This window comes from Quercus lobata, chromosome 11 (genome assembly GCF_001633185.2).
Source record: "Quercus lobata isolate SW786 chromosome 11, ValleyOak3.0 Primary Assembly, whole genome shotgun sequence".
In the NCBI taxonomy this organism is placed as follows: Eukaryota; Viridiplantae; Streptophyta; class Magnoliopsida; order Fagales; family Fagaceae; genus Quercus; species Quercus lobata.
Window position 1 is genome coordinate 40,863,136 of NC_044914.1, and position 60,948 is coordinate 40,924,083.

A 60,948-nucleotide genomic window follows, 5' to 3' on the forward strand; every position below is an offset into this window, starting at 1 on the left:
CAAAAAAAAAAACGCCACTATAGTGTTTACTTTCCAGCCCAAAGTCGAGTTTGGCGAACTCGAGTTCCAAAATCAGTCCAACTAACTAAATAGTTTGACGCGCGTGCTATTCACAAAAAAAATTTCTAAAAACAGTCTAAATACCAAATTTTGCCACACAAACATACTCGACTGAGTCTACTCTTCTATCAAAAGGAAGTTGAACGGCTGAACTTGGGCAAAATTTGCCAAATAGTAGTTTTTTAGAAAAAAATTTTGCTACGTAGCATGCGATGAAACATTTTAATTAGTTGGACTGTTTTTAAAAATCGAGTTTAAGAAACTCGAGTTTCATTTGTACATAACTCGAGTTTCCTAAACTCGAGTTCTGTGTGAAAAAACTGTTCCATTTTTTTTTTTAAAACAGTCTAATTAACTAAAATGTTTAACGTACATACTATTCACCAAATTTTTTTCTAAAATCAGTCTGAATAGCAAATTTTGCCGCTGAACTTGTTTTAAATATATGTAGTTGCAGAACATATGTATTAGACAGAGACTTTGAGAGAGAGTTAAAAACTCATACCTCAAGTCCACAGCGGAGATAGATCAAGGCAGTGGAGGCGGAGTCAGGGTCCCACTTGCACGGTAGCAGCCGGCGGCGTAAGAGAAATTTTTTTTGTTGATATATTCAGATTTTATTTTTGGGAATAAACGATTGTGACTTGTGAAGTTTGTATCTTTGGGGTTGGGAAGTTTGGGTCGTGTCTTGAGAAGTTTGATATTGCAATTGTGTGTGTATTTATTTGGCTTTTGGAGTCTTAATTTAATTAGGACAAGGAATCTGCTGACCATATCAAGGGATTTAAGTTTTTTTTTTTTTTTTTTTATAGCAAAATTCTTCCTATTTTTTATATTATATTTATTTAGTACTATTATTAGAAGAAATTTTCAAAATTCAGGGAGCCTTGGCCCCGCCAGACTCTAGCGTCAACAATACTTTGATTGCAAAATTGGGAAGGAATGTTCTGACAGAAACTTTTTCTCAATCCCAAAAGTAAATTCTTGCTTCTGCCTGTGGAAAAGACATCTGTAACAGTAAAAGTATCATGGACATTTCTCATACACGACGAATAAGAATACTATGGTCCATGGCCCATGGCCCATCAGTTAGACACGCCAAGAATGTAAACCATGGAATTGTTCAGATAGAGGATGAACTTGAGTTTATGAAAGAAAGAATGAGTATTGACCGAGCACTTTGAATTTGAAGTTTACAGTAATGAAAATTCTTTTTTTTTTTCCCTGGTAAAATAAAACTGTCGGAGGTTGGGAGCAGGGCAGCTCCAGGATTTTTTATTTATTTATTTTTTTTTAAGAGATTGTTTTATTTTATTTTATTTTATTTTAATGAATGAGCAAAAATTTGAACATTTTTTTCCTATAAAATTAAATATTTTACAAGCAGTGCTACTAACATAACACTCTCACCAAAATTTTATAACGAAATTTAGATGGTAAATTGTTAATAGTAAATAAAAAAGTGATATGAGTTGTAGAATCATCTAAAAACTAGTTATAATTTGTCACTTAACTTTTATTGTAAAATTAGTCAAATCATTTTAAAAATATTGTGAAAGTAATACTAGGAATCTGTTAACTATGTCAAGGGATTTGAGTTTTTTTTTTTAGCAAAATTGTTTATTAGGGGGGCCACTTGATTAAATTCTTCTTATTTTTTATATTTTATTTATTTTAGTACTATTATCTATATATATATATATATATATATATATATATATATAAAACCGAAACTTTTGAAACTCCCACAATTTTCCACGTCAGCATTTAATTTAATTTTTTTCTATTTTTTAAATTTAATTTAAAAAGAAATCTAATTTTTGCCCACCAAATACACGTTAGAAAACCCAATGCCTCTTTAAAACCAAAAAACTAAAAATTCTCTCCTCTTTCTCACACGCTAACATCTCCTTCCCCTAAACCTAAAACTCACCCTTTCCTTCCTCCAAAATCAAAACCCAAAACTCAGATTCTCCCACCGTTGCCGCCGCCACCACAGATTGCTACCACCACGAATTGCCGCCCTCTAAGTCTCTCGCAACTTTCAATGTCAGATGAGTAAAAATTTGAAGTTAGAGTTCCAAATTTCATCAAAGTAAAGATTCTAATTTGTTTATAAATTTTCCAAGATCAAGTTTGCTATCAAATTCGATGTTGGCTTCGTTGAACCTAGGGAATCCGTTTGTTTGCTGAGAAATAAGAAAAGGTGAAAGTGAATAGCAAGTAAGGAACTTAATTTTTTTTTTAATTTACCTTTTCACAGTTCTTGAAAGCTACTACGAAGATAAAAGAAATCTCTTCTGAGTTGCACTTTTCACATTTGCTTATTCTCTGTTTTTCTTTCCCCTATTTGCTTATATTTGATTATCATCTATTTGGTCACTGAGAAAATGGAAAAAAAATATTTTAGTCTCTGTGATTTAGTCACTCAACTGCGTTAATTTTCTTTTAATTTATATTCAGGAAGACATGATAGAGACTAAAACCTTTGAAAATTGATGGCGATGATCATAGTGAGAATTATACCATCAAAAAACGTAGAAGTATTATAGGATTTTCTATATATGTATGTACGCGTGTGAAAGCAGGGATGAAATTTATGGAGTTGTGAAAGTGAGATTATAAAGTTTATTCTTCATGATAGTTACTTTGAATTCTGGATGTGAATTGTAGAAGATTATAAAATATTTAGTTTGGAATCGTTTGAACTATATATCACTTTTTCTTGCTATCTTTTTGGGTTATTATATTGCTTGATTGAATACAGAGGGAATTGGTGGAAATATAATAGAAAAAAGAATATAAATTAAAAACTGAAAATTGAAAACTATATTAGTTTATTCATTATTTTTACATTGATTATCAGCCTGGAGCGCACTCTATATAACTTTGGATATTGAGTTGCAAATTTTTAGATATATAAAAATACCTGTGCCTTGTGTTATATACTAATTCTTGCATGGCTAACAAATTAGATAAATAGGTTTCATTGTTAATTCTACATGGGCTTCGTCTCTTGGCATTTTAAAGAATGGTGAGTGATGTTTTTATTTTAATTTTAGGTTTTCCCCCTTACCTATTCTCTTTATTTGGAGTAAATTTGTGGTTTTTTTTAAAAAAAAAACCAAAAGAGCCTTACATTATTATTGTTCATTGAGAGCATTAATAAGGGGCAGAGAGAGTTAGAGAGGGAGAGAAAAATCTAAGGGACTTTATAATCAGACCAAAACTTCTCCGAAAACATTACCAGTAAGTTTTTAATTTTGTTCTATTGCTTTTGGCTATTAAGTATGATTTAGGGTTACGTTTGGGAGTGTTTCTTTTGAATGATTAGCATAGATTGATGGGTTTGGAACCGGTAGTAGAGTTTGCTAATTTCAATTATTGGTTGCATTGCTCTCTCTTTAATAATCAAATTATTGCTCTCTCTTTCATATCAATTGAGGGGGTTGCTAATTGCAGTAGCATGGCTTTGTCCTCAATTTCTTGGTTATGATTTTCCATCTTTTTTTGTTAATAGGCAAGATGTGGTGTCATTGCCGAATGGTGTATTTGCCCATGTCTTATTTATATGGGAAAGATTTGTTGGTCCTATCGTGTCCATAATCCAATCTTTAAGAAAGGAGCTTTATATGGTTCCCTATCATGAGTTTTTTCTCCTCGAAGCTTTCTACATTTAACTTTTACCCTTCCATACTATAATATTTTTTATTCTTTTTTCAAACTCTTGCTGTTGCATGGAAAAATAATTCAAATAATAGGTTTAAAAGATTCTTCAAAATAGGAAGACAGATACTTAAAAATAGTTGCTGTATTGGATTAATTGATATTGTATAAGTAATAATGATTGCTTGAAGATTTAGAATTGTAATAAGATTTTAATCAATACTATAGAGTTTGGTCAGGCTCCCAAGGATCAACTTCAAACCCAATGGATGTTTTTTATAAAGGTGTTGAAATAGAGACTTTGACAGGTACAATCTCTTCCACTCCAATATGAATTGCCCATAATATACTGTTTTATTCTTATTACATAATCTAAATCTAAATTCCCAAATTTTTGAATTTTTAGAAAAATTTATGTTCTTTTTCACTCATTTTTATTGTGTCCATGCTTTAATTTAAAAGATATTGCAAAGGTGGAGATGGAGTATAAGTATGAGGACTTAGCTAAAGCCCCTCAAAGCTTTGGAAACAGTTATTATATCTTTCTTCTCTTTTTGTTTGTTTGTCTAATTCTTTGACTGAATTGAAAATAAACAGTTAAGCTCTTTTGCAATCTAACATTTTAATCTATTTAGATTTTTATCATTTTGGGTGTGTTACTGATAATTGATATATAAGCTGATTTGTTTGGTCTGTTATCTGCTCATCTAGTAACACCCTTGATTATTTGGGTTATTGGTTTTGATTAAGGTTGATAGGAGGGCAAAATCGAAGACATCTACAATCCCACTTACAAAAGAAGGCAAATACACCCTCAGGAACAATCTTCTACTGAACTTATACCTCTCATCATGTACCGCAGATTTACTAAGTAAGTTGACAAAAATCCCTAGAAAATAGATATCAAGGAAAATCGAATATTTACCTTATATTTTTTGTGCATATAGGTTGGATAAGAGTCTGGCTTTTGTCATTGTGTCAGTTTGTGGGACAAACAATGTGACACCTAATAGAAAAGGTTACTAAAACAAACATTTCCCTACATTTATTAACCATAACCCGTATTCTTCAATAATTATATGTATTATTGAATTTTGGTTTGTGTATGTGATTCAAATTTGAGAAAAATTTTAGTTAAATTAAAGTAACCATTTTAGTATTACATTATTATTGAGAACATAAAAAATGGTCAGAGAGGAAGAACATTTATAAATATACTACAAGTTGAAAATTTATATGCTTGCAAATAACATTTACAAATAGGCAAACACAGTAATGTTTTGCAATGTTGAGGCTGAATTGCATGAAATAGAGATTGAGTCTATTGATGGAACTAGAGAAGTAGAGGGAAGCAGAAGAATGCACATTATAATGGTCAGCACTTTCTAATGTTCACAGCCACTGTTATATAAGCATATAAATCTTTTTGAAGCCAAAATTTAATCGTGGTTCTTAGCAATTCTTTTGTTGATGTAAGTAGTGAAGATCAAAACCTTATAGAAACGAAGTAATTTGAGACACATAGTTCTCAACTCTATATTTCTTTGAGCATTTAGATCAATGAAAATTTCGTATCTTTGTTGTGTATTGAGGTAGCACCATGAAAGGTTAATTAGCAAATACAAGATTCTCTTTCTATGAAACATGTTTCTCCATCTTAGTTAGCCTAATTTGTTTATTGATTAATTTAAACCCTTTTCTTTCTTCCTTTTTTTTTTGGGTCGTTTATTTATTATAGATTGTATGCAAAGATGATCCATAATCCATTGATTCAGTATCATTTACCTACAATTGTCAGATTTACAAGAACTATGATTGCATATTAAAAGTTTGTTGCTTAGAACTATTTGATCATTTTGGCAAAAGCACTTTAGCCATCAGATGCTTTTGTGATTCAAAATGCTTTAAAACAATTGGGCTCTAGGTGATATAGAGGCATTTACCCCACTTGGTATATACGATTGGATTCAAGTTTCTGTATTGGTTAACAACTTTAGGATGTTCACTATTAAAAAAAAAATAAAAAAATAAAAAAAAAAAGTTTTGTGAAACAGGTCACCATCAAATGTAGTGCAGTGCAAAAGAAGAGGAAAGAGAACATCATTCTACACAAGTTGGGAAAGTTGACATTCATCATGCATCCTGCAATGGAACAATTTATCTCTTTCCTCTATCATAGATTGTTTTATTAAAAAGATGAAAACAACTTGTTTGTTATGCAAACAAATGAGCAAGATAACATAGATTATATTGGTAGTGAATGGTAGATTTAATTGCAGTTGAGCATTGCGTGAAGTTATCACCATAGCATTTTTTTTATTGCCAAGTTATAATAGAAAAATAAATTTTTATATTTTTTATTTAACTATCCTGTGCATCACACAGGTTAGCGACTAGTTAGAAGAAATTTTCAAAACTAAGGAGGGCCATGGCCCCCCGGGACCCTGCCAGTTTCAACAATGCTTTGATTGCAAAATTGGGAAGGAATGTTCCGACAAAAACTTTTTCTCAATCCCAAAAGCGAATTCTTGCTTCTGCCTGTGGAAAAAACATCTGTAACAGTAAAAGTATCGTGGAGATTTCTCATACACGACGAATAAGAATACAATGGCCCATCAGTTAGCACAGCACGCCAAGAATGTAAACCATGGAATTGTTTAGATAGAGGATGAACTTGAGTTTATGACAGAAAGAATGAGTATTGATTGAGCACTTTGAATTGAAGTTTCCAATAATGAAAATTCCTTTTTTTTTTTTTTTTTTTTTTGGTAAAATAAAATTGTTGGAGGTTGGTAGCGGCTAGCGGGACAGCTCTAGAAATTTTTTTTTTTTTTTTTTAAAGAGATGGTTTTATTTTATTTTAATGAATCAGCAAAAATTTGAACATTCTTTTCTTATAAAATTAAATATTTTAAAAGCAGTGCTATTGACCTAACACTTTCACGAAAATTTCATAGCAAAATCTAGATGGTAAGTTGTTAATAGTAGGTAAAAATGTGATATGAGTTTTTGGCCCATATAAAAACCAATTACAACTTGCCACGTAACCTTTATTATGAAATTAATTAAATCATTTTTAGGGCTGGCTGAACCTATAGACCATTTAGGCCACTACCTAAGGCCCCCACTTGTAAGAGGGGCCCCAATAGTACCAAAATATTATATAATGTTGCTTTCTCATCTAAAATTAAAAATTTAAAAAAAAAAAAGAAAAAAAAAAGAGGTAAGGCCCGCTCAAAAGATTTTAGGCCCTGCCCAATTTGTTTAAGTCCCTAATTGAAAATTGAGAAGAAATAAGTTATTTCTAACCATTTCTCACAAAGCAAAAAAGCTGAAATAACATAGAGGGTCCGTTTGGATTGAACTTATTGTTACTGAAACTGAAAACTGAAAACATTGTAGCAAAATAATTTTTAAATGTGTGAATAGTACTGTGAAACCCATTTTTAATATTTTTTAGTACGTGAACAGTGTTGTGAACAGTGATAAACATTGCTTGAACAGTAATTTTTGTCTCTGTATAATGAACCCATGTGAGGTTACTGTTCACACGCAGGAAAAAAAAAAAACTGGAAAACATAAAACGTGGACGCAGGATTCAGTTGAATCCAAACGGGCACAAAGTCTAATCAAATCACCAAATTGTTAGTTTTCTCAACCAAAAAAAAAAAAAAAATCACCACATTCAAGTATCCTCTAGATCAAACCTTTGTACCACATTTCATTAAGAAAACTCATGTTTATTACTTGAAATGTAAAGAGGGAGAGAAAGAGAGACACTAATTTTCTCAATATACAAGTAACAAAATGCAGAAGTAAAGATAACAAAAGGCAGAAAAAAGGAAGAAGAAAAAAACACTCACTCTCTCCATCTTGATTCCAAAAAGACTTGGTGTGTTAATAGATCTTCATTTCAAGTTCGTTTTTTGTTTTCTCCTCTCTTTGCCTCTTTGGTCTTCTTCATGGAATTATATTTGTTGTTGGGTTTTCATTCCCCTTTTTGGCTTAACTTTTATTGTAATCTTTACTCTTTTTTGTTTTTACTCTTAAATCTTGATTTCTTTAGTATTTTCTAGAAGACTATGAAATGGAACCCACTTAAAGAATTGATCCTAGTCCTACATGGATTTTTTTTTTTTTTTTTTAATTCAGATTTACTAGTATGGATGGATAGTGGGCTGGTCCTCGATGGATCAAGTTTAGTATTTTCTAGAAGACTATGGAATGGAACCGACTTAAAGCATGGATCCTAGTCCTACACAATTTTTTTTTTTAAATTTTTTTAAAAAAATCAGATTTAATGGTATGGATGGATAGTTGGCTGGTCTTAGTGGATCAAGTTTAGTCCTACACGTTTTGCTAAAAAAAAAAGGTTTACTGCTACAATCCTACACAAAAAAGAGTATTGATAACAAAATTATAAATTTAGAATAATTTACTTTGTATTAATATTATTTTTAATTTATTTGTGTAGGTTTAAAGTGTAAAGTGATTATATTAAGTAAAGCTGCAATTGTACTTTTGATAAACCAGGTTCTATTATTTTATACATTAAATTTATATAATTCTAGTCAAATTATAATTTTTTTTTTTAATTATAGATTGTGTTTCATTTATTCATAAATATTTTTTAATTACAAATGTCTACTAGAAAATATCCATCTAGATATGAAAAACAAAAAAAATAAAAAAAAAACAAAAAAATTAAAAAAGAAGAAGACAAAGAGAAGAACTAATTGAATCTCAAATGGGAGCTATGGACAAATTTATTACTAGTAAAAAACAAAATCTTGCAAAAAATTTGAGCGAAGGTTTCATAAATGAACAAGAAACTCATCAAAAAGTGTTAGAAGATAATGAAAATATACAACAAAATGATAATAACAAAGGTGGTCATGATAATGTTCAAACATGTAATGTAACCATTCTTGATAATGAAGCTCAAAATAATTTAGAAGAAAGTGAAAATATTAATAATCAACCTAATTATATTCCTACAAATATTTTTGATCCAGGTCAATGGAAAACTATCGATATAAAATTAAGAAATTTATTAGAAGAAAATGGTCCAATAAGACAACACAATCCGTTGAAGAATATTTTAGAATTAATTATTTTTTATATATAGTAAATTAAGCTATTTCTTTAATTGAAAGTAAGTTTGAACAATTTCAAATATATGAAAATATTTTTGGTTTTTTATTTAATTTTGAAAAACTAATATCACTAGATGATGATAGTTTGAAAAACAATTGTCTTAATTTTGAATGTTTTCTCACACATGAAACTTATTCTGATATTGATGGCTTAGATTTATTGTTAGAACTAAAAGTTTTAAAAGAAGTTTTGCAAATAAATGAAAACTCTCCAATTAATGTACTAAATTATATAAAGAGGCTAGAATCTTTTCCAAATGCATGTATTGCTTTCAGAATATTACTAACTATACCTGTTACAATTGCATCCACAGAAAAAAAATTCAAAATTAAAATTAATAAAATTCTATTTAAGATCAATTTTGTCATAAGAAAGATTAAGTGGATTAGCCATATTATCAATTGAAAAGGAAACGTTAGTGAACTTGAATGCAAAAACTTAATTAGTAATTTTACATCTCAAAAAGCAAGAAAAATAAATTTTAATTGAAAAAATATATGAATTTATAATTAAATATAGTAAAAGGCCCCGCTTAAAGTTTTTGCCTAGGGCCTTCAAATTCGTTGAGCCGGCCTTGATCATTTTAAAAATATTGTGAAAGTAACACTAAGATGATCATACATAGTTTAAAATTTTGTGGGTTATGGGTGTTTGAATTTTTATTATGGGGTCAAAAAAAAAATTTTAATAATTTTTTTACCAAGTCAGGGGTTCTTTTGAACCCCTAAATGTAGAGCTGCCCTTGGGAGGCATTTTTCAAAAACAGGACAATGAGCAGTCAAACCCGACTTAAGTGGGTTGGATTGATTTCTACACGTGTGACAGGTTAGGTTGAAAAAACTTTCTAACTAACTCATGCACACCCTTACTTTCTAAGAGAGGGTATCTCATGAGACCATTAATCTCTTATAATACATGGAACCCACTCATATTATAATAGTGAGGTCTTGAGACCATATCATAAGATTTTTTTCTATTTTCAAGTCAACTACTTGCAGTAGTGATTTTTCCCCTAATTACTTGCTTTACTGTTCTTAATTTAGAAGAGTGTAGCCTATTAAAATGAAGGAGAAAAAACTCAAAAAGCCAATTAACAGACGAGCTAGGCAAAAGCATGAGCTTATTCAATTAAAAAACATAAGCTGAAGCAATAAATGTAATTAAAGTCCAATAGTTACCACTTCCAACACATTAATAAACAATTTGATTAATATTTAACAAAGCCACCCCAAATAAATGGTACGTGTGGTTCTCTTCTAAGAGATAGGACCTGCTTTGAGGGAAAATTAGCATGTCATTGGTGTGGAATCAAAGCGAAATATTGGCATATCATCTAGAACGATGACATATTTCTTCATAGCCTTCATAGATAAAGTCGGCTAAAAAGAACTAAAATGGTATTATAGGTAAGATTTGACTTATTTTCATTACTTTTTTAACTAAATATTTCTGGTTATTTTAATCTCCACCAGTTATTTAATTGATGGATGATGTGACAGTTTCTCATTAAAATTAAAGGAAATTCCAATTAGAAAATGTACCGGAGGAAGCCAAACTCTTATGGATATGTCTATAGAAGTAATTAACCTGTACACCTTGGCTTAGAGCACCAAAAAGGATCAGTATGGAATCGGATACACCAGTGGAATCTCGTATGAAAAAACTGTATTGACCTTCACTTCTCCACCAAACACCAGCCCTGGGTAAGGAATTGTACGGTAACGTGCATTGAAAGAATTCTGAAGCAAAACCCACATTTATATCAAAATAACTGCTCGATACCAAAGAATTTATGTGCATTGACAGAATTCGGAAGCAAAACCCTCACATATATCACATAACTGCTCAATACCATACCAAAGAGTTTTGACAAGATCAAGATACCAATAAGAAACTATTATATCCATATAACAACTACATTAACTTAAGTAGGTCTTGGCATCTCTTCCTGTACATCATTCTAAATGCATGCTTGCTTTAGTCCATAAATGGACTTTAAGCAGCTTGCATACTATATACAACTGGTTCTTTGTTATATACTATATGATTTTACACATCAGTTCAGTTCATTCGGTCTACTTCAGTCCATTATATATCTCCAATTCGGTCCAGGTCGGTTCTTTTGGTCTACTTTGATCCATTCTGTCCACTTTGTTACAATTGTCCTATACGACTTGGAAGGGAAAGTTTATGGAGTTTGACGGCCTGGCTCTAAGCTCCCAATTAACATAAATGGTACAAGAATTGTAATTTTAGATGCAATAGGATTTGCTTAGACAGCTTATTTTTATTTGTGTTGGAATCAAACATGATTTTTTTTTTTTTTTTTTTTTTTTAAACTTATCCTGGGGTGCCAATTGTTTATGATTGATTTGGTGCTCTAATGCTCACAACTTGCACCAGTTTTCTTTCTCATTCACTGGTCAAACTTCTTTTTACTTGATTGAGGTTGGCTGTATAAGTTTCAAAACTTATAATTATATAACCTCAATTTTAATTAAGGTTCATAATAATGTTATATTTGGTCATATTGATCTGGCTTTTACATTCTGACCCCAATTATAATAATCAGCACTATAACATTTAAAAAAAAAAATTATGTCTATAGTTATAAATCAAAATTTGAATGCTGTTCTGGACTTAAGAATGGTGATAAAAATTTATAAGTCGTATTTCCTGCATCATTAATTTTACACTGTAAGGGGGCAATGTGTTTAAATTGCTTTTATTTTCTATTTTTAATTAATAATTCTATTTTAGTTTGATGTAGCCATGGTTCAAAGTTGAAACCGTGATTTCAATTTTATATATACTCATCTGTTCCATTATTTTCTTTCTTGAACATCCAGAAGATTTGGGTTACAATTGTACATTTTCATGCCTTGTTCAAACAAATCCCAAAATGATTGTTAAACATTGAAATAAAATTAGCTTAATGATAATAGGCTAATAGATATCTATTAAAATGGCATTATAGAAGAATAAATCAACTGTTGATAACAGTTTAACTAAATTTTTACTTTAAACACAACATGGGATATGTTGTTTACAGTTACACCAAGTGAAAGTAAATAAATTGAAGTGAAGTTTCAAGTACACAAATAAGCAGAGTTTGCTGTCAAAACAGATGACAAATCCACCAATGCCCTACACTCCCTTTTCAGTAATGTCTTCAAAGAATCAACTTGAAAACATATCAACCTCTAGATAGTATGTACACAAGTAATGCTAGATACTTTTTCACAAGTTGCTTGAGGAATCAAGTTGAGAGTATACAAAATCATTTTCACATGGCTCACTACTGACTAACATCACATTTATTGTGCACCAATCACAATTCACAACATACCATTTTAGTAGTTGTGGAAATTTTTGGTTCACCACCAAACTTGTTGATTCAAAAATTCAAAAAACGTGATAGCCGGAATGACCATAACCTTTCAATACAATGTAAAAATTCAACAGTACATTGGGACTGCGTAACATAGATTATTCAATTATACTCCTGTCCAGTTGTATGGTTACACTGATACTTTGGCTAATATATACATTTGAAGCTAACCTAAATTACACAAGTTGCAAGGCCTCTTCACTTTTGATGTCGAACACTTTGATAAGGACATCCTCAACAACCTAGTTAAAATCCGAAGGAACATGATTATATCACTTCTATAGCCAATATCATTAAAAAATTCAGAATGGCATATAATGGTTAGGAAATAGAAATACCCTAGCTTACGACAAAGGATTTCCATGGTAAAAAAACAACATTCTTCAACAATAAGAAAATTACCTTATCTGGATTAGAAGCACCAGCTGTTACACCAACTATTAAGGGACCCTCTGGTAGAAAGTTTTCTTTCTCAACCAACTGCCCGTGCTATTGCAAATCACATTTAAAATTTCAAAGACAAGTTGAGGAAGGGGGGAGGGGGGGAGAGGGAAGAAAGAAAATGGGAATAGATTTGAAATTTAGTATTAGAAGAAGTAATGGAACTCAATGCATTCACACTCACATTCAGCTTATATGCAATTCTGTCACCAGGACCTATTCTCTGCTCACTGTCAATCTAGTATGAGGGGATCCCACTATTGTTTGCAATCTCTTGTAAGTGCGAGATGTTGCTTGAGTTCCACCCACCAATCACCAAGATTAGATCTAGCTTCTCCTCTATCAGCTTATACAATGCATCTTGACGCTCCTGATAATGAAACAAATTACTAAATTAGTTTAGGTCCACCTAAAAATATCAGAATGACTGGACATAAATATATTGAGTGGCACTGTCTCAAGGTAGATTATCTTTTGGCTAATCTGCAAGTTCGTTGTGCTACACAGGGCATGTGAGTGGATAGATGAAGGGCTCCTGATTGGTGATAGAACATCATCTCTCTCTCTCTGTTGATTATACTATAGTATAGCTAACAAGGAGGATAAGGTGATGATGGAGATCATATGAAGAAACACATACTAAAAAATGTTGAACACCACAATATTTTAATGGAAAAGCAATACCATGAGACATGGGGGTAATGAAATTCCTTGAGTAGCATCACAAATGTTATTGAAGCCTTTGAAATGCTCATTAATGTTTTCCACTCCATACTTGCGCATCATCGTACTTTCTACTAATTTACCTGTCAAATATTTCCCCTCTTTTTGTGTAAGTGGAAACTATGTAAAAATAACACAAGTAACAACTTCTTGTAAGCATAGAAGGTGGAATAGACAATAAGGGTTCTGTCTTCTCTCCCCAGTAGGAGTTCTTCTCTCTCGGCTGAGTTCGAGCACATCTCTCTCGTCGAGTCCGAACACCATCTCCCCTAAACGATCATTCTAATCGGTCGAGCTAGGGGTTTTTTTTTTTTTGTCATTCTTATCGATCGCTCTTGGTTTTCAAGGGTATTGTTCTTTCTTTCCCTGAATTGCGGGATCAAAAGCTTTCCCTCTCGGAGCTTTGGTCCTGTTGGTTTTTTCTGGTTGCGTTCGCACAAGTTTCTGTTGGCCGCTGCTAAATGATCCGATTCCTCTGTCTGTTCATCATCACGCTCTTGGTGGGTTTCCCCTCTTTATCAGAGGTTTATCGGATCCATGGGTGGGTCCTCTTGATCGGACTGGGGCTGGACCTTTTGCCGATTGGTTTACTGGTGGTTTATCTTGTCTGCCTCTGTGGAATTTCAAAGCTGTAGAAGTTGGTATTTTGAGGCTGCCTGAAGCTTCTGTGGCATGACTTCCGGTTACTGAAGGTTTGCTGGACCAGGCATGTTTTGGCCAGGGGGGGATATTCCAAGTAAGAGGTGAATAGTTTCTATATGCTTAATAATTCCCTATTGCTTATTAGGGGGTTCTTTTTTTGGATTTTCCCTTTGTTTCTTGGTGTGGGTTGGATGCTCTGGTTGTACCCTTGGTTTTTCTTATTTCTTTTTGGGTTAGCGTTATATGATGTATGGTATAGAAAATTTGTTTTAATGGCGGAAGCACTGAGGATTATAAATTGGAATTGTCGGGGATTGGAGAATCCCCGGTCAGTTTGGGCATTGCATGATCTGGTGTGGTGTTGGAACCCAAAAATTGTCTTCCTTATGGAGACAAAATCAAAGAAGAATCGAATGGAAAGAATAAAGAATAGAATTGGGTTTGCAAACGGATTGATTGTGCCTAGTGTTGGTAGAAGTGGGGGAATTGCTCTTCCCTAGACAAGGGAAATTAGTTTGGAGGTTAAAAGCTACACAAGATTTCACGTTGATGCAGTAATCACAGAGGCCAGCAATGATTATAAATGGAGAACAACTGGTTTCTATGGCCATCTAGAGACGCATAAAAGGTACGAATCCTAGCACCTTCTTGCTTTCCTTAATAATCAATTCCAACTACCTTGGTTATGTTTAGGTGATTTTAATGAAATACTCTCAATGAATGAGAAATTTAGGGGAGCAAATTGCTCTCAGCTACAGATGGATGGTTTTAGGGGAATTGTAAATTATTGTGGTTTCCTTGATTTGGGTTATGTCGGTCCGGATTATACATGGAGTAATATTCAGGAGGGGGAGAATAGAATTTGCCTTAGATTGGACAGGGCATTGGCTTCCCCAGAGTGGTCGGCCAGATTTGAAGGGATGAAAGTGCACCACTTAGTGGACTCAACTTCGAACCACTGTGCACTTCTTGTCTCTGATTCTAGAGCTAGACACCGACCGAGGGTAAGACGCTTCCACTTTGAAGCTCATTGGGCTAAAAGAGAGGATTGTAAGAGCATTATTAAGGCCTCTTAGGGTTTTGGTATGGATTTGAATACACCGGAAGGCATAGCAGAAAATCTTAGAATTTGTGCTGCTGAACTTTCTAGATGGAATTCAGCGGTATATGGGCAGATTCCAAAGAAAATACAGGATAAAAGAAATAGGTTGGAGGCCCTTGCCATGCGGGAAAAAGATGAGGAACTGAGCTTGGAGATTAACAGACTAAGGGGAAAGATCAATGATCTTCTTGATGACGAGGAAATGTATTGGGGGCAAAGGGCAAAAGCCCACTGGCTTAAGGAGGGAGACAAAAACGCTAAGTTTTTCCATGCGCAAGCATCAGAAAGGAGAAAACAAAATACTATTGTGCGCATTTGGGATGAGCAGGGGCGATGGTGTGATGATGAAGAAAGCATTGTCCAAGCTGCTATCTCTTACTTTGATAACATATACAGCTCCTCCCACCCAAGCCGAATTGAGGAAGTAACTGATGCCATTCCTTCTAAGGTGACAGATGAAATGAATGAGAGCCTAATAAGGGAATTCACTAGAGAAGAAGTGGTTGTGGCTCTAAAACAAATCCATCCTAATAAGGCCCCTGGACCAGATGGCATGTCCGCTATGTTTTTTCAAAAATATTGGAGTATTGTTGGCAACAACATTACTGATATGGTCCTAAGAGTCCTCAACCACAACATACCTATATCGGAGCTCAACAAAACCAACATCTCCCTAATCCCGAAAATAAATAACCCTAAAAGAATGACGGACTTTTGTCCCATTAGCCTCTGCAATATTGTCTATAAGCTCATTTCAAAAATCCTTGCCAACCATCTAAAAACTCTCCTACCCCATATTATACCCGAAAATCGAAGTGCCTTCACCTCTAACAGGCTTATCACAGATAATGTGATAATGGCTTTTGAGTTGATGTACTACTTAGATCACAAAAAAGCGGGGAAAGAGGGCTTTATGGCCGTCAAACTTGACATGAGCAAGGCGTATGATAGGGTTGAGTGGGGTTTCATTTCAAAAGTCATGGAAAAAATGGGGTTCTGTAACAGATGGAAAGACTTGGTTATGCAATGCATTACATCAGTATCATACTCAATTCTTATTAATGGGGTAGCTCATGGAAACATCCATCCTTCAAGGGGCCTCCGCCAAGGTGACCCTCTTTCCCTGAGCCTTTTCCTGCTTTGTGCTGAAGGTCTCTCAACCCTTATTCACCAAGCTGCTAGGAATAAGCTCATCACAGGCATCTCCATTACTAGGGGTTGCCCAAAGGTGACCCACCTTTTCTTTGCCGATGATAGCATACTCTTTTGTAAAGCAGCGTTGGAAGAATGTCACTTGCTAAGATCAACTTTGATGGAATAAGAAGAAGCTTCGAAACAGAAAGTAAACACGGATAAATCCTCTATCTTCTTTACTCCTAACACAGCCCAAGAAACTAAAGATGAGATTTTTAATATCCTTGGCCCTATGCAGAATTCGAGACATACTAAATATCTTGGTCTCCCCTCTCTTATTGGCAGGTCAAAAAAGCAAGTCTTTGCAATCTTAAAGGAAAGGGTTGGTCAAAAACTAGCGGGTTGGAAAAGTAAGCTTCTTTCTATGGGTGGGAAAGAAATTCTTATCAAAGCAGTGGCACAAGCTATTCCAACATATACTATGAGTTGCTTTCTACTTCTTTAAGGCCTATGTGATGATATGGAAAGAATGATGAAAAACTTCTGGTGGGGCCAAAAGTAGCAAGAAACAAAATTGGGTTGGGTTAGCTGGAAGAAAATGTGCAATCCTAAGGTAAGAGGTGGGTTGGGGTTCAGGAATTTGAAACCCTTTAACCTGGCCATGTTGGCCAAGTAGACTTGGAGAATTCTCAATAATCCGAGCTCGTTGGTTGCAAGAGTGCTTAAAGCCAGATACTTCCCCACAGGTAATCTATTAAATGCTAAGCTTGGTTCTTCCCCTTCTTATTCCTGGAGGAGCATTCACAGTAGTTTAGAAGTTATAAGGTAGGGAACCTAGTGGAGAGTTGGTAATGGGAAGCAAATCCATATATGGGAAGCAAATCCATATATGGAGAGTTCTTAGAAGTTATCTCTCCCCAGATCCAAAATTTTGAATTTCCTATGGTTTCCTCTCTCATTGATCCAAACACTAGATGGTGGAAAGCAGAAGTTCTTCATGCCACTTTTCTTCCATTTGAGGTGGATACCATTCTAAGGATTCCGCTAAGTTATAATTTTCCAGAAGATAAGCTTATATGGATTGGAAATAGGAAAGGTGAATTTTCGGTGAAAAGCGCTTATCATGTTGCCCATAGCATGGTTGATGCTTCTGAAGAGGGTGAAAGCTCTTCTGGGGATCCTTATAGACAGCTTTGGCGGAATTTATGGCATCTAAACCTCCCGGCAAAAATTAAAATCTTTGCCTGGAGGGCTTGTGTCAATGGTTTGCCCACCTATGATAATATAAGCAAAAGAGGGATCAATTGTAATACTGCTTGCCCCATTTGTGGTTTGGAACCTGAGGATATAAATCATGCTCTCCTCCATTGTGAGGTGGCCTCCCTAGTATGGAGCTTATGGCCAAATTATCCTAGACCTCTTCAAGGTCACCATTGGTCATTTTTAGACATGGCCTTACACTTAAACCATTCTAATGCCTCACAAGCCTTGGACTTGTTTTTGCTCTATCATGGGCCATTTGGTCTAACAGAAACAAATTAGTGCATAATGATTCTCCTCTTTCCCCTCCTTAAGTTTGGACTTTAGCAAACAATTCCTTGGAGGACTTCAAAAATGCTGCTGCTTCCTTAGACATCCTTCCCCCAAGGCATTCTCAAAACAGATGGGAGGCTCCTCCTCAGGGTGTTTTCAAAGTTAACGTTGATGGGGCTACATCTAACCAAGAAAGAAATTCCAGCATTGGAGTGATCATTAGGGATTGCTTTGGTCATGTTGTAGCAGCTCTTAGTAAACACCTTCCAGGCCGGTTTGTTGTTGACCAAGTGGAAGCTTTGGCTATGGAGCAGGGCATTTTACTTGCTCAGGAGTTGCATTTGCCTCAGGTCATTTTGGAGAGTGATGCCTTCACTGTGATCCAAGCCTTGAATGATAACTCTACTGGAAGTGAGTTAGGCCATATATTACAAGGAATTCAGCTTGTGTGTGACTCCTTTGAGTTTTGCATTTTTAAGCATGTAAGTAGAGACTTTAATGTAGTTGCACATGAGTTGGCTCAGCTGGCTCGGAGTGAGGAATCTACTTGCTTGTGGAATGGAGTTCCTCCCCCTGCTATTTCTATGCTTGTCCATAGTGGCTCCTTGTATCTGGCCTAGAGGCCTATTGTTTTTATGATATATATCTCCCTTTTCAAAAAATAAAAAATAAAAAATAGAAGGTGGAATATCATAATTGCAAAACTAACCAATCTCTTCTGTTTCTCCCTTGAGCATTGTTGTCTGATTTGCCATGCCAACCTTTACCAGGTCACTATCTGGATCAAACCCCTTTGAAACTGCATATATAAATTTCTGCAAGCAACCCAATAATCATCACTAAATATTTGCATTATACCGAACATAGTAGACATTAAAGCTCAAATCAGCAACAAAACTCTGCACCTTTAGAAACTACTCTTTGGCTGAGCTAGACCCATTAAGGCCATCCCCAAGAATGTAGTCACCCACATATATTGCCTGCATTCATGGAAAAGTTTATAGTAAAAACATATCTCTTCGACAGGAAGTGAATCTACAGTTGTACACCAAAAATAGTGATTTATAACCAAAGTAAGGTTTTAGCTACATTTGGGACATACCTCTGTCATATTCTTGACAATAACATACTTCCCAGCAAAAGATGCAGTTGCTACAGTTTCCTCATGAGCATATTTACTAGGAATGATTGATGCGTAATCTCCTTTCTTGTGCTTCACAACAGTATCCCAGACCTTCACACAAATTTATTGAGATATTGTTGTGTCCCATTGACACACGGCAAATAATTATGCAGATGATAAATGAACAGGTATTAGATTAGGTTGATATTGTTTCAAATTTGTATTTGATAGGAGTAAGTTTCTATTTGTTAGGATAGTTTTCTTCTTATGAGTAACGGAACATAAGCAGAAAAATTAACCAAAAAGAGTCTAATTTATCTTATTCAATTATCCCAGTTGATATCATTTGGTATCAGAGGCAAGCAACACACGTATTTCCCTGAGATTTCCAGCCCCATCAAGAATTGCTGGAGTTCCACTAGCCAATCTGCCTATTTCTCGTTCCTGTCTTGCCACTATTATCGTCATTGCAACTTTTGTAAATAAATTTTTTTTTTTTTTTTTTTTAAGAGAAAGCCCGACCCAGTTTTATAAGCACCAACTTTTCGTCTGACGACTCTGACGTGACCCAAAATATAACTCCTGACCCAGCCCACTAGCCCAAAAAAAAGCTACTCACACAAGTTTCCGCGGGCAGCCCAAAAAAAAAAAAAAAAAGCCAGATCTGCCCATTAAGCTTATCATGTCTAGCCCATATCAAAGCATTAATCCGAAATTTTGGAAAGTTCGTCTAGATTATCAACCAAATGTTAGATATTCTCAAGGAACATGTCCAAAGGAATAGCAAGGATGCAAGATATGTGGGACCAAATGTTAGAGGTCCTTTGAGAAAAACCAACGGATCAAGAATCCAATGAAATTTTGGAGATTGAAGAACAACCAACAATTCAAGGATCTCACAAAATTTTGGAGAATCATAATTACATACTCTAAGAATGACCAACAATTCACTAGAATAATACGTTGGAGGGTGCACTTGATATGAAATTTGAGTTTGAAAATCAAAAGATAGATAAAGTGGAAAAGACAGACCTTATTCTTGATTCCACATGTTAAGTTCATCACTCCCGATGAATTCAATGATATGAGAAGTAAGGCTCTTTTGTTCCAAGTACTCACATAAGTGGTAGAAGAATTGGTGCAAGTATCCGATATTAGATTTCAAGTATCCAATATTAGATTTCTTATCATTCAACACTTCAAAATTTGACATCAAGTTTTCTCCAACCAAGGGTGCAAAATACGGTATGACTACTTCCATATATATATCACAATCTTCAGGAAAGGATTCATCTTCAAGGGGAAGGGAACTTTGTGTCCTATGGCCACATGGCAAATAATTATGCATAATAAAAAGATTTGAATTTGAATGAATACGCAATAGTAGATGATGATAAATAAACGATATTAGATTAGGCTGATATTCTTTCAAATTTGTATTTGATAGGAGTTGGTTCCTATTTGTTAGGATAGTTAACTTCTTATGCATATTATTTATGTACAGTGAATGTAGGAATGAAACTTAAATAGAAATTAATCAAAAAATATATTCTCTCTCTAAAGTTAAAGAGGCTAGTCACTTCAAATTGAATAATTTATCTTTTCAATTATCTCAAATATCATGTGATATAAAATACAATACCAATTAAACTTTTTATAAAAATAATTGCTTGTAAAAAAAAAGAGGCCTATATCTGCAAAAGGTACCTTAGACACCCATGGGCAAGTTGTATCATCAATTTGTACATTTTTGTCACTCAAAACCAACATCTCAGCCACCGTAGCTCCGTGTGCAGGCAAAATCACAACATCACCCTTAATAACAACTTCAAATTGCTCCCTCCCTTCCTTAATGGGAATTAATTGCACTTCCATCTCCTCCAAATGCTGTGTAAGCATTTGAGACTTCATTACCAAAATTAATTAAAAATGAACTAGTATATATATTTTTATATATATAAAAGCAGAGATCTCATACAAGAGAGCATGTGATTTGCAATGTAGCATATTTCTAGAGATTCTCTTTGTCTAAGCTTCAACTTTAACAAAGTTTGCATTTATATCAAAGTATTAGTTCATTGGCTTCTAAAAAAAAGTATTAATTCATTTCATTAGCCAATAGTGTAAATGCATATATTAATTATCTAAGTTGTGCATTAATTATTTATATTAAATAAATTATTTGATTATTTTGATAAATTCTATATAAGAAAAAAAATTTATAATAATAATAATAATAATTTTAATAACAACAACAACAACAACAACAATAATAGATTTAGAAAATGACATTTTTTCTCATGTTTAGTTGTTTTGACAACTGTGGGGCCAAAGAACTTAACAACCCCGGCCCACTTTATACTAAGCCCAAGGCCCACGCTGAGGAGGGAGAAATGGCCGAGGACAAACAAAGAAAGCCCAAATAGCCTAGAAATGTTGCCGAGGACGATCCTGTTCTCGGCATCCCAAATCCCAAGAGGAAAGAATGGCACGCCATCAAAGGCAGCCTCCCGAAGCGCCACCAGAAAAAGGACAAGTACAGTAGGATGCCCATGGAAGTATGGTGTAGGAGCAATTCAAGGAGAAACTGTCACCTCCACATTGAATGCACCCAACTAACATTCTGGCCGCATTAATGAGAAAATGACCTATGAACAGTGCGGTTTTGGTTGCCGCAATTCACAGAGGATTTGGGAAGGTGGCTAATGGGATGAGCACTCAAGTAATGACCTGCATGATCAACAGATGGAAGGCCAAGATCAATTGGAAAGAGATATATAATGTGAGAGACCCTCCAAGAAAGTGTAATCGAAAAGGAGGAGAGAGAAAAGAGGAGAATACGGGAGAAATTTGCACGATCTTGGAACCTAGCATTGAAGAAAGAAGAAGAACACGAAGTTCCTCAGACGAAGTGCTCGAGGACAGAACTTCACACTTTGGTCTATATCCTTATTATTCAATCCATACACAACCGTGTCTAGTTGTTGTAATCCTGACTAAGACCTAGTTCTTAAACCCATTCTCTATAAATTCATTGTATTGGGCTAGTTGGGCTTGAGTCTACCTATCCAACATGAGAAGTGATCGGACCCAATCCCCACAATTGGCGTCGTTTGTGGGAAGAGCCTGTGTGTTAGTGAGTGCAAAAATTAAGCATGGTAGGATCAAGCCCTTATCAAGCAGGCTCACATTAGCTTGAACCGGCTAGATCCCGACAATAAGGTAACTTTCCTAACCATGAACGTGATTGAAATAAAGAAAATGGAAGGTTTTGAGAGGGAAGTGTAAACACCACTCAAACCAGCAAAAACTATTCTCGTGTGGGCAGTCAAGTACTCCAGAGACAAAATCACAACTGGGCCGTGAAACCAGAAGTTAGGAGTCATGTATCTCAGAAACAGGGCGATAAGCAGGCCATGCAGCGAGAGATAGATGATTTGAAGAGAAAGCTGCGCCATGCACAACGACGGCAATCTCATTCTAGGCTTGACATACCCTCCGATGATGAAAGTGACAATGACTATAGACAAAGATCGAGGACCCCCCCAAGTAAGACCTTTTCTCACGATGAAGAGCGCTACCAGAGGCGTAAGCGCAAAAGCCCATCTCCTAGGGGCTTGGGAAACGACGCCATGAGCAGGGCATTGGATCAACTCTCCAAGTCGCCTTTCACGCACCACATAGAAGGGGCTACACTTCCTCAACTGTTCCAGCAGCCAACTTTCGCCATTTACAACGGTAAAATAGACCCTGTGGAGCATGTGAGTTAGTTCAACCAAAGGATGGCTGTCCATTCTAAAAACGAGGCGCTGATGTGCAAGGTTTTCCCGTTTAGCTTGGGACCAGTGGCGATGAGGTGGTTTAGTGGCTTAAGAACAAACTCCATAGATTCGTATAGGCAGCAGACCCAAACTTTTGGCTCTCGCTTTGTTACAAACAGCAGGGCTCCTCAACCTTTGAGTGCTTTGTTGTCGTTATCCATGCATGATGGAGAAACTCTAAAGGCCTACTCGGACAGATATTGGGAGACATACAATGAAATGGACGACAATTTTGACGATGTCACCATTATCACCTTCAAAAATAGTCTCCCAACCAAGCACGGCTTGAGGAAGTCCCTGACTGGCAAGCCCGCCACCAGTATGCACCAACTGATGGATTAGATCGATAAGTATAAACGAGTGGAGGAAGACCAGTTGCAAGGTAGAGGAAAAGAGAAAGTTATCCCATAGGAGATGAGGGATTTCAGGTCGGATCGATATAACAGCAATCGCCCGAGGAGAGATTTTATAGGGCAACCCGGAGCAACCAACACACAGACTATCAATACTGTATTTCGAGAACCAGTACATCGGGTGTTGGAGTAAATAAAAAACGAGCCATACTATAAGTGGCCGAATAAGATGGCGGGAGAGTCCATGAGGCGCGATCAGAACTTTTATTGCCAATACCACAAGGACCATGGACATATCACGGAGAACTGTAGGAACCTCTGGAACTACCTAGACCAGCTAGTCCGAGAAAGAAAGTTGAAGCACCTTCTGCATCATTCCAGTGGTCATCAAGGCCAGACCCATCAGGAAGTCCTGAGGGATACTGCCCTAAGACCACCTACAAGGACAATCAATGTAATCGTGGCTGCACCAGGAAGAACAGGCACGCACCCTTCACGAGTGTTATCAGTGGCTCAACTGCCTACCGAGGAGTCCCAGCCAGGGCCAAAGAGGGCCAGAATGAACTTTCATCCGGTCTTGGGTTTTTCAGAAAATGACAAGATCGGAACCATCCAGCCCCACGACGATATGCTGTTGATCACTCTTAGGATCGAGGACTACGATGTGAAAAAAGTGATGGTGGATGGCGGCAGTGCGGCCGAGGTTATGTACCCCGACCTCTACAAGGGGTTGGGGTTAAAACCAGAAGATTTGATGCCCTATAACTCTCCTCTAATGAGTTATAACGAGAAGCTTGTCATTCCAAAGGGCATGATTAGGCTGCCCATCCAGACCGGCCCAGAGATAGAGGAGGTGAACTTTATTGTGGTGGACACCTACTCTCCCTATACGGCCATCGTCGGTAGGCCCTGGCTCCACACCTTAGGGGTTGTTGCCTCCTCATTGCATCAGAAGGTGAAATTTCCGTCAGAGGGCCAAGTTCTTGAAATCCGTGGTTGCCAATCCACAACAAGGCAGTGTGTGGTGGCTGCCATCTCACATCGGCACGATGCGGAATCCTCGACCTCCGCTGAAAAGAATTTATAACAATCAAGGACCCCGGTTTCGCCCTCTAACACAACTGCCGAGGAGGTGAAATGCAAAGATTTGGAGGAGGTGGTTATTGGTGGTGACCTGGAGAAATTATTTCGGGTAGGGGCTTAGCTACCTCTTCAGGAGAAGAAGGAGCTAATTGAGTTTCTCAAAAGAAATATTGATGTATTTGCATAGGATGCCTACGATGCTCCCAAGATTGACCCATCCTTCATCTGTCATCATCGCAATGTCAACCTGACCATCACTACCAAGAAGTAACCACCTCGTCGCCCGTCAAGAGAGCATGTCGATGCAATTAGGGACGAAGTGGCGAAGCTTAAGCGTGCTAGGGCTATCAAAAAGGTCTTTTACCCCGAATGGTTGGCCAACATTATGGTGGTCAAGAAGAAAAGTGGAAAATGGCGGGTTTGTGTGGACTTCACGGACCAAAATAAAGCATGTGCAAAAGACCCGTTCCCTATGCCTCGGATAGACCAGCTGGTGGATGCAATAGCAGGTCATCCTTGGATGAGTTTCTTAGATGTCTTTCAAGGCTATCATCAAATACCACTAGCACTGGAGGATCAGGAGAAAACAGTCTTCGTGACACCAACCAGGAACTACCACTACAAGGTAATGCCGTTCAGCCTGAAGAACATAGGGTCCACTTATCAAAGGATGATGACAAGAATGTTCGAGCCGTAGTTAGGCAAGAGCATCGAAATCTATGTCGATGATATAATGGTGAAGAGTAAAGTGGTGTCCAAGCATTTAGGGGACCTCGGCAGCATCTTTGGCGTCTTAAGGAAGCATAAGCTGCGCCTAAATGCTTCCAAATGCTCATTTGGCGTGGGATCAGGCAAGTTTTTGGGCTACATGGTTACTCATAGGGGAATTGAGGTTAACCTCGACCAGATCAAGGCTATAAATGATCTAAAACCACCGTAAAACGCAAAGGAGGTCCAAAAGCTTACTAGGATGATCGCAACCCTTAATCGATTCATTTCCAGGTCAGCGGATAGATGTAGACCGTTCTATCTCTTAATCAACAAGTGGAAAGGGTTTGAGTGGTCCGAGGATTGTATTGTGGCCTTCCAGTAACTCAAGGAATACCTATCCCGGCCACCTATCATGTCCAGTCCCAAGGTCGATGAAGTCCTATATGCATATATTGTTGTGGCCCCCCATGTTGTGAGCTTGGTGCTAATACAGGATGACAATGGCCTTCAAAAGCCAGTCTATTACGTGAGCAAGTCACTGCATGAGATTGAGGTTAGATATTTACCCCTGGAGAAAGCCATACTGGCTATGGTCCACGCTACGCGAAAGCTTCCCCATTATTTCCAAGCCCACACAGTGGTTGTTCTAACCCAACTACCCTTGAAGTCTGTATTTCGAACCGCTGATTACACTGGAAGGATTGCCATATAGAGCACAATTCTGGGAGCTTTTGACATCAAGTACATGCCTCGGACCTCTATAAAGGGCCAGGTCCTAACTGACTTGGTGGCCAAATTTGCTAAACCACCAGTAGAAATAGTAGCAGAGGACTGGAACATGGATGGAAAATCGGTTGGAGTAATCTCTACGCCAGGACCCCCATGTTGGAAGGTATACGTTGATGGCGCAGCAAATCAAAGGGGGTCCGGAGTAGGGCTAGTCCTAATATCTCCTAAGAAGACTATTATAGAGGAATCCCTGAGACTTGGGTTCTCGGCCACGAATAACAAAGCTAAGCATGAGGCCTTGCAACAAGGAATTGCCATGGTGCAGAAAATGGGAGGAAAAGCAGTGGAGATGTTCTCGAACTCGAGACTAGTAGTGGGCCAGGTAAAGGGAGAGTTAGAGGCCAAAGACGTAAGGATGCAATAGTACTTAAGCTAGGTCAAACGCTTGCAGTCAGACTTCGATCTTTTCAACTTATCGCATGTCTCCAGAAGTGGAAACACTCATGCAGATTCACTGGCCACGCTTGCCACCTCCTTGGCAAGGTGTCTGCCTCAAATTATTCTTGTCGAGCATCTGGATAGAGCAAATGAAGTAGCCAAAGGCACGGTCTATATCTATGAGGTTAGAGTGGGTCCTAGCTAGATGGACCCTATGGTAAGGTTCCTCAAAGATGATATCCTGCCTGAGGAAAAGTCAGAGGCCAAAAAGATATGAAGAAAAGCTCCTCGGTTCTGGTTGTTCGAGGACCACAAATTGTACAAACGCTCCTATTCTGGGTCATATTTATTGTGTATCCACCTTGAGGCATCAGAATTACTGCTTGAAGAGCTGCACGAAGGGATCTATGGGAGTCACACAAGAGGAAGATCTTTGTCACACCTAGCCATTATCCAGAGATATTGGTGGTCGGGGATGCAGAAGGAAGCCCTGGAATATGTTAAAAAGTGTGACCAGTGCCAAAGGTTTGCCCCAAATATTCATTAGCCAGGCAGGGTCCTTAACCCTTTGTCCAATCCATGGTCGTTTACCCAGTGGGGCCTGGATATTGTAGGCCCTTTCCCAAATGCAGCAGAAAATAAGAGATATCTACTGGTCGACATAGATTACTTCACCAAATGGGTTGAAACTGAGCCCTTGGCAAACATCAGAGATGTGGATGCCAAGAAATTCATCTAGGGAAACATTGTTACACGATTCGGGGTCCCTCACACCCTTATTTCAGATAACAGACTCCAATTTGACAACAAGGCCTTCAAAAGATACTGCTGCGAGCTAGGGATCACTAACAGGTACTCAACTCCAGCTTATCCTCAAGGAAATGGGCAGGCCGAGACTGTCAATAAGGTCAGTCAATGGGCTTAAGAAGAGACTGGATGACGCCAAGGGGAGATGGGTAGAAGAGTTGCTGCACATCTTATGGACTTATTGGACTACAGCATGACGGCCAACAGGGGAGACACCTTTCCCCATGACCTATGGGGCCGAGGCTGTTATCCCTCTAAAGGCAAACTTCCCAACGTTGAGGACGAGCTCCTTCACCTCAAGCAGTAATGATGAACTACTAGGGAAAAACCTAGATCTGATTGATAAACGAAGAGAAAAGGCAATGATCCAGTTGGCCTATTACCACCAGAAGCTTAAACAGGGATATGATGCCAATGTGAAGCTTAGACCGCTAGCACCAGGAGACTTAGTGTTGAGAAAAGTTATGGGTACTGCCAAGAACCCATCATGGGGAAAGCTTGGACCTAATTGGGAAGGACCATACCGAATTACTTCAGTAGCAAGAATAGGAGCGTACTACCTAAAAGACTTAGATGAAAAAGCTGTACCTTGTCCATGGAATGTAAATAACCTGAGAAGGTATTATTATTAATAGAAGCATTTCTCTAGGTCAAATTTTAAGTCTATCATGATTATATGTCTTGCATTTTGGCAACTGTCTAAGTACTAGACAGAACCAAGGTCTTGCATGGTCCTCAGACTCAAACTTGTGGGGAAACTAGCTACTTCAAAGAAAAATCTAAGTACTAGACAGAACCAAGGTCTTGCATGGTCCTTAGACTCAAACATGTGGGGAAACTAGCTACTTTAAAGAAAAATCTAAGTACTAGATAGAACCAAGGTCTTGCATGGTCCTCGGACTTAAACCTGTGGGGAAATTAGCTACTTCAAAGAAAAATCTAAGTACTAGACAGAACCAAGGTCTTGCATGGTCCTCGGACTCAAACCTATGGGGAAACTAGCTACTTTAAAAAAAAATCTAAGTACTAGATAGAACCAAGGTCTTGCATGGTCCTCGGACTCAAACCTATGGCGAAACTAGCCACTTTAAGAAAAATCTAAGTACTAGACAGAATCAAGACCTCGCATGGTCCTCTAACTTAGACCTATGGGGAAACTAGCTACTTAAAGATTTGTAAAAGTTGTGAATATGGCCTAAGTACGCGCTTGGTACCTCGGATCATAAACTCGGCCCCTACCCCCTAAAAATGTGGGTAGACACAAACTAAGCGTCCCCTTAATGTCGGTGAGTTAGAATTTAAAGTTTTAATTTCAAATATGGTACGTACACCTAACAGCAATAGTGTATATGCAGAGCTTAAAGTTTAAATTGGTAGAATCATTTCTTCCAATTTAAAGTTCACCTTCTTTCATATCCTTTGTCAAGCAATTCATGGATGGGCGATGATGTTTTATTACCAATTGTTTGGTTCAATTTTTTGATAATTAGGATTGTAAAACTGTTCATGAATAAAGCCATTCTTACCCATTGGGATAACCAATTCACGAGACACAAGGTTCACAGTAATAACAATGGCAGTAATGACAATAAACACAAAATGTAAAAAAAGGGGAAGAAGACAAAAGGAAGAAAGGAATTTCATACATGTAGTCAGAAAATTTAATTACAATGATTCCAAGGTCCTTAAAAAGAAAAAAAAAAAAAAAAAAAAAAAAAAAAAAAAAAAAAAAAAAAAAAGGAACTAACTAAAAAAAACTAAATTAGAACTAATACAAAAGTTAGCTGGGTCGCCTACTTCTTCAACTTTATCTTGGCCCCTTCCTTGGGGAGCTGAGCGGGAGTGACCTCAGGACCCTGGGAGACATCAACCGGGGAAATGGTCTGAAGGGACTGAACCGAGAGAGCTTGCTCCTCGGCATGAGAGGCTTGAGCACAGACTGTAAACTCGGCAGCCTCTTGGGGCGCTTCAGGATTCAAACATCCATATGTTTCTGTTGCCCCAAGAAGCTCACCCCTTTCGGCTGGCTCATTAGGAGTGGTTATGAACAGAGCAGCCTCAAGCCGAGCAGTCTCAGCCTCCTTAGAGCACTCTCAGCCTCGAAGTTGGCAGGGACGGTCTTATGGATGGCTGGAGGGTAGTATACCTTCTCCACCTTCCACAGATTGGATGAAGCCTTAACCCCAGCTTGTTTGAGGGTTTCATTCCAGACTTGGGAGTAGTAGAGCCTACATACTCTAGGGATTTGAGCCTTGAGAGTGGTCTGGGTCTCAGCCACCCCCAAGTCATAAGCCTCCTCCTCGGCTTTCTCCTTGGAGCTCTCGGCCTCTGTCCTGGCGAATTCCACCTCTGTCTTAGCCCTCAGAGCCTCGTCCTTGGCCCACTCCGTAACATTTTTGTCTCCCTTCACCTCAACTAATTTTTTCTTTAGATCAACAATTTGCTCCTTAGCAATCTTCAACTGATCTTCAGTTTCAAGTAGGCACTTTGTCTGGCTTTCGGCCTATCTCTAGGCACTGGCTAAGCCTGATTTGACGTTGTCCCTGGCCTTGGTCATCTTCTTCAGCTCCTCTCTGGCCTTAGAGAGGTCAACCTCTGAGTTTATAAGGGTCCACGCAGCATCCATGTACTTGTCACGCTCGAGCTCCAAGGACCTGCTCTGCTCCTTAACGTCCTCTTCCAGCCTATAGGTGGCCTGGACAGCCTGCCAATTGAAACAAGGACACGATAAGTTGGAAATTAAGAAACAAAAATCAATGGAGTCACAAGTGTTAGAAGCCTTACCATGCCCAAATACCTCTTGATGTTGAGGAAGACCTTCTACCTCCTCAGATTTCCTAACTCGGCCATATTAGTGGGGAGCAGCAGGGTCCTCTCCAATGCGTCGGCCATATAAGTGCCTTCGCCTCCTCGGAAGTCCCTTAAGGAAGCGTTGTCCATTAATGGCTCCCCGTGGAGCATTGGGGCAGGAAGCCAGGCCTGGGGCACGGATTGAGCATCGACCTCTTTTCCTTGGCCCTGATGCCCAATCTTTAATTGTTTTAAAGCTCGTGGGGCTTCATCTTCCTCCCAAGAGGAGTGAGATTTCCCCCCGTCCATGGGCTCCTTGCCTTTGGCAGCCTTCTTCCTTTTTGGATCGGTGGGCTCGGGCTGAGGAGGCAGAGTCCATTGGTGGGGAGGAGGAAGTCTGGATCGTGGAGATGGTTGTTGTGATTGGGTGGAAGATGACCTGGTCTGGGCAGGCTGAGGCTGGGGCGGAGGAGGAGAAGGAAGCTTGGATTGTGACTTCCCCGGCGCGTCCTTCCCTGATTGGCCCTCAATCAGGTCAAACAGGCTGGTTTAGGTTTTCTCTTAAAGCCCATTTCAGCTTGAGAAGATGTCCCTATTGACAAGAGATCTGCTTCGGTCGAATCAGGGTCGCCCAAATCACCAGAGGGATCCTTGGATAGACTGACCTGGTCAAATACACCAAATTCTTCCTCCGACGGATCCAAATCACCCTTGGCCTCCGCTGCTGGGTGGGATGAAGAAGGGCCTGTCAACGGGACGCCTTCTGGGATGGGAGATCCTTTGGGGAGCACAAACTTGTGTTCTGCTACGGCGATTTGTTGAAGCCGACGTTAGCTCTGATCACGTGCTTCGGAGCGAGGAACGATTTTTAAATGGGATCGTACCCTAGGATCTTGTGAGCAGCCTTGACTTGGTTGTTAGCTTCGTTTACAAAAACCGCCACTTTGAGAATAGTCTCTAAATCTCCTCGTTTGACCAGATTAAAGTGTCATTCAAAGGCGTGTGGATCTACAAAAAGAAAAAACATTCACATTAGTAACTGAACGATGCAAATCATGATAGCACAAAAGATTAGCCCTCTCCTACTCTCGGTACCCCACCTGGTTCCCCCTCCATTGTTGGGCAATGAAGGCCGTCCTGCCACTCCCCAGACACAATGAGAAAGTCCTTGTTTAACCCCTTGCTGGTCTCGGGGAGGCACTGAATAAGCCAAACCTTATCGTCCTTCATCTTCATATAGTAAGATTTACCCCTCAGGTTTTGGAGGTTATAGCACCAATTTACGTCATGATGGGTTAACCTCAACCCCATTTTCTCGTTTAAAGAATCCACACAACCCAGGATCCTAAACGTGTTGGCCGCGCACTAGATGGGAGCTAGTCGGAAATGCCTAAGGTAATCCCTCATCTCTGGACCCATAGGGATTCTCACACCGCCTTCTATAAAGGCGATTAGGGAAATCACCACTTCACCCTCTTGCCTCCTAAAATGCCACTCCCCTTCCTCACAATACCTCAAACCTACATTAAGAGGTATCCTATAATCGGCGATGAATTTTTCCATCGCCTCTTCGATCTCAACCAACTTTTTTAATTTACCCATCCCTAGAAACGGCTAAAAAAGACTCAGGGAAGGACGAAAGAAGGAGAGGAGTAAGAGGAAAAGAAACTTAGAAGAGAGAAAACGCGAGTTCGAGAGAGAAGAAAACTTACAGGAATGAGGAAAAGCTCCTCAAATAGGCCTTTTATGTTGGAAAGAGACTTTAGTTTGGCTGGAAGTTTGACTGAACTCAAGATATGTGCGCAAGAACTCTTGTGTAAAAGTAAAGAGACGGATTAGGGAATTTCATATTTGACATTGTATGATGTTAGATGCTAAGTCTATAGCATACTTGTTACCTTAGGCTCAAGGTCTTCTTTTTCAGAAGACCTTTTGATTTGGACTTATGATAGCAATTAGGCTATAGTCTTATGAACCTTACAAGTTAAGACATACCTTTGGACTTTGGGACAAGCCTTTTATATGTGAGAACTTCTTTTCTTTTCATTCCAATGTCTTAGGGCGTGCCATAAATTTTGTGTCATCCTTCAATTTTACATCTTTTATCTTTATTTAAGCTTTAGAATCAGATGAACACAAGATATATGGTTGAACAAATAAGAGATATAAAGGATACCCTTTTTTTGATAGGATCTAGGATCTCTCTAAGTGTGGGTAGGCTCCTTAGAGCTAAAAGGATAGATAAGTATAGAGGTCACTCACAACTACGTGAGTCATGATTTCAACCTTGGGCCTAAATGGACCATTGTGGATTAGTGGCAAACCGTTAGTGTACTCAAAGCCCATCATAGGCAACAGCACAGCTTGTGAGTTGGTGGGATGAACTTCAAAAGATTTTGGCCCAAATGGAGCGTACTTATCTTCCCACTCATCACCAACTGAGGTAATGGAACAAAAGAACCAACTGAAAGTGTGTGCAAACAAATATTGAACAAGCCTTTATTAAGATTAAGAAATTAGACACATTAGAATCAAACTATCTACCCTCAGTAGAGTTGTCATTATGGGTGCAGCAGTTTTCTCCTAAGAAAGGGGAATGCGCCTCGACCGAGTAGACTAGGGTAGAGAAAAGATAGAGTCGCCACCAAGATTAGGTCTAGGAACCATATATACAATGCCCTTACGTGAAAGGACTGACCTTACTACCAGAGTATGAATTCGGAGTTCAGGTATGATTTTGGGAAGGTGTTAGGCACCCAAAATCGCCCGACCCATGGGTCAACTTCCACTCATTGTGTCTTATGTATTAATTTCATTAATAACATATTCAACATTGCATTCTATATTCACACATACATACACACTAACTTACATCTAACAGTCAACCTGGCATGAATCATCCCAAAAATCCTAAAATACATCTATCATGGCATCATCATCATAAAACCTAGCATATTCCTATCTCATTACATGTTATCTCATCCAAGGCAGCAAGCAAATAAGATATCCAAGGTTAGAAACATAGATATGACTGCTAGGTATTAATATCAAATGTGTTCCAAACATTTAGGTGTAGTATCAAAGCATCAAATAAGCATATTCATCATGTTCATCATCCAAAATGCATGTTCATGTGAATGCATGACTTACATCACTGCATCACAGCACCTATGCATCAATGCATGATCATATGATGCATGTTCATAGCATTTCAAAACAAGACATGGAAAAAATCCCTAATCTAGCATGTTAAAAGGTAAACAAATAATCTAACAAAGAACCCAAGACTCAAGCAACATAAAAAGGAGCAAAATAGAGGCATATTAAGTAAAAGAAATAAAGAAATAGAAGTAGAAAACTCAAAACAGGCTTCGCATACATAGGCCTGCGTTCATAGCCCAATTGTATGCGTACGCATACTTCAAGTCTACGTACGCATGCAAGAAGCATGCATAAGCATACATGCCCTAAGAACCCTAACACAGAAACTAGAAATATAGAAAATAGAGCAGAACTTAAAACAACAAATCTAACAATTTAAACATGCTATAAAACAGAAAATTGCTAAACCCTAGGCTACCTAATTATACTAAAACATAAACAAAACAAGAAAATAAGTAAAAATAGAATTAAAACAAGGAAATGAAAAGAAAAGGGTTAGAACTCAATACCTCAAACAATAAGCTTTTCAAGCTTGATTTTGACCGTTCCCCTCAGTCAAATCTATTTACAACCAAACAAAATTGATTAGTAAACTTCAAAATTTGAAGATCAAGACTAGATTAGGTCCTAATCAAAAGAAAATTGACTTGAGAATGTTTTATGAAAAACTCCCTCTTTCTATATCTAGTGAATCTTAGATTTTTCCTTAGAATTTTCATTGTGTTTTTGAAATATAGCATGTAAAAGTTTATATAGTTGAAAAATGAGGGTTTGGAATAACTCCCATACGGTGTGGAATTCATTCCAAACCTTAGATTTAATGCAGAACAACCTGCTTTTCATAACTTCTAGAACCCTAGCTGCGTACGCGACTCTGTGTGTACGTACACCTGTATCAAACCTAAGTACGCATACGCGTGTATGCATACGCAACCCTAGGGTTTCTATGGCCTTTATTTTCCAAAAATAGCTTTATTTTATTCATAAAGGAGTTACATTATCTATATAAATATTCCTCAAGTCAATTTATAATTTGATCGAGCCCTAAACCGACCTTGGGCTTTAGAATTTTACCATCATTGTGGAACGAGGGCCCAGGTCATAAGGTGTACAAAATGCGGTGTCTACACCTGTCCCAAGCACTTGACCCATCCAAGGATCCTGTACATCCACACTTTAGAATATGAAAAGTGTCACTAAGAGATAAACAAGGGGAGAAGATTGTTCCTTTATGACTAATAGGCATAAGAGTTCTATCAGCAATGTAAATAAAAATGGGATGTACTAAAGGTGCCTTATCAAAGAATTGTGATTTATTAGGGGACATATGTTACAACATGCAGTATCAAAGAACTAAGAATGTTTACCTGAGGTTACAAAAAGGGCAACGGAATTTCAAGATAAAACCTATTGAACTACTGTCTTAATATCAATTGTGGTAAGTGAGGAAGCCGAAGATGGACCTGTAGAAACTGATAGATTAGAGGGACATATAGTGGCAGCCCGAGGAAGAGGAGCTTTGTTTTGCTCTTGCATGAATTTCTGCAGTTTGTGGCAAACAGAGGTATCATGGCCTTTGGCATAGCAAAACTTGCAGTAAGTACCTTTGGAAGACTAAGAGGTGGGACACCAAGAGTTTATTCGTGGAGGAATAGTGAATGCAGCAATAAGAGGTTATAGGGGAGGAGAGGGTGTAGCCAACACATGGTCAGAAGATGACATGTGATAAAAAGGCTGATGATTCTCCTTAGAGATGAGCCCCTTGACTGCAGCATCAAGAGAAGGAGTAGGAAACCGACTAACCAGAAAAGCCCTAGTAGGCTTAAAATCTTCACGTTTAACCCATCATGAAATGCATAAAATGACAGCAGTCCAATATTTGGCAAAAAGCTTAATGTCCTCAAGATACAGTAGTGGAGGATCTACAGCAGAGAGTTGTCCCCATATAGAAGAAGTCTAAGAATGAAAAAAAAAAAAAAATAGACTAACCTATCTCTTGGCGCATTTGATAAAGCTTTAATTTAATATGGAACTCCAGGCTTGAATCATTAGTGTAATTGTAATGATTGGACAGAAATATCCAAGCAGCCTTAGTAATACCAAGATGAGGAAGAAGACTATGGATGGAAGGTACAGAGATATTGATAAACCAAGACAAGATCTTACTATGAATACTCCCCCGGTCTTCTAGGCGTGCTTCAGAATCATCCTCTATAACAGTAGTTTTGGAGACATTGGCATCAATTGTGGCTTGGGAATTGAACCAGTTACATACCTCCATAGTTTGAGACCCTTGAGAAACATAGTCACATTATAGAAACCATGCATGATAGCTAGTAGGAGCATCCAAGATAATGGTGATAGGACGTATAATATCACATTCGTTTTGTTGAGCCATAATGAAGAAAATGACAAAAAAGAGGGATTTATAGACCTCAAATGAAGAAGTGGAACACAAAATAGGAATCTACATGAAAAACTGGGCAAGATAGGCCATGTTGAAAAAACTTTTACTTTGGCAAAAAAGTCAACGCAGCAATCAACGATCAACGACAAAAGGTTAACAGGATGATGTTTGTTGACATAGCTATTAATGCTAGACGTTGATATGGGAAGATGACATCACCTTAGGGCTGATGTGGCAACACGCAAACTGTGACTGGCACGTGGAACGCCTGGGCACGTGGATCTAGAGTGTGTTGGCACATGGGAAGATCTGGTGGAGCGTGATGGCATGTGAGGTGCGTGTTTGACTCGTAGAAAGCTTCAACGGGGCGTGGGGGCATGTGAAGACACGGCTCTGGATGTTTCCGGTTGGGTTTTGTTTGGGACAGTCTATCTATGAATTTGTGGTCGTGGTTCGATGAGTTGATCAAAGAATGGATTGGATTTGAGGGTTGCAGGAGCTGTGGCTTGATGGCAATAACTTGCTTCTGACAGTGGCTACTTGATGAAAGCGAGGGCAACAGAAGAACACCAGAGATGACCATAGGTACCAAAAAGCCAGAGCAATGACTCTGATACCATGTTAAGAATATAAAGTGAGAGATAGAAAGACTGGATAGTCTGTATATTGATGTATATTATGTGTGTAACACTGTACAATAAAGAGCCTTAAATAGGCTAAGTATGTGTAAAGTACAAGTAATATGAGCACATTACAAATATAGTATACTGGGCTAAGCCCAATAAACTAGACTAGACTAAGCTATATACTAACAAAATTGACACTATTTCGGTTTTGCTTTCTTTTCTGTAATGTGTATGGTTTGCTTAATTTGAGAATTTTGTCACTAAACCAAGAACAAAAAAAGAAAACATAATAATAATAAAAAAAGACAAAAAATTCTGCAACTATGAAAGTTAGAAGAATTCAAAATATTTAACTGTAAATTGGTTGGTTTGTAGACTAAAAAAGGAAAGGAGAGATTAATCATGGAATAAAGGGTCCTGAGTCAATTTCTAATCTTATGTAGCACATGGCTTTAATGGACTTGATTACTGTTGACCTTCCTGTAGGTCTCAATAGAGAAAGGCAAAGGTTCCGCTTCGATCTTCGAAGTTAGTATTTTAATTTATTCTCAACACATTTTTTCTTTCCTTTTCTTTTCTAATTTTATTATAATTTATGATTATGTGTAGCTTAGACAAGTGGATAATGTTGGGAAATGGGTAATGCATGATTGTTGCTTGGATATGTCATAGGATAGACTAAAACAACACCATACGTATGAAATTATTGGTCTTTTCTTTTTGATGAACTAAATTATTGGTCTTCATAGATTATACAAATATTTTTAAAATATTGTTGGAAACCACACAACTTGGATTGCATTTGGCCAAATACAAGTTTTGGTATGAATTTAAAAAATGATCAGCTCATATAACTTCAATTTTAGGAGTGTCAACTTTCCTAGAAGTTGATGCCCTCTTATGTTAATAGACTACAATTTACTTTTCAGACTTGAGGAAAATTAATCTTTAATTCCATTGATTTAATTTCTGTTGTCTTAAATAGCATGGGCTCAATGAGGTTCTCAGAGGAATCCACACATTCGAGAAGATTCCACTCAAAAGGCATTATGTCAACTTTCCTTTTTCTATTTTTTTTTTTAATGAATATCCTTACGTATTTTGCATTTCATCTAGTTTTAAAGGACTAGATGAGAATGCTCTAATATGCTCTTTATTAAACTATTAGTATTATATACCGGTAAGTATGAAATTGTCCCATCTTGAAGATTTCAATTTAATTTTTGGTTCACAGGATGATCATCTAGGAAAAAATTATTATTGATATTTTGCATTTGTCATCTCCTTATGGACATTCTTTGAGCATGCATTGATGGCATATATAAAATATTACATTTATATCTTTTTGTCCTTACAGAAAAATCAATATTTTTTTAAGGTTGTAGCTGGCAAGCAATCCATATTACTATTTTAAAGCATTTCTTGAAAAGCCAAATGAAGAGTATAGTGCTTGGATTCTTGACTCATAGAAGTGGGGACGTTTGAGGAACTTTTTGTTCTTGATCAGGTAAGGCTTCATTGTCCAAATGATGTAACTGAAACCATATGGGTTTAAATAAAAATAATGATTGTAGGTGTAGAGGTTTATGCTTTTCTATGGACAAAGTGATGCTTGGTTTTGCTACGGGGCTTGAAGGCCTTATATGGAATACTTGGTTTAATTATATTTTATTGCAAGATATCAACACTATAAATTTTAATTTTTCATGCCTATTTCAATTAAGTGTTATTTCTCTTTTGAGTTTAACTTAGCTCTTTGTGAATGTTGATTCTTTGTTGTTAATTAAAGATATGCTTTTGATTCCCAACAAAATGGGGATATTAATCTTTTCATTCTTGATCAATTTTGAATGTTATTTGGATGTAAATAAGCATCAGTGCAATAGATCTCATTTTAGTTCATTTGGTTCTTAATGAACTCAGTGCAAGACAATGAGTTATATGTGCCGATGATGAAATTTATGTAATCTTCCTAGATGGTGGAGCATTCAGACAATGACGCTATATTAATTTAAAGATTGTAATTCCAATCCTATTTCCTAGCCAAAAGAAACTTTGCTTTTTTAATTGATAATAACGTATAGTTTTAAGGCATGTACATGCTTATATGTTTAGTATGATGTATGATTTACAAAATGTTCTAAGAAAGATGAAGATTTGAAAGCGTTATGGAGGCATCCAAATATATATTGAAATCACTCTTTAACCTTTGTGGTTTCAGATTGTTAAATGACTGCATATTGCAGAAGGTCATATTCATATTAGTTTGGGAGACTTAAAAAAAATAACAAAGTGTTCCCAAATCTGAATTTGGCACTAATTGTACTCACTAGAAAAAATTTATTAATTTTGAGCATTAATAGAATTTGATCAAACATTGAAATATGGTGGATGGTGGTACTTTTTTTTTAAGAAAAACTTTTATGCTGATTTCTTTAATTTCTTAAACATATATTGTAAATATATGTCTCATTACCCTCCTACAATTTATGACAAAACAATACAAAACTATTAGAGATATATTAGACATATTAGCCCAATGTAATAGGGCTAAGCTCACTCTTACTTATACTAGTAGTTTAGGGTTTAGTCGTCTATATATATACTTATGTTAGGATTCATTGTAACATAGGTTATTGTACTACATTCTTACATAATAAAGATGTAGCCTTTAAGAGATTCCTCCATGGATGTAGGCCGACAAGATTGAACCACGTAACCTACCTTTGTGTTCTCGGTGTTCCTAGCTATTCTATGCTTCTTCTTCCGTATCCACTCTAATAATATATTTAACATGGTATCAGAGCCAAACTTCGTTTTTGGCATCAAACAAACATCTCTACATGGTAAAGAAGATTCATACATGGATAGCACAGATTCACAGTGCCCCTACTTAACTTTAGATCTAGTCTCCACGCAGTTCGCCATGGCTCATTGCTATGTCAAGATCCTTAAGCCCAATCAATTTTTGCCTCTCCCTATCAGATCTGTGCAAATCGAGGCTTCACTTGTTGAAACTAACCACATAGAAGTGCTCCACGGCATCTTGTGATGAAAACCCAGGAAGCTAGTTTCCACCAGAATCTTCACACGTCGCCACACGCTGAAAAGAATTCCAGCATTTACTCCACATGCCGCCACAGATTCTTCACTTCTAGATCGGTTTTCAGACACACACGCCACCATGTAGGCCTTGTCGTCTGCCGCTTAATGGAATCCGATAATCTGGCTCTCCCTCACACACTTCCTAGATTTCTGTCTTGCCACCACGCGCTGGTACACTCCCTCACACTCCAGCTACTCGCCGAAAACCCATGCTGATGTCATCTGACGTCATTGATGATGTCATCACCTCACGTCAGCAGCCACACAAGCACGTCCATATCAGCCTTACTCTACGTCATCATATGACATCAGCAGATCTGCAGCTCGATTTGTGACCTGACCCAGAAACCCGGAACTGACCTGGATAGTGTAACTCGTTGACTAACGTTGACCCGTTGACTTTTGGCTAACCGATGACTTTAACCTTTTGGGCTTGACTTTTGCGTTGACTTTTGACCAAAAGTTAAAATTTTCGAAAGGGCCAATCTTGCTTAGTTTTTGCGTAGATTCCGATTTTGGACTCCGTTGCTTCATTTGAAGCTCCAAAATTGGTCAATCAGCACATTCTTCATTGTGGTTTCTTCAAAGGCGTTCTTTAAGACATCTCCAAGGGATCTTCTCATGCTTATCCAACTTCAAGCCTTCATCAAGCTTCCGCCTTGAGTTTGAGGAAGGGTGTTAGAGATATATTAGACATATTAGCCCAATGAAATAAGCCCAAGCCCACTCTTACTTATACTAGTAGTCTAGGGTTTAGTCGCTTATATATATACTCATGTTAGGGTTCATTGAAATATAAGTTATTGTACTATACTCTTACATAATAAAGATGTAGCTTTTAATGGATTCCTCCGTGGATATAGGTTGACAAGGCTAAACTACGTAACCTACCTTTGTGTTCTCAATGTTCCTATTTTATGTTTCCTTTTTCGCATCTACTCTAGCATATACAATATAGTATAACACATCACATTACTAATAATATATTTAACAAAAACAAAGGATACCTAACTTTGGAATAAAAAATATGGTTAGGGACTAAGGTTTAGTTTGAATTTAGTTTTACTAGCAAACTTCGTAGATTAACTCCGATGTTAAGGTTGGACGTGAACTTGTGAGTTTTGTAAAGACTGTGAGTATTTGGGTCCTTTGGGATGCGTATTTTGTTTTATAATTAAGGAAAAAGAGAAAAACACATTCTATATCAACTTTTATTTTACAATATTCCTCCAAAGTTATTTTTTTTATTTCTAATTACTTGAACTAAATAATTATAATGGATGTGTATGTAATTTATAATTGCTACTTCTTATGATGAACTTATTATTGATTGACAAAGTTCTATAACAATTATCCTATAATATATGTACAACATTCTTCAAAACCATCTTATATAAAACATTACAACATTATTCATGCATCACACAAGCAACTTACTAGTGTAATTAACTACTTGGTTCATAAATTATTTTACCAGGAGCAAATAGAAACAGGCCTTGTGAGTTACAATTGAACATTGTCATGCTTGGTTCACACATCTGAAATGAGTTTTAGTCATTGATATACATAGTAACTTTTTTTTTAATTAATTAATTAATTTTTTTTTTTTTTTTTGAGAAGGATATACATAGTAACATAAGAAAAAAGATTGTTATGCACCGTTAGAGCATTCACATCAGTTCATCTAAAAGATTCCGTATATTTTACACCAAAAACCTATGTTTTCTATTTTACACCATCATTAATACAAAACACCCACATCAGTTCATCTATTCTATCACCTCTTTTATTTAAATAATCAATTTTCTCAATTATTTTATTATTTTTCTCAACTAACCCATTTTAACCATTTTTATACGCGTGCTCTCTCTCTCTCTACCATATTTTCTGATTTCTTACTCTCTCTCTCTTCTATCTCTCCATACCCACTCTCTCCCTCTCGGTCTATCTCTCTCCATACCCATTTTTATACTTGAGCTCTCTCTCCTCTCATGGCCGATCCATCTCATAGCTGAAAACCCATGGTCGAAGACCCATGGAGAAAAGCTTTAACATGAAAGCTGAAAACGGAAAAGAGCGAGGGATCTAGAAGAATCGGTCACAAGCACCGATCCACAGCTCCAAACACAAGCATCGATCCACAGCAGCACCGATCCATAACTCCGATCCACAGCACAGATCCACAGCTCCGATCTCAACTCCGATCATAAGCATCGATCCACAGTTGCACCGATCCACAGTCCGATCCATAGCTCCGATCCACAGCTGCACCGATCCACAGCTCCAATCACAAGCACCGATCCACAGCTCAGTTCTCCCTAGCTCCAATCCACAAGCACCGATCCACAGCTCAGTTCTCCCTAGCTCCAATCCACAAGCACCGATGTAAATACCCCGATTTTATCATCATTATTAATATTATTATTTTAGCTTTGACAAGTGATGTGGATAAACATGTAGTGTCATGACAGGATTATTTACATAGTTTTTGGATATGCTACATGTGAGGTGTAATTTTGCGGCCAACAAACATTACTACCAAGTAAGAGATGAAACAATAGACTGCACAATTAGGTAACGTGTAGTCCTCATTTATTTTGTTTCAGTTATAGAAAGATTAAGGAATTAAAGCATTATTCTCCTTATCAGTTAAGGAAAAGGCTGAGAGAATAAAAACCTTTTTGGATAACAAGTCTAACAGTTATTGGAATCCCTTGGAATTCTAGCTTACCTAAATAGGCCAGTAGTTTAGAATACCTTAAATTGAGGTTAATTAGAAGCTATAAAATCTTGGAAGGCTCTAGGGTTACTTCATTATACGCATTAACAAAAAAAAAAAAAAAAAAAAAAAAAGAGCATGGATGGCTGGAGGCGTCATCTATAGACTATAGTTAGCGCTCAAAGATTGATCTCTCATCAGGTAATCATTTCCTAGTCTTGGTAGGGACAGATCTATAGTTTTTATTAGAGCTATTGTCATATAGTATTTGGCCTGTGATTCAAGATGAATAGAATATCTATTCAAGTGTATCGCTGCCATGATTAATTCGGTTATTATACTTTAGTGTGTGAAAGATTTGGTATGAAGGACTAGACTAGACTTTGAATACTTTGATTATATTACTAGTTTAGGATTGACCCTAAAGAGAAGGGGGTAATTCTATGGTACCCCCCAAAAAAAAGGGGGGGTACGGTACCCACTAGTAGATAACCTGCTATACCAGGTTACTTTTTTCTCACATTTGATAGTTTCATCCTCACATTGTGCAGTTCTAACATCACATGTGACAGTTCTTTTCTCACATCTAGTAGTTTCCTTACTTTTTTCTCACATTTAACTGTTTCATCCTCACATTGTGCAGTTCCAACATCACATGTGACAGTTCTTTTCTCACATTTGGTGGCTCCCTTACTTTTTTTTCTCACATTTAACGGTTCCATCCTCACATTGTGCGGTTCTAACATTACATGCGACAGTTCTTTTGTCACATTGGGTGGTTCCCTTACTTTTTTTTCACAGTTAACGGTTCTATCTTCACATTGTGCAATTCCAACATCATATGTGATAGTTCTTTTCTCACATTTCGTGGTTCCCTTTTTTTTCTCACATTTGATGGTTCCATCCTCACATTGTACAATTCCAACATCACATGTGACACATCTTTTCTCACATTTGGTGGTTCCCTTACGTTTTTTTCACACTCGATGGTTCCATCTTCACATTTTGCAGTTCTAACATCACATGTGACAGTTTTTTCTCACATTTGGTGGTTCTCTTACTTTTTTTTTTTCACATTTGATGATTTCATTCTCACATTGTGCAGTTCCAACATCACATGTGATAGTTATGGTTCCCTTACTTTTTTCTCACATCTGACAATTTCATCCTTACATTATGCAGTTCTATTATCACATGTGATAGTTCTTTTGTCACATTTGGTGGTTTTCTTACTTTTTTTTTTCACATTTAACGGTTCTATCCTCATATTGTGCAGTTTCAACATCATATGTGACAGTTCTTTTGTCACATTGGGTGGTTCCCTTACTTTTTTCTCACACTTGACGGTTCCATCTTCACATTTTGCATTTCCAACATCACATGTGATAGTTCTTTTTTCACATTTGGTGGTTCCCTTACTTTTTTCTCACACTTGATAGTTCCATCCTCACATTGTGCAGTTCCAACATCACATGTGATAGTTCTTTTCTCACATTTGGTGGTTCCCTTATTTTTTTTCTCACATTTGACGATTTCATTCTCACATTGTGCAGTTCCAACATTACATGTGACAGTTCTTTTCTCACATTTGGTGATTCTCTTGTTTTTTTTTTCTCACATTTGACGACTCTAACTTCACATTGTGCAGTTCCAACATCACATGTGACAATTATTTTCTCACATTTGGTGGTTCCCTTACTTTTTTTCTCAAATTTGACGGTTTCATCCTCACATTATACAGTTTCAACATCACATGTGACGATTCTTTTGTCACATTAGGTGGTTCTCTTACTTTTTTCTCACACTTGACAGTTCCATCTTCACATTTTGCAGTTCCAATATCACATGTGACAGTTCTTTTCTCACATTTGGTGGTTCCCTTACTTTTTTTTCACATTTGATGGTTCCACTATCACATTAAGCAATACCAACATCGCATCTGATTCTATTTTCTTCACATTCAGTGGTACCCTATTTTTTATTCTCAAATTTGATAGTTCCATTATTACATTAGGCATTACCAACATTACTTCTGATCGTACTTTTGCCACATTCGATTGTTCTCTTATTTTTACTCACATCTGAAATACCCTTAGAACCTAAAAAATGATCGAAATACCTCCAAAACCTAAATAAAAGACTAAAATATCCTTATAACCGAGAAAATGACCAAAATGACCCTAAAACCTAAAAAATGATTAAAAGATCCATAGATCCTAAAAAATTATCAAAATACCCATAGAACCTAAAAAATGACCAAATGACCTTAAAACCTAGAAAATGACTTAAATAACCCTGAAATCTAAGATAAAGACTAAAATGCCCTTTTAACCTAAAAAATGACCATAATACCCTAGAAACCTAAAAAAATTATTGAAATACCCTTGTGTGGGAACACTTCCCGCATTAAGCAGCTTTTGTCTGCTTTGGGGGCCCAGTCCCTCACGGTTTTGTCACGAAGGGGTGGGAGCTCAGGATTTTCTCCCTTTGGGCTTGACACCCGAGTCCCACATCACCCTAGGCGATGTGGGACTCGGGTGTCAAGCCCAAAGGGTGAAAATCCTGAGCTCCCACCCCTTCGTGACAAAACCCTGAGGGATTGGCTCCCCAAAGCGGACAAAAGCTACTTAATGCGGGAAGTGTTCCCACACCTTGAAACCTAAAAAATTATTGAAATACACTTAGAACCTAAAAAATTACCGTTATGCCCCCAAAACCTAAATAATTACCGAAATATACTTGAAACCTTAAAAATGACCGAAAGATCCTTGAAATATAAAAATGACCAAAATACCTCCTGAAACCTCTATTTGCAAGACCAAAATGACAATACAAAATTTATACAACCACTCTATTTGCTTGATTTGAAACCCATTGATTTTAAAATTAATGGATTTAAAAACCTTGATTTGAAATCTATTGATTTTTAGATTCCTTGTTTGGGTCTTTTTATACAATGAAGGGTTTGAAATTCCATTGTTTGGATGTCTAAATTTGGATTTGGATTTGGATTTAAGATCAATAAAGTATTTTTTCCAATTATTATTTTCTTAAACTTTTTACATTTTAATTTTAGTAAGATTTTTTAATAAATACATAAGGTAATGAAAAGGCCATTGATAATCCAATTGACAATATGATAAATAAAAATTTGTCATCATAACCAACTAAAAAAATGTCTTGCTAACTATTGACAACTAAATATTTTATTTCAATAGAAAGAGAGAACCCTAATGCATGAGTTTTTTCAGAACATTTAAAATCTCAAACTACAAAATTTATTTCGAAGTTCTTAACTACAAAAAAGTTATATATCAAGAGAGACGATAAAGTATCCAAAATATGTGTCTTTTACACAAAATTTAAAAGAACATACTAGCACTCAAAATATGTGTCATCATCAAGTTACTCCTGTGATGTTTTGAGATTCAAAACATCAAACAAAATTTATAGGCCTTATGTAACACAAATTTCAATTATTTATTTATTTATTTTGTTGAAAAAAAAATTACAAAGTACCCTATAACGAGAACATCAAACAAAAATCCAAGTCCGCTTTCTTCGTCACTGCTTCTTTGAAGAATTCTCATTCAATTCAATTAGGAAGCTTATATTTTCCTCATTTTCACATACCATCATTTGAAACATACCAGTATATATGACCTCTAATTCCTTGGCCTTTTTGTGATAATTTTTTCTTCTCTTTATCATTCAACTTCTCTTGTCCTTGTCTTGCATCACCACCTCCTTTTTCAGTTTTATTGATGAATTAATGAGTTTTTTATTGACTAAGAAATCAACCAAAATACAAGGCAAAACAACCAAGCCATAGCAAAACTAAGACTGGCCTCTGTAAAAAAAAGTTTATAATAGACCCACTACAACAAAACAGTAGGTTATGACTGCTTACACCCCTTAACAGTGTGCCATGATCTCAACAAATCAAGCTAAAACTGGCCACTCCTAAAACACAATCTACAACAAAATTTATACATTAACATCATCAAGATATTACAACTTTTTAACACAACATCAACATGTCACAATTGAGCAGTGAAACAATAGATCCTCCAGGCTTCAACAATAATAGAGCATCACAAGATATCCAGCAATACCAAGCTTTCAATAATTCTCCATCATAGGATAGATCAGTCACTAGTTTGATAATGTAGTATGCATTTCAAATTTGAGTCCCCATTAATAGCAAAGGATACGATTAAGCATTGAGTCACAACTGCAAAGTTTGCTCTCTAGTCTCCCTTGAACATCCTTCTTTATAATGCAAATAAGTTGATCTTCGGTGTATACCTTCCCAGAAAATATAATAGAATTTCTTTGCTTCCATACATGATAAACAGTAGCCCACAAAGCTAGTTTGCAAAGGGTTGTTCTTAAGCCTTTTCCTTTAAGATTATTTCCCCCTTACTCGTAATATCCTGCCCATCAGTCTTAGCAAAATATACTAGGAACAAGTTAATTGTAATTTCCCAGACCCTCTTGGTAAAAGAAGAACCAAAAAATAAATGGTCCCTGAACTCAAATGCCAGAGCTGTAGAAAACACACAAACCATCCACTGGAACTTGGAAGACCCCGTTGCAAAATTCTAGCTTTGGTTGAAAGCTTACTAAGAATAACTATCCAACCAACAAATGAATGTTTGGGAATGGCTAAGTTAAACCACAGTAAATGCCACCATTCCATATACCTCTGCTCCTAATTTCATTTCAAATACTAGCACAATCAAATTTATAAGAACCAACCCATAAAGCTCTGTCTTGCTCGTGAGTTTAACTAACAAATGCTTACTTTGGATATTCACTAAGTGGTCTAATCTGGCAAAGCAATGAAACAACACAAACCCACATACACATGCTACTTCAAAAGAACAAACAGACACAAACACTAGAAACCCACACACTCTTATATGCGAAAGTTTACAATAATAATAAAAAATAAATAAATAAAACATGACAAATGAATATTGATACTGTTAATCAACTCATATAACAAATCATGGAGAATAAAGATTCCTCCCCCACCGCCCACCACACCCACCCACCCCATACCCATAGAAAAATCGACATTAATCCTTTGAAATAATTGCATATATCTACCTTTTCAAATGGGTAGCCCTGAAAACCCAACAAAGAAAAAGGGATACAAAACAATGGCAATGAAACTAGGTTTCATCGTTTGATCCTTACCTTTAACAATATCAAAGAGATTATGATCATCTCAAGAAACCTTCACTGGATAGTAAGTCGAAGAGGTGCTAAAGGAGAATGACAAAAAGAACACAAGAAGAATCAATCTGGTTTTTTGAGAAGAACTGAAGAAGCAATCGGCAAGAAACTCAGAGAAGGATAGAGAGAACGGCGTGAAAGGAACAATCTGAATTTTATTTTAGGTTTATATATCTAACCTACTCTACCAGTAACCTGTAACCCATTAAAATAAAATGAACCGTCAAGATTAAAACTCCACCAAATATATGGTCATGATTTGTGTGGGTACCGTACCCCCCTAAAAAAAGATGGGGTACCATAGAGAAGGTGGTGTTCAATAATAACATGAAGTCTTGTAGTTGGTTTAATATGATATTTGATATATTGGTCGATTGTTATAGAATAACTAATAGGTATATTCGGATTAGATGTTTCTACGTATGGGAAATAATTCTACCTATATTGTGACTCTAGGAAAAAGAGAAGGTTATGGAGGGTTATAGTGTTTTTTTTAGGAAGTAGTTTATGATAATGAATTTTCATGCTTATTGATTAAAGTAATTTTCTGTTTAGAGCTTACAAAAGACTAAAAGTGCTCGGCTGTGTTCGGATATATAAGCAAGAGAGGTAAGTAATTATGCATAATATGCACAAGTTTTATCCATTAGGTTCTTAGAAGTTTTCAAGAGTTTTGTATTTCAAACTTATATTTTCTAAAGTTTGTCAAAGTATTTTGTATCTTTGAAAGAGAAATTTCGACTATTAAATAATGTTTTAAAGAGATATTTTGAATTTTAAATAATGTTTTGAATGTCCAAATCTCATTTAAAAAATGATCTCTAAACTAAACTATTTTCCGAAAATAATTGAGTTTCAAAGTCAGCCTTCTAAAAAGGTTCTTGTTCTTTAAATTTGTTAAAACCAAGTGATTTTAGTCATATTCCTATTCTCCAAATGGTATTTAAAATGTTTCTTTTAGCAAATTAAATTTTTAGATTTATTCAAGAATTGTATTATATTTATACAAACTCCTCAGTTTCTATTCATTCCCCAAGAGAGTCAAGCATCCTTTGATTTATGTTCTATTCGATATTGTGATTTTTGATATGCCTTTGTATTTGAAAATAAATTATTAGTATCAAGGAAATTATTATATTCGTATAAACTTTGCTTGGTGATATGTGACTCAAAATAAGTGTTTTAGAATTGATCAGATATATCAGATATATGTGTAAATCCGCTCACAGGATTGTATGTGAGAATATATGTTGATCCCTCACCAACAGGGGTTAGATGTTGGTATCCGCTCACAGGATTGTATGTGAGAATATGTGATGTGTATATGTGAAAATGTGCTCTGATCAATTTTATGTATGTGATTTCAATTGATTTTAAGATGTGATTACATATGTATTAAGTGATTCATTTTATGCTTTGTCGAATAATTATTTTTGATATCATTGAATGAGTTTGTGAAAAATCAAAATACTCGTGCCTGGCTTGACTCTACTCCGTTGTGTATTCTATATAATTACTTACTGGATGTGTGGCTCACCCCATCAATTACAATTTTCAGATTAAAGTTGGTTGGGGAACAGAACCTTTGGATTGCTTCATAAGGTGCAAGGTAGAGCGTGGGAGTTTTAGGCAAAGTCAATAATACTTGAAGTCTTAAAAGATTATTAGTTATTTCTTTTTATTCCACTTTAGATTTCACTGTATTTTGGAGATTATTCTAAATTTGAGGAGTTTGGATTTTTGTAAGAGATTTATCAATAGCATTGTTTATTTGGAGTTTCGAATTATGTTTAAATTAATCATGTTTATTGGGTGATATTAGTTTAGCAAGTTAGTCATGCATCAAAATTCATGTTCCATGGATTTGGGTCGTGACAGTGTTGGTATCAGAGCTCTAGGTTATGATTCTGTAGACAATTAGGACTTTTGATGTTTTTGTATAGGATGTGGAAGAATAGGCTTGAATCATTGGATAATCAATGGGTATTTTATGGGTTTGATAATTGTTAGAAGCATTGTTAGAAACTGCATGACTATATGCTTAGGATCATAAGAAATGTAAAAGCTTTAGTATCTCTCGTATACTTTGATTTTTCTTTGAGGTTTATCCAACTCTAAAGTGCTGTTTGTTTGGTTATAGGAAAATGCCACCTTGCAATTCTGCTCCTTCTAGTTCTGAGACAAATACTGAAAACCTTGAGGGTGTTTTTAATGCTATTAGAAGTCTTGCTGAGGTGGTGGAAAAACATGTTAGTACTAGTGGAACAACTAAGCCCAAAGATGCTGAGATTGAAGGATGTACCATTGAGCAATTCAGGAAAATGGGTCCTCCTTCATTTTTGGGAAACCCTGGTCCTACCGAAGCAGAGACTTGGATAATGCAAATGGAGAAAATATTTGATGTGGTTGGTTGTACTGAAGTGCAAAAAGTCTCTTTTGCTTCATTTATGCTAAAAGGGGAAGCAGAGCATTGGTGGAGATCCACTAAAAAGACTTTGCCACTTGAGAAAGATGAGATATTGACTTGGACTATTTTCCTTGATGCTTTTTATGAGAAATATTTTCCAGAAAGTATACGGGATGAGAAAGAAGTGGAGTTTATGGAGCTCATTCAAGGGAATAAAACGGTATTACAGTATGAGGCTAAATTTACTGAGTTGGCTCGGTTTTCCCCTCATATTGTGTCTGATGATGTTAGGAAGGCTAAGAAATTTCAAAGGGGTCTACGACCAAGTATTAGAACTAGGATGGCAGCCTTACGATTGAAGGCTTATTCTGAGGTAGTAGAAACTGCAAAAGTTGTTGAGAAGGAATGTGAAGACTATCAGAAAATTCGAGATCAAAATAAAAAGAGATCCAAGCCTGAAGAATCTCAAAAAGAAAACGAAAATGACAAACCATTCAAAAAGAAGACTACAATAGAACTAGAGCCTAAGGTGGTGCAACAAGTAATAGAGAATTGTTCAAAGTGTGGTAAAAAGCATAACGGTGTTTGCTATCATGAAAGTGGGGCATATTTTAAGTGTGGAAAAATGGGTCATCGTATCAAAGATTGCCCAGCTTTGAAGAGTGAGCCGATGGTTAAGCTTAATGATGTGAATCAAAGGCCAAAAATCCAAGGACGAGTGTTTGCTATTACTGGGCAAAGTGATGAGGAAACTAAGTCAGGTACCATCTCCTTATTTTCTCTTATTAAGTGAAACAATGATTGTTGAGTTTATGTAAGTATTGTGTGGTTATGATAGTAGACAAGGAAGTAATGGCTGACTTAATTATCTTAAAGATTTGAGATTTTAATGTGGTTTGGTTATTAGGATATTTTTGACTTCTAGATAAAGGTTGTATTCAACAGCGTATTTTTCCCTGTGGAAAAGATATCATTCATTGACATTAGGTGAATGATTAGGATGATTGTGAGGAAAAAAAAAAAAATTGTCCTTAAATCAGGTTAACATCAGCTCAAAGATAAGAAGGAAGATATTCTTAAGATTACCATTCATACAGGTAATGGACAGTACTGAGTTTTTAGTAATGATATTTTGGTTGACTAATATCTTTCTCTGTTCAAGGGCTAAGGTATGTTGAATTCAAGGGACTGAATTCTTTAAGGGGGGAAGAGTGTAAATACCCCGATTTTATCATCATTATTAATATTATTATTTTAGCTTTGACAAGTGATGTGGATAAACATGTAGTGTCATGATAGGATTATTTACATATTTTTTGGATATGCTACATGTGAGGTGTAATTTTGCGGCCAACAAACATTACTACCAAGTAAGAGATGAAACAATAGACTGCACAATTAGGTAACGTGTAGTCCTCATTTATTTTGTTTCAGTTATAGAAAGATTAAGGAATTAAAGCATTATTCTCCTTATCAGTTAAGGAAAAGGCTGAGAGAATAAAAACCTTTTTGGATAACAAGTCTAACAGTTATTGGAATCCCTTGGAATTCTAGCTTACCTAAATAGGCCAGTAGTTTAAAATACCTTAAATTGAGGTTAATTAGAAGCTATAAAATCTTGGAAGGCTCTAGGGTTACTTCATTATACGCATTAACAAAAAAAAAAAAAGAGCATGGACTGCTGGAGGCGTCATCTATAGACTATAGTTAGCGCTCAAAGATTGATCTCTCATCAGGTAATCATTTCCTAGTCTTGGCAGGGACAGATCTATAGTTTTTATTAGAGCTATTGTCATATAGTATTTGGCCTGTGATTCAAGATGAATAGAATATCTATTCAAGTGTATCGCTGCCATGATTAATTCGGTTATTATACTTTAGTGCGTGAAAGATTTGGTATGAAGGACTAGACTAGACTTTGAATACTTTGATTACATTACTAGTTTAGGATTGACCCTAAAGAGAAGGTAGTGTTCAATAATAACATGAAGTCTTGTAGTTGGTTTAATATGATATTTGATATATTGGTCAATTGTTATAGAATAACTAATAGGTATATTCGGATTAGATGTTTCTACGTTTGGGAAATAATTCTGCCTATATTGTGACTCTAGGAAAAAGAGAAGGTTATGGAGGATTATAGTGTTTTTTTTTAGGAAGTAGTTCATGATAATGAATTTTCATGCTTATTGATTAAAGTAATTTTCTGTTTAGAGCTTACAGAAGACTAAAAGTGCTCGGCTGTGTTCGGATATATTAGCAAGAGAGGTAAGTAATTATGCATAATATGCACAAGTTTTGTCCATTAGGTTCTTAGAAGTTAAAAGTTTTCAAAAGTTTTTTTTATTTCAAACTTATATTTTCTAAAGTTTGTCAAAAGTATTTGTGTATCATTGAAAGAGAAATTTTCGACTATTAAATAATGTTTTAAAGAGATACTTCGAATTTTGAATAAGTTTTGACTGTCCAAATCTCATTTAAAAAAATGATTTCTAAACTAAACTATTTTTCCGTAAATAATTGAGTTTCAATGTAAGCTTTCTAAAAAGGTTCTTGTTCTTTAAATTTGTTAAAACCAAGTGATTTTAAAGTCATATTCCTATTCTCCAAATGATATTTAAAATGTTTCTTTTAGCAAATTGAATTTTCAGATTTACTCAAGAATTGTAATATATGTATATAAACTCTTCAGTTCTTATTCATTTCCTAAGAGAGTCAAGCATCCTTTGATTTATGTTCTATTCGATATTGTGATTTTTGATATGCCTTTGTATTTGAAAATAAATTATTAGTATCAAGGAAATTATTATATTCGTATAAACTTTGCTTGGTGATATGTGACTCAAAATAAGTGTTTTAGAATTGATCAGATATATCAGATATATGTGTAAATCCGCTCACAGGATTGTATGTGAGAATATGTGTTGATCCCTCACCAGCAGAGGTTAGATGTTGGTATCCGCTCACAAGATTGTATGTGAGAATATGTGATGTGTATATGTGAAACTGTGCTCTGATCAATTTTATGTATGTGATTTCAATTGATTTTAAGATGTGATTACATATGTATTAAGTGATTCATTATATGCTTTGTCGAATAATTATTTTTGAATCATTGAATGAGTTTGTGAAAAATCAAAATACTCGTAACTGGCTTGACTCTATTCCGTTGTGTATTCTGTATAATTACTTACTGGATGTGTGGCTCACCCCATCAATTACAATTTTCAGATTAAAGTTGGTTGGGGAACAGAACCTTTGGAGTGCTTCATAAGGTGCAAGGTAGAGCGTGGGAGTTTTAGGCAAAGTCAATAATACTTGAAGTCTTAAAAGATTATTAGTTATTTCTTTTTATTCCGCTTTAGATTTCACTGTATTTTGGAGATTATTCTAAATTTGAGGAGTTTGGATTTTTGTAAGAGATTTATCAATAGCATTGTTTATTTGAAGTTTCGAATTATGTTTAAATTAATCATGTTTATTGGGTGATATTAGTTTAGCAAGTTAGTCATGCATCAAAATTCATGTTCCATGGATTTGGGTCTTGACAACCGATCTCCCTAGCTCCGATCAGGCTCCGATCAGGCAAGACCCATACCCATGAGCTCTGATCAAGCGAGACCCACGAGCTCCGATCGTTTCGATAAGCACCGATCTATCTCTTTTTTGTTTTTCCGTTTGGATTTGTTTGTGTGTGAGTGTGTTTGTGTATCTCTGTTTTTTTTTTTTTTTTTAGCAAGTGTAACTCTGTGTTGATTTTTCTGTGTGGATGTGTTTGTGTGTGGGTGTGTTTGTGTGCATCTAAGGAAAAGAAGATGAGGAGTTGAGGTCGTTGTGCACGAAGAAGAGAGAGAAAAATTGGTGCGAACGAAAATTAATAAAAAACTAAATACACATGCTACAATGCCCGTGTAAATTTACACGGATACTGTAGCTCGTTGAAAATTTTAGATGATTATACACGATTTTAAATGGACTGATGTAGTGTATTTTTTGGTTCAAAATGTGTAAAAGTGACCAAAATGTGTATTTTACACATTTATACAAGAGCTAATGTGAATGTTCTTAAAAATATAACTAAGAAAATAGTGCAATAATAGACATCCATAAAAATAGCATTACGGCAGAGTAACTTGACTGATTCCACTTGTTAACTAATAATTACTAGTTTTAAGTACAAGCACAAGCAGAATTCACCATCAAAACATATGACAAATTCGTTGATGCATTGCATTCCGTTTCCAAGATATCTTTGTCGAAGCATTTTATGATAAAAGCAACATTATTTGAATTATCAAAAAAGACAAAATATATATATATATATATATATATAATATAAACAAAATAAAGGTTCAGTGCCCATTATTTCAGAACCAATGTCACATGGAATCAAATTTCCTTCCTACTTGTTAAAGAAAAAAAAAAAACAAAAAACAAAAAACAAAAAACAAAAAAACAAAAACAAAAGATGGAAATCTATACTGAAAAAAAAAAATCTTTAGAAATTAATATAATATAATTGAATTCAAACACAGACTAAATAATAATAATAATAATAATAATAAAGCTTTTCAGTTTAGTAGTGTTCCAATCCCAAGATAATACCTTCCTCCAAACCAAGCCGGATTTATCACCACAGGTCCATAAACAAAAAACAAATACAGTAAAGGCTTAAGTTAACAAACAGCTAAGATAATCAGGAAAGAGAGGAGCATTGACCACCAAAGCATAGCACAACAGACTACTTATCTCAATTAGTTGTTGGGAATGGGTCCAGAGATGGATAGACTTGGAGCCTACATCCATCCCTCATCTGAAACTGTTGAAGCCCCTTAACCAATTGTGGATCGGGATAGAAAACTTCCACATCCTGCAAGGCGCTCGAGCACCATAGTTCGTCCAGGGGCAGCATATAAAATTTGCAACGCTCGATGACCAAACGTTGAAGCCTTGGCATTGCACCTTTCTTCATAGTCCATTGCATATGATTTAATTTTGCCATTTTGAAGACTCGGAGTTGACAAAAACTATGTTCATCGCATTCAAGTACTAAATTGTCACATCCAACTACTTTGAGTATTCGAAGGTTGGTAAGGCTACACAACACTCCGAAAGATGGAGAAAAATTTGGCATATCCAGCAAGGTTAACTTTGTTGGGATCAACTGGAGTGAACTAGGATTTGAAAGTTTATAAATATATTTACAAACCTTCAAAGTCTGCAGATGACGCAAGGGATGGATGCTTGACAATGACAATATGAATAACCTTGACTCGTGCACATTTGATGAACACAATCCTAATTTTCTTAGGTTAGGAAATCTGGCCTTGGCAAAGAGACTCTCAGTGTAGTGATTTAATGCTATACCAGTAAGGACTTGAAGATTGGGTAAACCCTCTTCATTGTCTGTTCCAGGTAGAGATGTTGGCCCATTCAAGTACAAATGTCTTAATTTTTGTAACTTCCATAACCCCTTGGGCAAGCTTTCAATTTTAGAATTTCTCATATCTAGCGTCTCAAGATTCCAAAGGTTGCATAAGGAATTTGGAATGATGACATGAGGCAAACCAGATGAAATGCTCAAGTACCTCAAAAGAAAAAGGTTTTGAATCTTTTTGGGGATTGCGCAACAAATGGCCATATTTCTAAGCTCTACCACCCGAACAAACTTGTTACTTTTGCATAGCCATTTCAAGTAGTAGCCTTTGTCAAGAGGACTCTCAAGCCTGACAACTCCCTGAAAGCCTATTACAGAACGATTATTTGAAGACTTACAAGGGTTGGAAGAAATGTATGGATTGTTGGCAAAGTGGATGGAAATTCTATGACATTTGCTCATGGGTGAAAGCTTAACATCTGAGCAAACCTCAAGAAACTTCTCTTCAGCACTTTCTGATATACAAAGGTCTCGTAAAAGATCATGGATACAACATGTTTTGACTCCTCCATCTAGCCTTTTTGTTGCCACTTGAATCAAGCTCCAATCAATGAGTTCCTCCAAGTAGTCTTCAGCAACGTCCTCTATATTTCTATTCCCAATTTGTTGAATGAATCCCTCGGCTATCCATAGTCGGATTAGTTGCCTTACTGGTATCTCAAAGTCTTCTGGGTAAATACCAAAATATAGAAAGCATGGTTTCAAGCGTCGGGGTAAGTGATTGTAGCTTAGAGCCAATATGTCCATGCAACTTGATCTATCCTGAGTCAGATACGAGAATTGACATGGCCAATATATTTTGACCATGTTCGATGTGTTTTCTCCTTATTCGCCAAAAGACCCCCTAATACCACAATAGCAAGTGGTAAGCCTTGGCAACTGTCCACAATTTGTCTCCCTAAAGTTTCAAGTTCTAAAGGGCATGTAGCTCCTCGGAACACCTTCCTACAAAAGAGTTCCCAACTTTTATCTTCATTAAGAAATGGGAGTTCATAAGGAGGAATAGGAACACTATTGACACTAGTTCCATGTAATGCTACTTCTTTTATTCGGCTAGTAATCAATATTCTACTCCCATTCAAGTTATTAGGAAAGGCGGCACTTACCTCATTCCATGCTTCAATTTCCCAAATGTCGTCTAGGACAACTAGGTATCTCTTGTCTTTCAAGCAATCGAACAACAAACTTCTCAATTCATCTTCATCCAAATCTTGCCACCCTACACCATTCTTTTCGTAAATACCTTCCACGAAAGCTGACATGGAATCTGACAACCATTTTGGCAATTTTTTTTTTTTTATGTGTTCCAAGAAAGCAAACAATGCCTTTCTGCATTCTTCATCATTCATTGCCTTGATTCCGTTCAAGTCTTCAATTACTGTCCCTTTCAATTTATCTTTGTTCGTGCTATACTTAGCTTCCAGACCGTGAAGTAATTCTTCTTTCAATTCAACTTTCAAAATAAACTTCTTCAATTTTGGCATTGGTGTCATACCCTTCAAAGTTTCAATCAACATGTCTCTGATTTTATATTCTTGAGAGACATACACCCACCCATGGAAATCAAAGTGGTTCTTGACATGATTGTCATTGTAGATCTTCCTAGCAAGAGTGGTCTTACCTAAGCCACCCATGCCAATGATTGAAACAAAATTAAGATGCAATCTACCTTCAATAAGCTGCTTCACCAATGCCTCTGTGTCATGACCAAAGCCCACCACGTGATCTTCCTCTACGTATCTCCTGCGCTTGTGTAGTTTCACCTCTGCTTCTGTTTCTCCTCCGGATGATTCAGCTATTTCTATGCCGTACTTGTTCCTATTGTCGTGAATTTCCTTGTTGATGATCTTGATGCTCTCTATCTTTTTTGCAACCTCGTGAAACGATATTGCTCGGTTACAAGAATGGATTAACTTCCCCAGCTTGCCTTTTCTTCTGTGCTTTGTCACAGCCATGATGAACATATCAACAACATCCTCAGCCTCATAAGCTACGTCCCTGATTTGGCTTACTACCACTTTCACCAACTCATTGTCATGTCGTTTCCCATCAGTATTTTTCAGGAAGGCATTGATCAGAGACAGCTCATTCTGAAGTGACCTCACTTGATCCTCTACTCCCCCTAGCAATTTTGATTCTTGGGAGAGCAACTGAGTCACGTTCTCCAACAGGAAACTCACAACACTATCTACCATGTCTGCTTAATTATTTTCCCTTCTTTGTGGGCAAAACACTAAAACTTAGTACAAATCAATTAGGGCTCGTTTGGTTTAGGGCTGACCCAGTTTTCATAACTCAAACTCAAAATCCATAACTCATAACCCAAACCCCACTATCACTCAAAAAATCCAACACTTTTGTTTGGTCACAAAACTCAGCTCCACCACCACCACCGGCAAACCCAGAAACCCACAACCACAACCTTCACCACCAACAGCCCTCAACACAAACACAACCTCCACCAAAAAATCCGAATGAATCAAAAATCCAAACCCACCAACAGCCCTCAACCAAAACCACAACCTCCACCAAAAAATCCAAACAAATGCACAGAAAACCCACAACCACAAGCTCCACCACAGCCCAAGCCTCAAACCACAACCACAACAAAAAAACCCAAACCCAAATCCTTAGATCAGAGACCCAAATCCTTAGATCGGAGACCCAAATCACAAAAATACGATATTAAGGAGAGAGATGAACCGATCTGGCAAAGGGGAGAAAAGAGGGAGAGAGAAAATGCTCACCAAAACTCAAGAGAGAGAAAATGATCTTGCAAAGGGGTAGAGAGAGCACGGGCCGAAGTGAATGAGGCTGAGCTTGAACCAATCTGGGCTGCTTGAACTGAGAGACTTGATTGAGAGCCATCTCACGGTGGCAGAGGGTTTTTGGGAAAGGAAAGTCCGGAAGGATGAAGGAAAGTGTTTTATGATGACTATCAATCATGTGGACTTGAAGTTAGAAATGAAGGGAGGAGTGAAGGAAAGTGTTTTCAAACACATGTACCAGCTCTAAAATTCTTAGCTGAAAAGTTTGGCAGTCCAAACAGCGATGTTCTTGTCTTGTTCATGGGCTTGTTGGTCTGTTGTGAGATCAATAATAATGAGTACTACTTTCTTATCCTTTTATTTTTGGCTGGTTAGAGACATTACATTAATGTCCGTTTTACAGTAGTGCCGACACATATTATTTATTGGGTTGTATCTTTTTTTTTTGAGAAACTTTTCTCAATTTTGTTGAGAGATAAATAGACTAAACACACACACACATAGGTGCCGAGTCTATTGGGTTGTATCTTCGTGCATATATATATATATATATATACCTAAAAAAAATACACATTAAAATTATGATATAATTTATATATATATATATATATATATAATTTAAATATTATTGATAACTGATTTCAAAAAAAAATATATTATTAATAGTTATTCTTATATTTTTTTAACTCTTTAAAAAGTCTAGTAAAAATATTAATAGGTAAAAATATTAATGGTCTATTTTTTAAGTTTTAAAAAAAAAGTATATTCATTAATTCTAAACTCTTTGATTTTTGTACGCAATAACTCACTTGAATTAACATTTATGATATGGTCTCACATTTGACTTCAAATTAAAAAATAGAACTCTCTCTAAAATACATAATTTAGGACACAACACAAAATTATACTTCAATTGTAGAATCTAATTGAAGTTTTGTAAGTTTTGCCTATATATATATCTTCCAATTTCTGGATCTATCCTTAGATCTGAAACAGGGAGTGTATGGACGCCTTCTGTACCTAGTTACCAACTTACCGCCGCTCGGACACCTTTCTGTGAATCTTGCTACTACTGACGGCCGCTTTTCCCTACTACTGAGTGTATGCGATCCCTATCCTCTCCGACCCTAACGCCTAACGCTCTCCTGGCTAACGGCTCAACGGGCATTACAGATTGACTCGGGTTCACACTCAACCTCGGTACTTTAGACTTACTGGGTAGCAAACGATCACAGAATAGGAATTACTCCTAGACTTACTGGATAACATTCTGACACAGAACTTAGCATAGTACACGTCTGCAACAAATTGTGGGAAAGAAACAAAGAATGGAAAAAGAAGATAACTGGGAAGCAAAGGATTAGCTTAAACAAGTAATCACAAGATAATAAACAGTTTGAATGAACGGGAGGCTCAGCCTACCACCAAAAGAAAGAACAATAAAAACTGGCTAAGATGAAGTAGTAGATGTAGAATGCAACATATGGGAGTGGAAGTGCAATCAGAAAATAGATGTAAAACAAAATAATGTTTGTTAGAGATAACATACTTCAAAGTAATGAATAACCACAAAATAATGGATAACTATGGCAATTGTACCGGCCAACTTGATTAAATTCAAAATAATTTCAGTAACTTACAAACACTTACGATCGAGCTTAAATGGCTCTGATACCAAATGGGGGTAAGCTACAACAAAGAGGTGCCGTTCGGAGGGCACTGGGGGCGGAAGCATAAATAGGTTACAAGTGTAGTTCTAGTACAAGTGTAAACTAGGGGAAGGAAGAAGAGAGTCATTCTGATTACAAGTGAAAGACCTCTGAGGTAATTCTAAGAGAAGTGTAGAATTGAGCCTGCTGAAGACTGAGGCCAAGGATACCTTATATAGATGGAGGGAGCCTTGGATCCATTCAGGAGACTGCGTGAATTACGAAAGGTGAAATGCTTTTACTTCCAGGTGAATATCTTTTCAGCCGAAAGCAACAGTAACTTCAATGATTCTGCTGGGGCACTGTTGAGTGAACAGTAACTGGTCACTGTTTATGAACAGTGTATTGTCCCCTTGCTTTTGCAAATAGTAACTCTGCATAGTGTTCTGGACTGTGTAGTGAATAGTGTTCTGTCGGTCAACTCTGCAGTGCGGGTACTGTTCTGAATAGTAACTGGATTTGCAAAGGTGGTTCTTTGAGCTGGTCAAGACTTCAGAAGCTGTTCTGGAGCATCTAGGAGTCGTTCCGGAGATGCATTAATCACTGTCCAAGTTGTAACCATCATAAGGATCTTGAGAATCCTGGAATGGGTCAAAAGGGACACGATTGTAAGAAGCTTCAGAAGAGGCAGGAGAGTTCTTTTCTGCTGACTCTAGCTGTGCAGATTGAAGGAGTAGCTGCTGGGCGAGATCTTTAAGTTCTTTGCTAGATTTTCCGGATATTTGGACGGAGTCTAGACTGGATTGAGATCTTGTGCGAAGAGCTACAGGTTTCTGTACTGGAAGAGGAAAGTCTTTATAAAGTTGGTTGATAGCATCAGTTGGCCTGAATTTATCCCACCATTTTGTAAAGAATTCCCTATCGAGTATATTCTGGTTAATGGCATAATTCCACATACATATCCAGTGGATCTTGTACTGTATTGTCATGTGCAAGATGGCCGGAAACTGGGAAGAATGCCTATCTGCCTGGAATCTGGAACTGAAATATCTTAGTGCATCCTGTAGGGGTTCTGGGAAGTTCTGAGGGGTTGAACCAAACATTTCCCACCACTTGAGGAACCACGAAGGTATTTGTCCTTTGAACTTTCTGTCAAACTGGATGAACCATGAGTGATCATAGGTCTCATTTTGAAAGAATAGTACTTTTTCAAATGCATCCATATAGTCATAATAATTATACAGGGGTTCTGAGCCCTTAAGTGTAGTGAGCGTTCTAAGAGTGGAGGGGTGACCCCAATCTTTGCAGCTTACGAAACTTTGAATTATGAATTTATGGTATAGGACAATTGAGGGATTGTTCCTATCTCTGATATCTTCTATTCTGGCAGACTTTTCTTGAGTGAGAATGCCTTTATAGAACTTGATGTTTTTTTTTGGGCTTTTAGGAAGGAAGTGCCATTCATGGGGCAAAACTTCCATTGCTAATGCCAACGGATCCGTTATATGGGCCAAGTGAGGCTCGACATAAGAGATGTGCTGAACAAAAGGTTTCTTGAGGTAAGAGGCTCTACCTGTTCTGGGAGGGAGAGCATAAGAGGGTTGCTTAGGCACGATTGGGCCAAAGGGTTCATCTACAGTGTATGGAGAAGATACAACTTTGGGAGGTAATGTGGCTAAAGCAGAGCTGTAACTGTGTTGTCCTTGGGGCCTATGGTAGT

At 36.7% G+C, this 60,948-nt stretch overlaps 4 protein-coding genes, 1 long non-coding RNA gene and 1 pseudogene across 6 annotated transcripts; 3 read left to right on the top strand and 3 right to left on the bottom strand.

The window, feature by feature from the left end:
- The first annotated feature begins 1,966 nt into the window (after nucleotides 1-1,966).
- Nucleotides 1,967-6,411, top strand: LOC115967253. Of its 2 annotated transcripts, none has more exons than XR_004086411.1 (4): nucleotides 1,967-2,283; nucleotides 3,955-4,034; nucleotides 4,477-4,597; nucleotides 6,112-6,411. It is a non-coding gene; the product is annotated as an uncharacterized LOC115967253 (long non-coding RNA). The 2 variants fall into 2 exon arrangements; XR_004086412.1 differs by lacking the exon at nucleotides 6,112-6,411 and adding an exon at nucleotides 5,781-5,918.
- Nucleotides 6,412-12,424: 6,013 nt separating this feature from the next.
- Nucleotides 12,425-20,883, bottom strand: LOC115969376 (annotated as a pseudogene).
- Nucleotides 20,884-23,375: 2,492 nt separating this feature from the next.
- LOC115966864 lies at nucleotides 23,376-24,233 on the top strand. Its single transcript, XM_031086008.1, has one exon. It carries the CDS (start codon nucleotides 23,376-23,378, stop codon nucleotides 24,231-24,233), a length of 858 nt encoding a protein of 285 aa, XP_030941868.1.
- A 24,878-nt stretch (nucleotides 24,234-49,111) lies between these two features.
- LOC115966865 lies at nucleotides 49,112-50,167 on the top strand. The gene has a single exon (XM_031086009.1). It carries the CDS (start codon nucleotides 49,112-49,114, stop codon nucleotides 50,165-50,167), a length of 1,056 nt encoding a protein of 351 aa, XP_030941869.1.
- Nucleotides 50,168-53,929: 3,762 nt separating this feature from the next.
- Nucleotides 53,930-55,579, bottom strand: LOC115969334 (putative late blight resistance protein homolog R1B-23). Its single transcript, XM_031088958.1, has one exon. The coding sequence runs from the start codon at nucleotides 55,556-55,558 to the stop codon at nucleotides 54,125-54,127; it is 1,434 nt and encodes a 477-aa protein (XP_030944818.1). The 5' UTR covers nucleotides 55,559-55,579; the 3' UTR covers nucleotides 53,930-54,124.
- On the bottom strand, nucleotides 53,930-57,890 carry LOC115969335 (disease resistance protein RPP13-like). The gene has a single exon (XM_031088959.1). The coding sequence runs from the start codon at nucleotides 57,004-57,006 to the stop codon at nucleotides 55,579-55,581; it is 1,428 nt and encodes a 475-aa protein (XP_030944819.1). The 5' UTR covers nucleotides 57,007-57,890; the 3' UTR covers nucleotides 53,930-55,578.
- Nucleotides 57,891-60,948: the final 3,058 nt, after the last annotated feature.

Excerpts from the sequence above, each read along its gene's own strand:
- LOC115966864 (XM_031086008.1), top strand. The coding sequence starts at position 23,376 with ATGGCGGGAGAGTCCATGAGGCGCGATCAGAACTTTTATTGCCAATAC.
- LOC115966865 (XM_031086009.1), top strand. The coding sequence starts at position 49,112 with ATGCCACCTTGCAATTCTGCTCCTTCTAGTTCTGAGACAAATACTGAA.
- LOC115969334 (XM_031088958.1), bottom strand. The coding sequence starts at position 55,558 with ATGGACATATTGGCTCTAAGCTACAATCACTTACCCCGACGCTTGAAA.
- LOC115969335 (XM_031088959.1), bottom strand. The coding sequence starts at position 57,006 with ATGGTAGATAGTGTTGTGAGTTTCCTGTTGGAGAACGTGACTCAGTTG.